The following is a 71,937-nucleotide window of genomic DNA, read 5'->3' on the forward strand; positions in this document are numbered from 1 at the left end:
CTCACATTAGCTTAACCTTTTTTTCTGAGTACATGCACTTGAATTTGCACAAGTAAAGTGGGCATAAGATGTGGGCTGAATTAAGATTCAACTGATTCTATACTCCCAGCATCGGGGGGTAAAGGGAAGAAAAGCATTACAGGATAATGGGTAAACTAGATTGAATTGATCTTGGATGCTTTGGGCTTAATTCTCACAGTGGTGGTAAACCTGTGATTGGCCTCTGGGAGTGACATGCTTGAACGCTCTGCCATACAAAAACCATTGTCTCCAAGGAGGATAATAAATGTCAGGGAGAAGGCTTCTAGTCTAGCCTTGACAGCGGTGTGGAGATGTTATTCTTTTGTATGGAGGACCACTCAAACAGGCAATCTGGAGTATAGTCAAGGACACAGGTGGTATAGCAAAGGACACAAGTTTACCACCTGAATGAGAACTAGGTGTCAGTGACACTGAGCATATGTAAACCTAAAAATGACATCGAGGTTAGATTATTGTAACACGCTCTATGTGGGGCTGCCCCTGAAGACAGTTCGGAAACTGCAATTAGTGCAGAATGTGGCGGCCCATGTGGTCACTGGAGCTAGGCGGTTTGACTCTGTCAGTCCGCTTCTCCTGGGGCTACATTGGCTGCCCATTCGTTTCCGGGCCCAATTCAAGGTGCTGGTTTTGACCTTTAAAGCCCTATACTGCTCTGGGCCAGGATATCTTAGAGACCGCCTACTCCCGTACAATCCGGCTCGCCCTCTCAGGTCATCAGAGAAGGCCTTTTTACAAGTGCCACCACCCAAGGAGGTCCAGGGGGCGGCTGCAAGAAATAGGGCCTTCTCGGTAGTGGCACCAACATTATGGAACTCCCTTCCCCTTGACTTGAGAATAGCTCCCTCTCTTGAGAGTTTCCAGCGAGGCCTGAAGACACTGCTTTTTATACAAGCATTCTGATTTTTTGGCCTTAACATTTTTTACACATCTTGTAGTTTTTTACAGGCCTGATTCCTCTGTGACTTGCTCTTTTGTGCTCTTTTTATTCTGTCTTTTAATCTGACTACTGTTTTTATGGTCTCTGTTAATGTGTTCTTAATATGTTTTTTATCTGCTATTTGTGCTAATTTATGTTTTTTAAATCTGTTTTTGTACATGTTGTTAGCCGCCCTGGGTCCCTTTCAGGGAGAAGGGCGGGATACAAATAAAGTTTATTATTATTATTGTTATTATTATTAAAAATGACCACTTGCTATCCTCTTTCCCTCCTTCAGCCAGGACATTCAGTACTAAAGGAGCCTTTATTAGGAGTTTTTATTAAGGAACCTTTCAAATCTTCTCCCATGTGGCAACATCCCTTTAAAGCAATGATTTTCAACCTTTTTCACCTCATGGCACACTGACAAGAAACTCACATTTTCATGGCACACCATCAGTTTTTTGACAATTGACAAGGCACACCACGTTGCCAGCAGAGAGCTCACATCCTCAACTGCCCTACTAATAAATTACCCTCCAATGCCACACCTGCTGATCATTCATGGCACACTGGTTGAAAATCACTGCTTTAGCGTAACTACTTTCAACTCAGCAAACTGGTTATTTCATTAGGCTCATAATATACAAGTTCATTTGCCAATTCCATTCTCTCTCTACTGCTTGTGTGACTACACCCAATCCCAGTCAGCCACTGACAGAATCACATGCAAGGCAGCAACAGGCCAGCTCAGTGCCTTGATCATAGGTTCTGAGCCAGTGGCGAATGGGAGTCTCCAGGCACCTGGGGCCTGGCAACACAGTTAAGCGGGAACATCATCCCCTATGTCATTGTGTTGCCTCAATGCCTGAGCTGGACATTTTGAAGCCATTCAGAGCCAGGAAGGGCAAGTTGGCCCAATCTTCAGCACTCACTACTTCCAGTGATGACCACTGTGTCCCCCTGCAACAAGCCTGGGAAACACCCAAAGTGCTGCCGAAGGGAAGTGCACTGTTGCAGTCACACCCACACATGCCAATGACCCCTCTGACATCCCTCGCGGCCTGGCACCTGGGGTCTGGCCACCCACTTCATCCGATACTGCCCTGAGAGAAATTTTATATTTTAGGTACAAAGTATTTTTTTTGGGGGGGGGGGGGCATTCCCTTCCTCATTTGTCATGCCTCCCAGGCCAAATTCACCCATCTCCTTTGGCTTCTGGTCCCTGTTTCCGACCCCCTGCCCAGGTACAATGCACATCCTGCACTCTCTTCTTAGAGGCTCTGACCTTGGTGCCCTTAGCCAGCCATCTTCCATCATTACATTTTTTGGGAAACAAGCCTGCAGCTACACCTCAGGGCTCAAAGAATCAAAAGAAGAAAATAATAAAAGTCAAAACTGAGCTTTCCTTCCAAAGGGAAGTCTGTGGAGCTGGTGAAAAAAGCTTCTCACTTCCAAGGGTTACTCTCTGTTATCTCTGTGCTGAAGAATGATGCTGCTCCCCTGATTCAAATGCAAAGGACAATCTGTGGATGAAGAACTGCCTCATGCAAAGACCACTAAGGTACCAGCTGATGGTTTCTGTACCAAAACGTATCAAAGTTTTGTGCTAGGTTTAAGTACATAAGAACAGGCCTGTGGATGAGACAACCAACTAATCCAGCTTCATGCTGCCACAGTGGCCAACCAGTGACCTCCAGGCAGCTTAGAAGAGGGACATGTAGGCAAACAGCCCTCCTTCACTTTTGCTTCTCAGGAACTGGTGATCAAAGGCAGATTGTCTCTGAATCTGGAAGTGGCATATATAGCCATTATGACTAGCAGTCATTGATAGACTGCTATCTATCCATGAACTCATCTTTCAGGATGGTGGGAATGCATCCCAGACTCCTATTCCAAGCAATTCCATCTTGGTGTTTTTGTTGTTGTTGTTTTGCAGTTTACCATAAGTGCGTGCAAATGAGTAAATCATTCTAACAACAATTTGCCATTTGAGTAGTCCATACGTAGATCTTGAGACCTTTGAAAATATACTTGTTTCCTCTGAAAGTTGTGCTTTCCTGTTTGTTTGTGAGCATCTGATTCCTTTTCTTCAGCTTGTTGCAGGGTGCTTGTTCCACCTCCAACAGATTATGTTTGATGCAGCCCAGCTAAGTACACAGATCACCAGGCACCAGCTCTTGTGCTGCTGGAGCTCCAGGTGCTGGTGCCCTGAGACCCAGCCATGTCTCCACTACTCTTTGCAGCATGCTGCTTCTTTGGCTGGCTGTCGGTGTCTAGGTGCTGAGTGATTTCCTCAAAGGAAGAAAGCTCCAAGTCACTGTCTTCATCCACAAACTGTAGGAGGAGAGAAGCGAGAACTGATATCAGTAACAAGATAATGGCTTGCATAGACAGACAGGCCACTCCTATTGGGTTTTAGTACTGGTGGAAGAATTGTTCTGCCAGTGCTAACTGCTTTATGATATTCATGAAAGGCACACTGATGTCCAGCAGAGTTCAGTGCTGCTGGAGTGCTGGCAGAAAGAATAGAGCCTTCCTGCGCGATGCTGGAGGAGCTTCCTGGACCTGTTGAGGCAGGCAGAACAATGGGGTAAGTTGGATGGGGGAGGGCGGAAACAGGTGGTAAAAGGGTGAGGGGAGGGCAGAATTGGGTGGTGACAGGGGCGTGCAGATAAGGTCCAGAAAGGGAGTAGGTTTGGTGACAGCAGCGTCTGCCAAATCTAGTCCCCTTCCTGGAACCAATCCCATGGGCCCACGTCCATGCAGACCTGAGTCAGTGATTTTGTTAGGGCAGGTCCAGGAAGTCCCCTCTGTCTGAAAGCTTTCCCCAGAAAAAGGCCTTCATGAAGGCCCCCCCCACCCTGACCCAGATGCAACAGTAGCCAGTTTGACATTACTGCATCGGTGGAGGAGGGGAGGATAGGATCTAAATGCAGCAATGGGTGAATGACCCATTTTGACCTGCCCATTTTGAACTTTTCTAAAATGGTGACACTTTCTAAAATGTCTTGGAGCAGTCCTGATGTACAACTATATATTAATGTTTCCCAGTCTATGCACAATATCAGCAGCATGGCTGATGCCATCTTTCACACATCAGCCCCTACAAACCTAGGGATTAGCATGCCAAACTATACTAAAGTGGACTTTCCAGAGGTTGAGTGCTTGGCACAATGCACTGGGAAGTTCTACTACAAAAGCCCTGTTAAAAGTAATGGAAGCTGTGTAAAATGTGGGTACTTATGGGTGTCTCCTCTCACAGCTGCAGGATCTTGATCAACCGTTACGATACAGTGCCTTTCTAGACACTTATAAATAAGAATTAGAAATTGCCACAGGAGTTTAAATGGGCTCCAGCAGGATTTTAAACCCTTCTTTTAAACAATCCTGAGCACCTACTTGCCTATTGTTGCTTTTGAAATACCGATTTTTGAAATACCGACTACAAAGAGGTCATATTCTTCTCCAAAACAGCATCTAGGAAACAATGCATGCACAAAAACTGTATTTGTGTGCATTAAAGGTTAGCCTGAGGAGCCCCAAACACCACCCACTACCTGTCTGGTAGTTTTCTAAGCAGATACAGGTTGTAGACAATACCTGAAGATTTTTTGCAGAATGGCTGGGCTTCGGAGTTTCTTTGGCTGGAGTGGAAAAGAGTTGCACTCTGCCAACAGGCTTTCTTCCAGGTGCACTCAATGTCCTCTCCAGATTTTTAGCCAAGGATTGTACTAGTGTCTCTGCATTAAGCACAGAATCAATTCAAGTCAGAATCTAAACCAAACAGTAGACAGCAGACTTTTTTGTTATAATAAGAGGCTTCTTGAGGATCATGTCTGATTTAAGAAACTATGACCTTCTATTGAATGTTGTCAGAAGAACAATTAAAAAAAATGAGTTTTCTGTGTGACCAGAGATCCAGTCCAGTGGACTCTATGGCAATAAGGATGTAACAAGTGAATCCAATGGCCCACCCCCAAAACATCACAATGGGTCTGATTTCACAAGGGCATTTGCATGCAATGTTAACACTCCAAATCAGCCCAACTCTTAGCATATTAATTACTGCACTTAGGTGGCCTGGAGCACATAGGAAGCACCATTGGACAGCCCAATCCTATCCACACTTTCCTGGGAGTAAGCCCCATTGACTCAAATGGGACTGACTTCTAAGTAGACATTCAAAGGATTGGGCTGTAAGACATTTCTGCCCAACGTTGCATATATGCAACAGGGATCAAATGTGTACACCTGAGGCTGGGCAGAAATGGGTTAATTCTAGCACCACCACAGCATTTCAAGTCACGCCTGCTGTCTCTCCATGTCTTTCCTAAAATGTCAACCCCTGTAAGCCTCTGCCCCATACCCTAAGGTATGATAAAGTTTATCTAAGCAAGGACAAGACTATCCTCTCCCATGACAGATAAGCAGAGCACAGAACGACAGTGGTCACATGATCTGTACTCCAGTTTCTCGTATCTGTAAAGAATTGCCTTCATTCCCTTTGCCTTCAAACAATTGTTGTTACTCACCTGAAGGAGCAGCTGAAGCTGAAAGACCCTTTCCTATGCTGCTTTTTCCCACAGGGGACTCTGTGCCAGATGAGTCCCACTCACTGTCTTCATTCTGTGCAGCTTGGGGAGGGTCTGGTTCTTTCTTGAGAGGTCTGAGGTTTGGAGATGTGAAGCTTGATTCTTCCTCAGACTCAGAGCTGAAAGGTGAAGTGCTGGGAACAAAGGAAACAATGATAAGATGCATATCCCCAGTTATAATGTGGTATAGAGATTTGGGGCAAGGAGCCAATGTGAGGGATCCCCCAGAGTGGTGAGAATCATGCAGATCTCCACTTGCAAGGTTCAAGGGAAGCAGCTGCTTTTGCAGAAGAAGGCAACTTAAAACTCACCTGGGATGATGGACAGCAGAGTGCTGAGGGGAGGGTGGGCTGCTCCTGGCTGGGTTTGGCGGAGGGAGCTTGGGATTCTCCATGGAACTAGCTGTGAAACTGACTTTGCTCCGAGGAGCTGCTTTAGGGGTCTCTGAAACATAAGGCTGCAATGCGACTTGCTGCACTCTGGGCTTAGAAGACATAACTTGTAGCGGGGAACGTGGGCTCCTTTGGCTTGTGGCTAAAAGGGGAAAATTGGTTACATCTGAGAAAATAAACTGGACGTATTTCAGCATAGCATGCTGTTGAAAGAGGACTCCTGTCCCCACTGTACTGGTGGGAATGGAAGCAGGGCTGTGCGAGCACCCTCTGGCAGGTCCTGAAAACAAGCTGGTTTTTCTGAACATTTCTAGTGGAACATTCAAGAAATCCTTGAGGGTGGTTCAACGCAAACACTCAGAAAGCTCAATTAAGTAATCACTCTCCCTGAAGGTTTATCCTTCTGAGAGCAGTAAATGTCTTGCTCTGGCAAAGATTCATGTGCTTTTTGTTTACTATGTGTGATCACTGTGCCAGTGTGCGCCAAGGGCTGATCTGCTCATGTGGGAGAAAGCTGGTGGCCACTCCTTGAGGCTTCTGAGCAATTTGGAATAGGATCATACCCCAAAGCAGACACATGGGGGTGGTCACTCAAGCCACTACCCTTCACATTCACATTCAGTGAAGCAGACAAAGAGATTTCCATTCCAAACATAATTATGTGTGTAAACACACGTTCCTGGGAGGAAGCCCCATTGAACAATGGGACTTACTTATTGAGTAGACATGCATAGGATTGAATCATTAGATGTGCTATGTGAAGAGCATCTCTGCCTGCATGGAGTTCAAGAAAGATCATGCTAGAGTCTTACCTGAGATGACAGAGAATGGCAATGACAAATCACCTTCATCCTTCTGACTCCAATTCACTCGCTTTTTTACTTCTTGCTCAAGTTTGCCTCTCAAGGTGAGAAGATCTGGAAATCTTTTGGCTTTCTGCTGCTGCTGCATTTTTATCACCTCTTTCAAGTTTGCATAGGTTTGATCTGGGATGCCTTTTGTACCCTATAAGAGCAATGAACATTATACTTTTGGTGTCACTCTTGTTGCCATCTTGGATGGTGAATCAAATGTACACTGGACACAGTTCAATGGGACCTTCAGACTGCTCAGCCATAGCTCCTGCTCATTTCAATGAAGAAACCTTAATGCATTCTTTCCACTGTTTTCAGTACCTACCAACCTGCATCCCTGAGCCAAACAGCCTCCAGTTCTAATTCTCCCTCTGACTCCCACTTATCTAAAGGAAGACACCAAATCCCTACTCCTATGCCCTATTCTGCATTATACCCGCCAGTTATGGCGACCCTGGCTAAACACTACACCTTAACGACAGTCTAAGGTGGGGTAAAAAAACACAACCACCTCAACATCAACAGCAAAAAATTCCTACTCAGCCCCTGACAGTGACCAGCTTATCCTAGACCAGCAATTTTAGCCTTTTTCATTTCACAGCACACTGATAAGGAGCTAAAATTGTCAAGGCACACCATCAATTTTTTTTACAGTTGACAAGTCATATTATGCTGCTGCAGTAGGGCCATTCCCCAATGACCTTCCCCTAAACCCCCATGACACACCAGTGTGTCGCAGCATAGCAGCTGAAAATCGCTATCCTGGATTATCATGATGGGTAGGTGGGCTGGATCACGAGCTTCTCCATTTTAAGAAAGCCGAGCAACAGAGGTCATGTGCAACCTGTATGTATGTGGCCCAGCTGTTGCCTTGCTCAGGCACCAATCAGATGCCCAGCCTGATCCCATGTCTTGTGTAGGGTGGGAATAGATGAAACAAAACACTGTTGGAGGTCTTTATTCCTTCATCTGAGAAAGCCCGTATTGCCAACGGCTAGCTTGGGGCCCTTGTATGCTATCTCAGGCCTGCATGCTATTTGCTGACTCTGCTCTTCTAAACTGAAAACCTGAGTCACAGCTTGTTGGCCTCAGTGAGCAATATAATTTAAGGACTCCATGCTGCATCAGTGCCTAATAAACCCAAACAGAAGTGTTCTCTCTCATTTGCAGCAATCAATACATTTAACTGACTCAGTTCAACTGTTCAGTTTACGAGCCAGCACTTTGCATTTCACATTAAATGCTTTCAGTGCACTATTACAAAACCCTGTGTGTGTGTGTGTGTGAGAGAGAGAGAGATTGTTTTCTAATATCCACAAATCATCCATGAGAGATTTTTATAGACTCTTTTCATACTACTTTTTTCTAATCATAGGCAACTTTCAGAGTTTTTTTTTTTTTTTTTTTTCAAAAAAAGGAAACTACAGCACACATTGGCTGGCAGAGTTCACAAATAGTGTAGATACAGGTTTTTCCAGAGGTTTTCCATTATTTTCCCATTATCATTCAATCACCTTGCTAAAGTCCAGTGGTTCCCAAACTCCTACAGAGGAGTTGGAAACCACTTAAGTGTTTGCACAGGTGGAGCAATGGCACTGATCCCCAGGATCATGCTGCTGCCGAGGTCAGAAGGGGGGGTTTTCTACTTACAAAAGTCATTGCCAAGCTCCTGGGGGTGCAGGGAGCCCCACAGACACCTTCACAGGGCTTCCCAAGCTTCAGATGGGGTAAAAACATCAGAAACCACTTCTGGTTTCAGCCCAATCCTATCCTCTGCCACATTACAGCATGCAGCTCCACCAACAGAACGTGTGTGGTATGCTAAGGGGAGGGGGAATAAATGGACAGCCTTCAGGAGATGAGTAAAACGATTTACTCAATTAAAAAAATTTTTTTTTACTTATGCCCTGGTGAGCTGCCCAATTGCCTATAGGCCTCCTCAGACCTATGGCAGCCATTTTGCTGGCATAAACCTGAGAAGAGCCAAGGGATATTTTGGGGTAGGGTGCTGGCAATAGGATCCTAGCACAAATCACGGCCAGGATTTACCCCCAATGACACAGCCCCAGCACCTCCCCCAACATGCCATGCTCTTCCCCTGCCTCAACACAGCCAACCCCTACCAACAACTCACTGGCATTGGGGAGCCCCATGGAGCCACTGCCACACATGCCATGCCGTGTAGTAGCAGTCTGGCAGTGCATGACAATGGACTTTTGCACCACCTTAAGGTGCCCTGCATGTAGAGTTTCCATAAGACTGAGCTATTAGTCACTTTCCTGAGATCCAATTTCCCATCCTTGTGTTTCTGTGCTACAAGCCTACATTCACATTCATGCTCAATTGTGTTACTGTAGGCAACTCTCCTTATTGTCTCTCCAATCTTCCAGTCTCTTCAGTCCAGTTCTAGCAACAAATAACACTGTGATTAAATCCTCATTAGCACAGTGAGTGGAAAGGTTTCTTGGATCCAAGAAGAAATTCAGTGCTATACTCCTCAATTAGCACATCATGAATTTTTTTTTTTGGGGGGGGGGGGGGTAGAGGGAGGAACACAGTTCCTTTCAAGAGCTATTTATTCCTCAAATAAAAATTCCTGTTGGAAAGGAATAGCAGCTGGGTGTCTATTTGCCTAGGGTGTAAATAACCACATAAACAGAAGGTGTGCTTAGGAGAGTTCACTCATATATTAACAAGCACTGCAATCCTTGGCTGACTACGCAATCAGATTTATAGATGTTTCAAATGAATAAAAAAGGAAAAATGCTCTTTTCTGCCTCTCTCACAACTTACCCGCTTCACTCCCATGCTCTCCAGCTTCTCCTCAAGGGTCCCTTCCAAAATTGGCCGGAACTGCTTTAGCAAATTTGGATCCCTCCTCAGAACTTCCAGAACCCTCTTCTTCCTATCCAGAGTATCTTCCAGCTCTGCAGTGAAACCAATAGCAAGAATTGGACACATCTTAGGGGGAAGCTGGCACCATGTCAGTTTTGGCATTATTTTCATACTCCTGCATAAGGCTGGCATCAAACAAGTACGTTATACAACTAGGAATGTGAAACATTTGCCAAGCGCTGCCAGTAATATTGAGTCCAACGTGTAGAGGCTAATTTGATAGGCTTATATAAAAAATAACAGAGATTAAAGAGATGCAATTATATTCCTGCATGCAATGGCAGATTAAGTAGAAGGTGTTTTGTAGGCACTTTTGTTGAGGGAAATAATAATAATAATAAATAATATTTATACTTTGCATATCAACAAAAAGTAGTTCATAAAGGGCTTTACACAGCAAAATGGTTCCCTGTTCCCAAAGGACTCACAAGCTAAAAAAAGACATAGAAGAAACAATAGCAGCAGACACCAAGAAAGATGCCATACTGGGGTGAAGAAGCACGGTTGCTCCCGCCACTATTTTAAATATTTTAAAATGTGTCTCTTTGCCAAGTTAGCAAAGGTTTTTACTGTATTTACTGCTTTACATTATGTTGATAGTTTTTACCTTGTTCTGGTTTTAACCTTTTAAGAGTATTTTTGGAGATTATTTTTTTAGTGGAGAACCAGTGGAGAAGCATATAAATACTCTATGTTAAAATGCATGAACAGGTATAAAGTCTGCCTTTTTTTTGCATTCCAAGATTGTTGAAGAGAATCCAGTGAGCAACAATGCATACAGGTGGGACCTCGTTATCCAATGTTTGACTCACCACGGATATGACTCACCACTGATACCGAAGTCCACCTTTAAATGATTGCAACAAAGAAATATAAAGCACCCAAATCCAATTTCCTACCTTTGCGCTGTTAAACAGCACTGGTTGCAAGCTTTTCTGGGTTAAAGATAGCTTTAAAGATCCACTTCTGAGTTTCTGGCTCCTCCATTGTCACCCCAGAATGCATTGGTACAGAGCAGCAGTTTTCAATAGGTGTGCTGCGGTTCACTGGTGTGCCACAGCTCCTCATCAGGTGTGCTGTGAGACAGTGGCAGGGGTGAGGAAGGAACACATGTGGAATGGAACCCCAGTGGATATCAAGGTCCCACCTGAATAATGCTCATCAGGGAAATCACAGATCTGTGTGCTGCTGTTTCGTGTGGAGAGCTGAGTTTGCAGTTTGAAGTGTTCTCTGGGTAATGACGTGTATCTAAAATCAATGGCACACCTAGGCCAGCCACTGCTCCCCCTTGGCCTCAAAGGCCATAAACATGTTCAAGTTAGGCTGGGACTTTGCCTGGGTATCAATAGTACCTTCTATGAAATAAAACACCAGACATATCAGACATATACCTTCTTCAGTGGATTCTTCTGTTTTCTCTGCTACAGGCAATATCTGGACTTCTGTAAATTAAAAATGGAAACTTATAAAAGAACAATGTGCACATTTCAGCTGGTGGAGGTGTTGCACACAGATATGGCCCTTAATACATTTCAAATGTTCTTCTCTTTATCTTGAAGTAGGGAGCAAATTTCTCCTAGAACTCTTCAAGTTGTATCAAAATCTGCCAGATGAATTCCTGTGCATGCATATTTCACACATCGGGGTTACATGTACTCTTAATTACATGCTTGTAGTGTTTAAAGAACATTCAGAAACACTGAATCCTCGTTTCACATTTGCCTGGCACATTTGATGCAGACTGCACTGGGGAATTTGTTTTGTTGCACTTATGTGCTTATGTTCCATTCTTACGGAGCACATGCAGATGTGTACATTTCAAAATGATCAGCAGTTTGAAACAGCTTTGATAAAAGCACCGATTGCAGATTTTGGTAATGCAGAATTCGGGGAGACATACTCTCAACTGATAGAATTGTAATAGTAATCCTGGTTTCTGCTACTGGCGAATTTCAGCAGCAGTGCTAATGGAGATTCTTCAGGGTTGGAATCACACATGCATTTGCAAACACTTTACTAATTAGTCAGGAATCTTTCCTGCTTTATTTAATTGACGTTACCAATGATATCATGTAATGCTTTTGCTACTTTAAATAAGAACATAAAAACATAAGAAGAGTCCTGTTGGATCAGGCCAAAGGCCCATCTGGTCCAGTTTCTTGTATCTCACAGTGGCCAACCAAATGCTTCAGGGAGCACGCAAGACAGCAAGACACAACCTGCATCCTGGTGCCCACCCCAGCGCCTGGCATTCTGAGGTAAATGGCACAGCATTCCTTCCAATGAATGCAGAAGAAAACAGTATTCTGCTTGCCTACATTGAATAGTGGTCTTCAGTGTCCTAGGTTTAGACCTAGGTGCATTCTTATCATGATGGGACAGTATGTAAGTCCTCCCCCCCCCCCCACTGCTGCATGGCCTGCCTATTTCTCCCACCACAATCTCCTCCCCTGTTCCCACCTTCTGATTTCCACTAAAACTGTCAAAGTTGGGTTAAAACCTTGTCAATACCTCCATAATCACCTTTTTCATTCAAAAAGACAGGTATGTATATGCAGGTCAGTGCTGCAGAACAGAGCAATACTGAATTAAAAAACAAAGAGGCAGCAGCGAAATTGACTCAAATTTCCCTAGACCTAGACAGTTTCAGCAGTGACCAGTAGAGGGGGTATGTAAATGGTGAAGAAAATGGCTGTTATGGCAGATGCCTGAAATTCTGAAAGAAAGAAAAAGGAGGAGGAATGTTGATGGAGGAAGGAACCACCCTATATCTAGTTAATTACAGGTAGACGATGTTAAAACATGAAAAAGCTATTCCCAGATGTGTATGATTGTGTTGAAAAGATGGTGGAGGGAGGAGTAAAAACACCCTTGAGACAGAATGCATCTGTTCACAGGTGATTAAAAAACAAAAGAGGGTTCAATACAGCTATGACTTTACCTTCCTCTGCAGGGCCACCGATCAATTTAAGAACCTGATGCAAACGCATTTGAAACTGCTGCATTTCTGTCTTTTGCACAGCAGTAGAAGGGGGGGGAGGGCCAGAATCACTTGCAGTGGCATGTGGGAAATCCACCCACCAGCCTTCAGTCTTTTCTTATAGCACTGCTACAGCTAATTTGACTGCATTTTCTACCAGTCATTGACAGTATATTGGACTCTGCCAACAACTGAGAAGAAAGGAAAGGCTGCTCTCATTACAGAAATAAGAATTCTTATTCTATACTAATAAGAAGAGCCAATCTCCAGAGACAATTAAGGATTTTTATCTCTGCAGCAACATAATGAAAAGATTGACTGTCACAACTCACCCTTAGAGTTGCACTCTAAGGAAATTTTTCCTTTTAATCAGCAAGTGTCCTGCAAACTTTAGAGCTACTATTAATCACTCATCCTTCATGTGCAGTTGTTATTGGGGCTGCAAGGAACCTTAGCCTACTGAAAGCAATCTTTAGTCTTCAATGTCTGTAGTGGCAAATAACGATGGAATCAGCTGGAGCTTTTCTTGTTTCCAGACCTCAGTTTCAGTGTTAATCCCGTGAACACTGAGATCAGAGGTGACATGTTCAGAATGACCTTAGAACAAGAGCTGGATAATTAACTCCACTGTATGCTTCTGAATGGGTCCAAAATGGCCATTACAGAATGTCCTCATCTGGTTGCCAAAATTTGCCCATAGACTACACAGCTCATCAAAAGGCTGAAAGAAGCATCTTGTATTAACTATGGCAATCTATTTGCCCAAGATACTGGACATTACCTCTGGCTTTGCTTGAAGACAGGTGTTTGATCTGCAAAGAAAAAGGAATGATGAAAAAGATCCATTTTTAGTTACACATTCTAGTTCCTGTTGGCCTCATCATCAAGAATGACCCCAAAACAGTAAGAGGAAGCTCCACATGGGGTTGAAATATACATTACATGTTCTGTTCTAAGAAGCAGGGTGTAGAGCCGGAATCTCAACAATGCTCCGGCACAAACCCCATTGTAGCATGAAAGCCTCTCTTTGTCACAGATGATGGTTACTGCTACCATCCTGTCCATCTCCAGGGGGCTCAAGACAGCATACATGTTCCTCCTGTTATCCTTATAATAACCCCGAGAAGTATGTTTAGGCTGAGAGGCAGCAATTGGCCCAAAGGCACTCAGGAAGCTTTGTGGCAGAGTATGGATTTGAACTGTGGTTTGTCTGGTCTAAGTCCAGACAGTTCTACAACACACCAAGTCTCCCTTAACAGATGTTCAAATGTGCAACATATTCTGAAAGAATTTCAGTTCAGAAAGAGCTACACCATGCAAATCTCTCGACTGTATAGCTTGGCTCCTAGAACAAAATGGGACCTAGAAAATCATGGCCTACTTAGGTCTCAAAGCAAGACCCAAAATCCCCCTCTCAATCTCACCTAGACTGGACCACAAAGGAGAAACAGAGTTTGTTACATGCAGGAGATCATATCACGCTTACAGTTTTCTCTTGAGACTGGATGACCTTCGCCTGTTCCCTGAGTTGGGCAGAGAGTGAAAGCATTTGCTGCCTGCTGTGCTCGGCCATTTTTCGCTGGTCAGAAGATAAGGAGGTCCGCAGTCTTTCATTCTCATTCTTCAGCTGGGAGGGAAGGAAAAGTACAGAATTTGGATAAGTTGGCATGATAGCCATGCGGCACAAAGAAAACATTGTTTTCCTTAGTAAAGAAGACAAACCATAATTTGCATCGACCTGGGCTCCATGTTAAAAGGAATGGAACTAGACTTTGATTTTGCAGTGAAAAAAAATCTTACCATCCCATGTTTATACACACAGCATATTTATTTACATGCTTTTATTGATCTTGCCTCCTTTTCAAATTTCAATTAAGGCCTGGCAGAGAACACTGAAAATGTATTGCAGCCTGCTGTTTTGGAGACTGTCGTGAACAATGAACAGGATGATCTTATTATGCAGGTATCTTGTTGTCTCATGTGCTTCCTGAGGCATCTGGTGGGTCACTGTGTGATACAGGAAGTTGGACTAGATGGGCCTTTGGCCTAATCCAGCATGGGTCTTCTTATGTTCTTATCTAATTATTATTTTATTTCTCTCACTTTTTGAAGTGTGACTGCATCAATTGGTCCTTTTGTTCTAGATACAGCCATCTGGTGGTATACCAATAGAGCAGCAATCCTGTACACACTTTCTTGGGAAATGAGTCCCATTGAACACAAAGGGACTTACCTCTGAATAGATGGAGTTAGGATTGTGTTCTAAGACTTAAAACAGATTAACTTTTTATTAGAGAATGTTTCAGTTTCATGAACAGAAAAACAACTGGATAGCAAATATAAGATCCCAGAACACAGCTACATACAGTGAGAGAGTATTGTCAGTCACAAACACAGAGCATTCAAGTCTGGTATGTAGGTCCGTTCCAGGGGGTTACATGGGGTGAGTTGGAAGTCCATAAGTCACTGTATTCAAGGCTAGAGCGAGATGCGCTCACTCCCGCCTTGCACATGGCCAGCAGTGCCAGGCCAGGCTTCTTCCGCTGAGGGCAGCCTCCGGTCACGGGTCCTGGATCCAGGGGGTCCTCCGTGGGTGGCCTATACTACACTGATAGACAATCAATTCATGAAGTGAGGGGAGTAGGACACTAGCGTAGCTGAGTGGGGTTTACAGGGGTCACAGGATCCCAGGCAGCCACTGCGGTTCTGCCCCCTTGCTTGCCCCTGCACACCCTCCAAAATTATGTTCGGTGGGTGTTCTGAGGTCCAAAAATATTCACTGCTTTCGGCCAAATCCCAGAAGTGTCAATTTTTGGCCCTCAAAAGGCCTTAGAAGGTGTTCTGAAGGCATTCTGAAGGTGAGAGGGTGGCCCTGGGATAGCACTCCTTCTAGTTATGCTGCTGGAGTAGCCCACAGGCTTTTCCTTCTGTGAGCATTCAGTATAATGGATACATAGAGCCTGCACATGTACAATACAAACTGTGCCTGCAAAATCACCATTCAGACTTTATGCTGAACACATATAGTAGGGGCAGAACCTGCAGGCATCATCTTTCTCCCCCTCTATCTGAACTGACTATACACCAATGTGACATGTGGGCTGTCTGAATGAGAGAATGCTAGAAGAAGTATTTGACACTACAGTGTACTTACTTCTTCTTTTTCCAATTGGTGCTCCTTCTGAAGTTCTCTCAGTTTCCACTTCCACTCTGTTTGCTGCCAAATTAAAAAAAATACGCCTCTTTTATTCAAACTTATTTTGGCATTCCTGAGCACTAACTGTATATAAGCATTCCATAGTTGGTAGGGATTCAAAATGTATGTTTTCAGCCTATACTGTACATTTTCTGTTGAAGGGTGCTCAGGTATCTTAAATATGATACCTGAGATATTCCAATTATGCCCTTCTGCTCTACAAACCCTAAAAGACTAGCCTCATTCAGAAGGGCAACTTCACTTAGCTGTGAAGATTCTAAAACACTGAGCTCTGCAATATTCATTCACAGAAGCATCTTTAATCACTTATTGAACAGAAAGTGTTATTGCCCCTGTCAAGGGGATGTCAGCCCAGGTGACCTCACAGCAATTCATCTGCTGTGACCCCCCCCCCAAACCTCATGTTTAATCATAACTTAATGTTTATGATTTTATTGTTATTTTGTGCATTTTTGTATTCATCTTTCATTAGTAAATGGAAGACTCTACTCAAAGTGATTTCCTCTTACTTAACTATTCTATACACACAAGAGATGACTATGCTACAGACCATGAAGTGTGAAATGATAACAGGCATCACTCCGTTGATGCTTCCTCACCTGTTGTTCAAGCTTTGCCTTAATCCCCTGGAGTTCCTTTTGAGTCTTACTCCACTGCTGTTTGTCATCTGAGTCATCATCCTGCAGTGAGCCCAGGTTGGAAACTACAGCATTCTTGACTTGCAGTTTCTGAAGTTTCTAGAGAAGGAACAAGTGGTTCATATCAAAGTTTCACTATGAAAGAGCATCCTGTATCCATCAGAAAAGGAGAACTTGCATGATGCTGCAGGTGCAACATAAAAAAGAGCTGTTGTTTTGCCAGGACTTCCCATTGAGACATGGCTCCTTCTTTTGAGCTTAACTATCTTGATTAGGACAGGAGGTAAGACATAGAAATCCCCCACCAATAATATCATAAACAGCCACAGGGCTTTCCACATTTTCTGCTCCTGAATGGTGCCAGGAAGCAAAAAAAGAAATGTGCTTTGCATGGTTTTGTTCTTGCACAATTATTTTGCTTCCCTTCCTTCCAGATGCTAAAGCAGGCTGTGCTTTTCTTGGATTCATCCACATGCCATTATAACTACATCAAAAAATGTCTTTGATTTCTCATATTTACAGGTTGGGAATGCTCAACTTGAGGTACATCTGAACTCAGGGAGGCTTCCTAGGTCAGTGTGAGAACTTGTCTGAAATTGCTGCTTCGCTATCATGTTTCTGCTACTGAATTGATTAGATTGTGGACAAAATGTGTGTTCTTAGTCTCCCAGTGAGGCATTAAAAGTGCATTCCAAATGACTGAAGCTGCTGAACACATGGAGTTAGTTCTTCAGGTTAACAGCAAAGGAAGAGGCCAGGCTTTCCCCTTACCCCTTCCAAGGTAGAATTCTTGTTCGAAATGTTCTTGAATTCAGTGAGAAACAGCTGCCTGAGATCCTCCATTTCCTTCTGGAACTTGGTCTTCTCCTCTTCCTTCCATTTTTCAAATGTTCTCCTTCCCTCTTCTTCTCTTTGGCGAATATTCTCTGATTCCTACCAAAGAAAGAAAAGGTCCAAGTTGGAAATGAGCTAGTGAGGGGGGAAAGCAAGAGAGATTGGCGACTACATGAATTATTTTGCAACACTACTTGCATATCATTTTGGAATGGTCAAAACAATAGGATGGGACTGAAACTACTTAAGAATTATAGGAATGATGGGAATAGAATGTTCTGGGCTTTGAGCAGTAGAATGCTGTTTTCCCACCTTACTCCTGTGGCTGCATAATGAAGCCAAACCATCAATGTATTCCTTCAAATTTGGGTTGTCATACCTGAGCCCTATGCTGACTTTCAGCCTCCAGCTGGGCATGAGTGTCCTTCAACTGGACCTTCAGCTCTTCAATCTCTTTTTCCATTAGCTCCACCTGTTTCCTCTTTTCCTTCTCTACAAAGTTAATTCAGAAAAAGGGGCCATTAGCGATGGCCTCAGTTGTACACATAGTTCTGTTGTTACCAGTTTGCTGCTACCTTCCAGGGAATGCATCCCCCCATATCTGTGGGGGATGTGTTCCTGCCCCCCCCCTCACAGATGCTGGAGACTATGAATTCCTGATAACATTCCCTCTAGCTGCAGACTGCCTTCCTACTTGTCTTGCTATTAGCTTTTTGCTTATACAGGTCCAGCCTTGTTATACATGGATTTGACTCAACACGAATAGCCACTGCAAATGAAAAGGAATGTGCTGATCCCTGGGGAAGGGGAAAAATGCACCCCTTTAAAATCACAGTTTAAAACACTGAACAGTCCTTTAAAAATAGCCTCGATAATGAGAGAGAGAAAGGGCAGCTGGCTGACCATCAATCCTTCTTTCTCCAGGTAACCCCTCCCTTCCCCCTGAGCATGTGAAAGAAAGGTGATCACTTTGAATTGGTGAAGGGAGGGCTGAATGAAGTGCCTTTCTAAGCGACCGATTGATGGATTGTTTTCTTAATGACTCTTATCTTACATCACAAAGGTCAGCAAGGCTGTTTTTACATCACTGGAGGAAAGAAACTTTGTTTTTAAAATTGATTTGCTATAGTGCATTTTTTGCCATCCATGTGAGTGCTTGGAACAGAACCCAAGCAAATAATGAGGCTCAACCTGTAGTGTCTGGTTAAAGCAAGATATGAGCCTTCACACAACTGTAACAAACATAAACAAAGGTAATGGGCGTGGGGGTGTATGGGGAACCACATATAAGTGGATCTGCAGATACTGGGGGGGGGCTGTCTTGCATTCATAGTAGAGTCTATACCCTTCCTTATTTACCGAGGAACGGGAAATTTTTAAGCATAACAATTCAAACAGCTTCACTTTTCCTTTCCAGGATTTCTGCACAGGTTCACTTTTTAAATTGTTCAGAAGAAAATATGTAATCAGTGGTATTGTACAAAACATTTTGAAAGTTTTTGTGTATTGAGAGAATTCTAAACTAAGATTTTTGACTTTAAACATATTGGCTGGCACCAGTGTCATCCAATATTTTAAGGAAGCATAGCACCCACTGTAAGTTAAAAGCATATGCCACAATTCAGCCCAGTGTTAAATTGTTCATTGATTTCAATGCACTTAAGCAGATTGAATCTTGTGTTGGATTTTATCCATAACTTACAATAAATGTCCAAATACTTTGGGAACACTGCCCTCTGCTGGACACAAAACATCTGTCATGATCATAGCTAAGTTTCCTCTTAGCTCTCTTTTGCCTGTCAGTCTGTTAACTTACCTTGCCATCCAAAGCATGGATGCACTAAATTCTGTCTAGACATTTGGGACAGATTTTTTTAATGTCAAGTCATAAACCCAATATGTACCATTTGCCACATTTAAACCTACTTTTTACTACTGCCCTTGCCATTGCTTGCAATAGGTAGTGACACCCTTTTGAAACTGAAGCACTTTGTTACATGAGTGAATTCATCATTAAGTCACTACATAAATGTCTTTTTCAAGATGCTGCATGCATAAAATTTTCTGTCACCAAGAGCATTAGATGCCTATTGTGCCTCAGCATCAGTTCAAATGTTAGGTAATTGGGAAGATTTATCCAGCTCAAAATGACTGACACTGGTTCCTCGACTTAAGGAAAAAATCAAGTTAAAGGTTCTTTGTTTCAGAAAAATGAAGCTCTTTTAAAGTATTAGAGCAGCAAATTTTCAACTGATGTGCCATGGCGTGCCACGGGAGTTTGGAGCACCGTGGTCAAAAATTGCTGAAAAACTCTTCTGGATTCTGCATCTCTGTTTCTAGGGCAACTGTCTGTAGTAATGAATTGTCTGTTCCTCCACTGGCAGCGTTGGTAGAGGGACAGACAATTCATTATTACAGACAGTTGCCCTAAAAACCGAGCTGCAGAACCTGGAAGAATCTCCGAGAAGTGACATCATAAGAAGTGAGGAACTTAGAGGTCAGTGAGCCATGAGAATCAAAATGTTAGAAATCACTGTATTAGAGGGTCTCCGGGTTAAATCCTATCCAATTTCCCAGCTCTGGTGTGGTTGTGCCAACGAGGCATGTGCTGCATCCTGCAGTAGGGGGGCAGTCTACATGGAGGACTCCTCCAGGTAAGGGAACAGATGTTCCCTTTCCTGAGGGCTGCATTGCAGCTGTACCAGCACTGGAAAATTGGAGAGGATTGCACCCTTCGTCAGCAGCCTTCCCTACCCATGAGTTACCCAGGGGAAATGAACTTGAGTACAGAATAATAATAATCAGATTTATCAAGCAATCCCCCTAATTTTCTTTCATTCCATAAATGTCCTCAACCCCCTTCCTCAACGTACTGGAAACTAAACCAGGGGACATCCACTAAAATTGAGTGTTGGGAGAGTTCGAACAGGCAAAAGAAAATATTTTTTTACTCAGTGTATATTTGGTCTGTAGAACTCCTTGCTACAGGATGTGGTGATGGCATCTGACCTAGATGCCTTTAAAAGGGGATTGGACAAATTTCTGGAGGAAAAATCCATCACAGGTTACAAGCCACGATGTGTATGTGCAACCTCCTGATTTTAGAAATGGGTTATGTCAGAATGCCAGATGCAAGGAAGGGCACCAGGGTGCAGGTCTCTTGTTATCTGGTGTACTCCCTGGGGCATTTGGTGGGCCGCTGCGAGATACAGGAAGCTGAACTGGATAGGCTTATGGCCTGATCCAGCGGGGCTGTTCTTTCTAAATGATCTTGAGAACAAACTTCTTTTCTAGACACTGAACCCCTGCTAAGTGGGTAAGAGGCACTTTTTCAAGTGGGTGCTCCTTTTTTTAGCAGGGGGAGAGTAATTGGCCCACCTCACCCCAGCACTGTCTGTTCTAGTGGCTGTCTGCTGGTATTCATTTGCATCTTTTTAGATTGTGAGCCCTTTTGGGACAGGGAGCCATTTAGTTATTTGATTTTTCTCTGTAAACCGCTTTGTGAACTTTTAGTTGAAAAGCGGTATATAAATACTGTTAATAATAATAATTAATAATAGACACTCCTCTTTAACCTGGGTCCCTTTGGGGAGAAGGGTGGGATATAAATAAAGTTTATTATTATTATTATTATTATTATTATTATTATTATTATTATTATTATTATTATTATTATTATTATTATTATTAACCTGAAATCTCCTACAGAGGCAACACAATCAGTCAAGCCATCATCCTCACCAGCTTCCGTGGCCTCAGGGTGCCTGCGATGCATGTGGGCTTGAAGGAAGGAGTAGTTCATGAAGGTCTTGTCACAGAGCTGGCACTAGGGAAAGGCAGAGGGAAAGAAAAAAGGTCACACACTGCAAGGCCAAGGGTGCAGAAGCTCCTCAGAGTCAACATTCCCCCTCATTCTAGGCCAATTCATCAAATAGGAAGAAGCCAAATGGCTACCTAGCCCAACCCCAAGGCCAGCCTACCCATGAGACCAACTGAGGCAACAAATTGCCCAGCGGCACCCACCTCCATTCACTCACTGTTCTTCCTTCTCTCTCTCCCTGGACTGCAAAAAGAAAGAGGAAGAACAGAGCAGAAGATGAAGTGTGGAGGAGAGACTGGTATATCAGCAGGTAAAGGAAGCAGCATTAGTAGTGGCAGACCTGCCATTACGGACAATGGAGCACATGCCCCAGGTGTGAGCCTTTAGGACCACAGAAGCCTCTCTGAGGCTCCCATCATGGTCAGAAAGTGTGCTTCTGTTTTTCCAGAAGCACAGTTTAAAGCCTCAGGGAAACCTGAAGAAGCTTCCCCAACGCAACCTGCAGTCACGTGAGGCTCCATTAGCCTCAGGTGAGTGGACGGAGGCAGCAGCATCCCACAGGGATGGGTGGTGCCACCTCAGACCTTTGCCCCAGGGAACGAGGCTGGGGAGGTCCGCCACTGAGCATTAGCACAGTGCTTCAAACACCAGGAGGCCTAGGGATGGCCCTGCCAAACCTTGTTCCTAAAGCAAGACCATCTACCTACATGCTTAAAGTAACTAAATCCCAAGCTACTTGGAAAGGTCTACTTGAAGTGCTAGCACTGGGTCAACTGTAGCTTTTTCTCCATGGTTGTTCACTTATCTTTGCCTCCCATGAAAGAGACTGCAGGGCTGTATGACATCAGGTAGAAAAACAGTGATGATTCACACTATGTGAATGCACCTCTGGCTGAAACCCATGGTGAAAAATGTCCCTTGAGTTCCACAATGGATAAAAGGTGGCATATAAATGTAAGAAATAACATCTGCAAGAATGGTGATGAGGGTCACACTGAAACTGCAATCCCTGCTATGTGAATAGGAGTGTTACAAGTCCTACTCAGTTCTATTCTCAAGACTGTCCTGACTTACATCAGTGGCATGTTGGAAGGTAGGCAGCAGTTGCACCTGGAGAGGCCGAAAAAGAACATTTCCTCTTGCTTTCCTGAACTTACTTTGTGGTAGTTATTGGCCCCCGCTTGCAAGAGCAGCTGCTGGGTGGCGATCATTTTTTTCCGCCTCCTGCTCTCCTCTTTAACACTCTTCAGTTCTTCTGCTTGCTTATTCAAGCTGTCCTTGATGACCTTGAGGTCCTCCAGAGTTTGCTGCTGCTGCTCCTCCTGTAATGCCAGGCTCATGCTCAAATACTCCTGGGAGTGCAATAGGTATTCAATGGTCAGTTGGGCCATCTTCAGGACCTTTAGGAGAACAGGGTCTACTGGCTGCTGACAGTAAGGACACTTCTCTGCATCCAGGTTGCAAAAGGTGATGCTATTGATGTTCTCCTGGAGGGTGGCAAGATCCAGCTCACGGGCCACTCTTTCCACATCGATGGCACTGAACCGTCTCCAGTCGATAGGATCTCGCCGCAGCTGGAATTTAAAAGCTGGGATTCCACTAGATCCGGAAAGCATGTTGCCAAAGAGATCTCCACTGCTTAGGAAGTTCCCAGGAAATGAGAACCCAGGTATACCCAAACGATATGGTCTAGATGCAGGCAGTGGCAATGGATAGTAGATATTGTAAGCAAAAGGCTAAAAAACAAAAAGGGTAAAGGTGAATTCAGAGCTGAAGAACACCTAATATTCTACCGTATCTGCAGTAGAATATTTGTACATTTCAAGTAATACCCAAATGTGTACATTGAAAATTTGGCAAAATTCCTTCCCCTTTGATATAATTTTACTACAGTATAAAATATTTTTGTATGTGGCCATTTCTTTAGTCATTTTGCTTGTTTTGCAGGGGTGTCCAAATCCTGGCCGGGGACCATTTGCGGCCCAATTCGGCCCACACGGAGTCCCCAGTCTCCAATGAGCCTCTGGCCCTCCAGAGACTTGCTGGAGCCCATGCTGGCCCGATGTGACTACTGTCAGCACGAGGGCCGACTGTCTGACCTCTTGCACGAGCTGCGGGTCAAGGGCTCCCTCCATTGCTTGCTGTTTCATGTTTGTGAAGCAGCAGCGGCAGCAAAGGCAAGGCCAGCCTTGCTTTGCGCAAGGTCTTTTATAGACCTTGAGTTATCATGAGACCTTCATTTATTCATATAGTTTGGACATTATTCAATTATTCAAACATTATTCAAACATTATTCAGAAAGTTTGGACACCCCTGCTATATTGGATGGGCAAGACTATCTCCAACCGAAAACTCTACTAAAAATGCAAGATTTTTAAATGTTAACAATTAACAAATTGTTAAATTAACAAATAGCAAGATAAATACAAGTGGACAAGGTTAATTTTCTATCTGAAAAGTGTAATTCCTTAGCTATTTGAATTCAGTGTTAACTTTTAATATCTGCATTGACGAGTGCAGGCATGAATGTCATCTTCTACAGAAGAAAAAGTTGCACAGCGTAGCTGCACTATCCACAGATTTATATACAGATCTCTCAGGCAAGCAAAAGGCTATAAAAATGCTCATAAATGTGCTGCGTGTAATTTTTGTACCTACAGATGTAATGCATATGAAAGCTACTAGAAAACTGATTCAGTTGTAAAGCACAATGATGAGTACAAAGGCCAGGATTTTTAAAACTTGTACCTGATGTGTTTGCAAGTTTAATTTTGACAATCATTGGTGCTCATCAGTGTACACAACTAATGGAGTCACAGCACTTCTGTTTGTTATGTGGTCACATAAACACATGCATGAGGACTGGCACATTACTGAACCACCATATGCTGGCCAACACTGTATGTAGCTTGATTTATGGGTTAGGGGGCACTAGAAAGCTACATACAAACACAACTAGGAATGCAGTCCTATAATACTTACCAGAGAGTAAGTTCCATTAAACTTAGTGAAGCTTACTTCTGATAGACATGCCTAGGACTGTACTGTAAGACTGCACTCCTATACTCACCTGGGAAAAAGTAGCACTAAACTCAGTTGCACTATAAATTGAGAGTATTGGCTACTGGAACTAGAATACTATCTATAGAAAAGTGATCATTTCAAAGAGTATTCTCGAAGGGAGCTGGGAAGCAAAATAATGGTTAAATATGGGAAACTTCTTTAAATTTACTCTTACTTTGAAGAGAGAGTACTATTAATTATACTACTACTACTACTACTACTACTACTACTACTACTACTACTACTACTAGAGTAGTAAGAATATTTATATACTTTTTTCCAACAAAGTTCAAAAAGTGGTTTAAGTAGCTAGATAAATGGTTCACTGTCTTCTAAGGGCTGACACTCTTAAAAAAAAAGTAAGAGAAACACTAGAAAACAGTTATATCCTTCCCCAGTAAACATAAGTGGAACAACACTCTAAAAGGTGCCACTTTGCACAATTAGCAACAATGACCTTAATGTGAAGATTAACAACTTGTTAAAATACAAATGGCAAATTAACATTTTTTTCTTAAATATATGGAAGAAGGCAACATTTTGAAATCTATTCTGATTTCTGCAAAAGCTGCGATTTTCCCTTCCATAATGGAGTAATACATTTTTCTTTTCATTACTTTCCAATCTGGGGAATTTCAACTTAATTCAGGTTAAAAAAATATTTCCTGCCTTATAGCACAATCCTATGGCTCTTTACTCAAAAGCTTACCCCATTATGTTCAATGGGGCTTTCTCATAGGCAAACATGTATGGGATTGCAGCCTTTTCAGACTAAATGACTATCAATTGGAACACCTACGTTAGTTGAAAATAGCTAAAAACCTCTATTAACAGCATTTTGCTCAGTCTGATAAGTTATTACAGAGTCCCACTCTTCACATCTAGGAATCATTTAAGCTTTCAGATGGACATCTGATATTGTACCCTTGTCATAAATGAGTGTTTTTAATTTTGTTTTACCAGTTATTCTATATGCCCATTATAAAGTCACTTCGGGAAAAAAATGGTTTGTAAAAGGATACCTACCATGTTTTCAGATCAGAATAGTATCTCTATGCTATCTGAACCCCCTGCGTTTTTCTAACAGACAGTTGCGTTGAACAACAGTGTGTTACTAGGTGTGTCTTGTGTGATGGTAACAGGACTCCAAAGTTCTGCCTGCAGTGGCACAAATGTGCCATAGTTAAGCTGAACACTCTACATGGTTAAATATTCATTTTCTGCTTTGTGTGTATTTGTTTGAGGTTCCAGAATGAGCAAACAATTATCAAGGCAAGTACTGGAGTGATAATATTTCTGGATGCATTTCAGAAAAGCTGAACTCTGCCAATTTTTCTAAGTGTTCAGGAAGGGAGTAACAAATGAAAAGATACTGAACAGGCAAACACTAGAAGAAAACCAGAAGGGTCTGTTGGATTGAATATCTCAGTTCTGGCATCTAACCTGCTGGGTATCAATCGACACAATCTATGTGTTTGCTATCTACCTGCTATCCCCTATGTTGTTATACCCTAACAGTTGTGGCCAATAAAGATGTCTCTGTATTGTACAGGCTCAAGACTGCTAGCTATGACGTGCAATACAATAACATTTTAAGACAATCGTCGGTTCACCAGCTTCTGAGGTCCCACAATATACTGGAATTGTGGGATCCGTCATTGCAAGGAATTGCAGATCAAGAAAAGAAAAAGTCCATAGTTCAGTTACAAAGCTCCTCTTTTGCTTGTCAAAAGTCCGGAGTTCATTCTTTGGCATCAATGGCATCACTAAGCAGGTGTGGGGAGTGCAAATTGTACTGAGCGACACACATGTGCGTATGTGTATGCGACACCACTGCTGGTCAAAATTGTGAAAATCTTGTTATTTTTGAATAATACCATCATTTTATATAACATTCGATGGGTAATTTAATGCAGAATGCCATTAATCAAACCATGTTCAAATATCTGTATTCAATCAAATGTTATAGCCAAATAACCAGAAAAGGAAAACACATTTGCCTTATGTAACAAAAAGCTGATTTATTTAACTCAAAACTGACCAATGAGATTGTTTGTTCCGAGAGCCAATGAGGTATTACAATGACACAGCAGGGAACCAATAAGGTGTTGGTATGAGCTCTCATTACAATGTATCGAGCTAATACTAGAACTCTCACACCATGTGATGCAAACCCTAGTGACACCTCTGCATGGCATCTCCCTCCCTCCCCGCTCCCTCCCGCTGGCAGGCCTCACACCCGCCCTCTCCCTGCCTCCCTGTCACGCCTCCTCCCTGCCCTCTCCCCGCCTCCCCACTCCCTGGAACACCTCCTCCCCACCTCCCTCCCTGCCCCCGCTTACCTTACTATGGCTCGGTGGTCTGTGCGACCGCCAAGCGGCAGAGGTTGGACGCCCGCCTGGCACTAGCCCAGCACCGGCTACTGCTAGGCTAGCACAGGCGCTTGCCTGGTGGTAAGCTGGCGTGTTGAGCCCAGGATTGGGCTCTAAGCCCCTTCCCCACCTTTAGCTTTTCCCTCCCCATTTTCCCCAACCCACTAGCAAAACACTTTGTTACTGGATTCTAATGGTCCATCAGGCAAGTCCTGGACAAGACAAGCTGCTTGGCAGCACGACAGTGAGACCTTGTGGCCTGAGGTGCTACAGCGGCAATCCTATACAGTGTTTGTCAAACTGTGGGTCAGGACCCACTAGGTGGGTCATGAGCCAATTTCAGGTGGGTCCCATTCATTTCAATATTTTATTTTTAATATATTAAACCTGATGCTACTATGGTATGTGACTGCATTTGGGGAAATGTTACAGACCCGTACTTTTAACAAACTACTATTTATATTCTTTGAACAATGATAGTTGATGGGACTTACTCCTGGGTAAGTGTGGGTAGGATTGCAGTCTAGGATTGTTAGAAATGTTCCTGCTTGATGATGTCACTTCTGGTCATGACATCACTTCTGGTGGGTCCTGATAGATTCTTATTCTACAAAGTGGGTCCCAGTGCTAAATGTGTAAGAACCACTGCTGTACAGTACACACTTCCATGGGAGTAAGTCATGAACCCAACTGGGCTGACTTCTCAGTAGACATACATTGGATGGTGCTCTAAGACAGGGGTCTCTCAACTTTTCGGCTGAAGGGCCACATCAGATATCTGGCACAGTGTCGTGGGCCAGAAAAAAAATTAAATATAAAATTTAAATAATTACATTAGAGATGGAACTTAGATGAATGAATAAATGAATGGGCTCAAATGTCCAGGACTTCTCCAAGCATGAACACAGCCCCAAAAATAAAGCATACACTTAAATGGACCCCCATTCCCCCACCTCACAAGCACAACTCTGGTTGTGTTTGGTCAACTGGGCAAGAGGTTCTCAGGAGATCAGAGGCTGGCTGTGGGCGGGATAGAGGCTCAGCACAGGCCCATCTGGCCCCCAGGCCAGGGTTTGGAGACCCCTGCTCTAAGGCAATATGGGGAATGCCACAGCCCTCTCCTGAAAGGTTGTTTGTATTCAGGATTCCCACTTCAAGTTTGTGGTTTTATTATACTCTTTTACTGTATTGTAATTAGGATCTGCCAGTAACTTTTCCATACATTGTGCTGGGAAAAGCAGCACCCTCCTAATGTGTTCTGCTTGCCTTGCAGCTCTTAAAGGCACATGAGCCCTGCCAAAAAGCCAAAAAAATAAAAAAAAAAAGGCTGGCATCCTCCTGCTAAGAATGCCTGGTTATTCATTGCCTCTCACCACAAAGAGAGAAGAGCAGCTCCCAGCGGCCCCTCTGCTTATTTGAATTCCCCTGGCCCTAGATTTCCATGCATCAGGATAGGAAGCCCCAATGCTTCAAAGGGGACGACACCTCCTTGTCTCAAAGTTTGAGCTCCCCTAGAGCCAGACTCGGGCCAGGAAGTCGTCATCGCAGTTACAACTGCACAACTGGGGAGGGGGAAAACAAGCAGCGATGACGTCATAGGGGAGGCCACTGGTGAGGAAGGTGCAGGACTCTCCCCCTCCGCACCCCGATTCCCTGCCAGCCCCCTTCTTCCTGCCACCCCCGCATCTCTGATGCAGCCCAGAGACTCTGCACGAAGGTGCTTTGAAATCCGAGTCAAAGAAAAAAAAATCCAGTCAGTTCAGCTAAACTGGGTTCAACGGGGGGGAGGGGCAAGAAGGGCTGCGATGCTATGCACACTTTCCTAGGAGTAAGTCCCACTGAACACAATGGGGCTTACTTATGAGTAGGCATGCCTAGGGCTAAGCCCAAGGGATGCTCCCCCACTCAGCTGCTCTTGCCTGACCGGGCAGTGGCAGAAGATCAGCCCGCCTGCGAGGAGCGCTGGGAGTCCCTCCTCTCCCCGCCAGCCGGCCCCTCGCGCGCTCTTCCCCCTCGCCAAGTCTCCTGCTGTGGAGATCTTCGCCGCGCTCGGATCTCCACGCGACTCTGCAGGCGCACCAAACAAAGCGAAGCCTTACCTGCCCCCCGGAGCGCGTCTGGGGCGCGGGGGGGGGGAGGAGAAGGCTGCTGACGATCGCCGGGATTTGAGGCTGGCCTCTGGAGCGCCACTCCTCCCTCCTCCCTCCTTCCACCCAGGAAACTCAACACCACCCAGCACAAAAGCTCCCCCAGGATCTCCGCTCCCGAGCGCTGAGTCACCTCCGCCTTGGCTCGCAACAGCGCAGGCGACTCCAAGCGGAGCGTCTCTCCCTTGCCGAGGGAAAGCGCTCGGCGCTGTCCCCCAAGCAGCCAAGCCGTTGCTCTAGTAACTTCGGAGATCGCAGCCCGTCGGCTTTGGCTCGCCCCTCCCTCCCCACTCGCTTAGTAACGTGGCAAGAGGCTTCCACCCGACCGGGGGAGGGCCAGGCAGGCGAGCCCTGCATCTGAACGCGTCGCTGCTCAGGGGGCGATCGAGGTTTGGTGGGTTGGCTTCCTCCCTGTCATTGCACCCTGGCACCCAACTCTGGAGGGGAGGCAGGGCTGAAAAGCTGGGGCGGTGGCTTCTGCCTGCGTGCCTCAGTTGTGCTTGATCCTTGGCGAGGTGCACTACTCGGGTCAGCCCTGCATGAACCCTCAAGCGAAACAAGCGCGTGCTGAGTGAGGGCATCAAGAAAAGCGGTGGCGTAGCCAGAGGGGGTGCAAAGCACTAAGTTTTGCAGCGTGCAGGGGGCCCCTCCCCCACCCCTTCGGAGCCATTCCAGGCGGGGGTGCAAGAAGGGGAGGGGTCCCTTGCACACTGCAGTGAGACTCCCTGCAAACTTAGTGCTTTGCACCCCCTCTAGGTATGCCACTGAAAGCAAGGGGGGGCACCACTAAGTTTTTTACCAGTGCAGGAATTACCTTGTGCAAAAAAAACCCAGTTAACCAAAACAAAGTCTTGAAAAAGAAGGAAGATTCACTGAATTCAAAATATGTTTTATCCATTGTGTTTTAAAGCACCAAAAAGGCTCAAACGTTTTAGCACCAGAGCCGACTTTTTACAGTTATAATCTGTATAGTCAGGACCCACCAGAAGGGGGCACCACCAAGCTTTCTCCAATGCCGGATTTACCATGGTACAAAAAAACCCAGTTAACCAAAACAAAGTCTGGAAAAAGAAGTCAGAATCACTGAACTCAAATTAATTCAAAATGTTTTATCACAAAAAATTGAGTTTTTTTTAAATACTAAATTCTGTTTTAAAACACCAAATAGTTTAAAATGCTCAAGCTTTTTAGCACTGGGGCCTACTTTGTACAGTTATAATCTGAATAGTCAAGACCCACCAGAAGTGATGTCATTAACCTGGAAGTGATGTCATGGCCAAAAGGGACATTATCAAGCAGGAAAATTTTTAACACCCCCCCCCCCCCATGCAACCAAATCAAACCAATTAAGTAAGTAGGTAAATGAAAAGTTTACAATATGTATAACTTTAAAAAAAATTATTTAAAATAAACAGGAACCCTCCTAAGCTTCCCAAACAGATTTTTTTAAAAACATCCCCAAACATCTTAAAGGCTGCAATCCTTTCCATATTTATCCAGGAGTAGGCTCCATTGACTATTATTGTCAAAAGCATATACTATTATTGTCAAAAGCATATACCTCTTAAAAGTACAGATCTGTAACATTCCCCCAAATTCAGTCATATACCATGGTAGCATCAAGTCTAATACAGTGGTGTCCTGTTATCCGCAGGGGTTCCAGAACACCCCAAACAAATTGCTGAAATTGCGAATACAAGCAAACGCCTGCCCCTGCAGTCCGGAACACCCCAAACGAAGGGAGTCTGGCTCACCTCCAGCGGTGCTTCTGAGCTCAGCTGAGGCTGTGGACATTCGTCCACAGCCTCTGCAAGGCTCAGTCTGAGCTTTAGAACTCAAAACGTGACTTCTGGTTTCATGGAGAAGCCAGAAGTGATGTTTTTAATGCCATATAAGGCATTGGGAGGCCGGGGGAAGAACCAGGATAGGAGGGCGCCAGAATCAGCGGAGCTCTGCTCTACCGGATCCTGAACTCTATGTTGGGTCAGAAGACCCAACATGGAGTCTCTCAAGTCTGTGCCAGCAAATAGTCGGCACATACTTGAGAAGCCCCATTACAAGTCTTGGCGGTTTTCCTAGGGGAAGGGGACAAATGTCCCCTTCCTTTGAGACACTCATGGTGGCTTACATAAGAACAGTTCTGCTGGATCAGGTCATAGGCCCATCTAGCCCAGCTTCCTGTATCTCACAGTGACCCACCAAATGCCCTAGGAAGCACACAAGACAATAAGAGACCTGCATCCTGGTACCCTCTCTTACACCTGACATTCTGACATAGCCCATTTCTAAAATCAGGAAGTTGCATATACACATCATGGTTTGTAGCCTATGATGGACTTTTCCTCCAGAAATTTGTCCAATTCCCTTTTAGCAGGTGCTTCCCGTTACCTGCTGGATACAGCAATAGCTGCTTTGGCGCCACTGCTCCAGTGGGTTCCAGGAAGCTAGAATTAGGCTGTTAGTCTCCCTGTAGCATGCAGGCTGGTTGCCTGCACATGGGTGTCTACAGAAACACCCAGCAAGAAACACCCACGCTGCTATCACTATGAATAAAAAACAAAGGTAATGGGCACTGGGGATTCTCAAAGAGTTCCCCCATATTCACAGTTTCCATATTTGTGGGGGGCGGGTGGAAAAGAACCCCTGCAGATATGGGGGGATCCTGTCCTTTTTTTAAACTTCTGTATTTTTCAGATCCCAAGATGAAAGGTGTTAAGTGGTGCACATAAGAGAAAACTATCAGAAAAGAAACAACAAAAGGCACAACAAAAGTTTTTTCATGGCCAAGTCTGCAAAGCTGACTAATTTTTACACACAAGTTATACAATGTGATCTTCCAACATGATCCAAACCAATGTCCATCATCAGACAGTTTTTTATGGTTTAGTATTGTTTTTATTTTGAATTACATATATATTGGGGCATCATAATCTTATCTAATCTAATCATAATCTAATCATCATAATCTAATCATAATCTTTCCAGTGCTCAGGGCCTGCACATAGTTCCTTCCTTTATCCTCACAACAACCCTGTGAGGTAGGTATGGCTGAGAGTTAGTGATTGGTCCAGTATCACCCAGGAAGCTTAATGTGTGAGTAGAGATTGGATCTTCCAGGTCCAGGACAGAACCACCACACTATCCTGGCTCTTATAGTATATTGTGTGTGCCTAGAATAAGTGCAGGGAAAGGTTGTTCTCTGTGGGAAGGCTTGGGTTGTGAAATCTCTGCCACTGGAGAGGTGCATGATCCTCTCAAAGTTCTCCTTTTGCCATGTTGTCCTTGATGTTATTGCTCAAGGCAGTTTTTCATCTAAACTAATTTTATAGTTCAGGTTGTTCTCTATATTTGCTTTTCATTTTTCCATTCGCAATCTTAGCTTATGTTGGTTTTTGTTTTATTTATTGTGATTGTGAGTCGCTTGGAAGGCAGAAAAAGCAGGATATGAACCTTTTAAATAAATATGTAATTGATAAGATGTTTGGTTAGCTATGTTGCTATTCTAACCCATGGACATAATGCTGGGGATTCTAGAATTCTGTGGGAGAGACTGAGTAACTACTCCAGTAAGAATTTTGAGTGACATGATTAACAATATAGACTCAGTGGAGCTTGTTTAGTCCAGTACAAAAGGACATTAATTCATCCTACCTCCTTGCCCAATTTGTGCAATTGTTAAAATGAAAGAGACTTTTGCTTCCAGGCCCTGAGGGTTTTGGGACATTCCAGTCATTTGACTTGCTACAAATTACCTGTAGCTGCAGTAACACAATTTGGGAGTTGTGCTGTGTATATAGCAGCCTGATAAGCGGGGGGCGTGAAATTGATTTTAACCTGCATCCTGTTTCTTAAATGAGGTCAGAACAAAATTGCATCAACCTCCATGATCCTTATAAAAACCAACAAAAAGAACACTGTGCTGGACTTATAATTACCTTCAAAAATAGCATATTCACCTTTATAGAAGTTTTTAATGAATTCGCTTCTCCTCTCCCTCCCCAAAAAAGTTACCAGGAAGTATAAGAAAACGTAAAGTTAAATCAGGGACCTAGCAGAGAATACTCTTTCTGCACGCAATCAAATGACCACATTGTCATTGGCTATAGCTCACCACCAATCATACAAGAAACAAGCAATGGTGTACACGAGAATAAGAGAGCTTTAGATCATCCTTCATAATGTCAGGGCCCAATATTCCCAGTTCCTGTATTCTTATAGACTTGCCAAGTTTATTTGTTACAGCCACAGGCCTTCACAATGGTGATCAAAATCAAGGTGATAAAAACAAAGACCAAATATCTGTCCAAAATAATAACACCATGATAAACACACACAGGCATGCACGCACACACAAGGCCCTATTAATGTGCATCACTAGTACAGACAAAATTATTTTGAACAAGATTTTCATGCCCAATTTTAGTGCCTAATAAATCCATTTCATATGTTCTGACTGCATTAAAATTTCTCTTGTTATCAGGTTATCTGTATAAGCGTTTGGGAATCAAAGACTATGATGGAAGGTCATGTTATGATCTTTATAATCATCCTAGGATGATAAGGGTTGTAAGGTGTAAAAACCACTTAGGGCGCAATCCTATCTTGTACTGGAACAGGCAAGCCAGGAGGCTTGCGCTGTATCCAGCGCAGGATAAGTGCCCAAAGTGGCTCGGCCAGGTAAGCCGCTCTGGCCCCAATGGGTCTCTTTGGACTTGTGCCACCTCCTGAGGTGGCACAGGTCTGAGGAATGCGGAGCGGCTTGCTCCGCACTCCTTAGGAATGGGGGTTGGGATCCGGTATAAGTGCCAAGCTTGGCCGACACAAGGCTCAGAGCCTCTGTTGGCGCAGAGGCTTAAGTCAGCCTCTGCAGGCCAGTGTGCCTCTGTGTGCCAGCCTAGCCAACTCACAAGGAGGTGCAAACATGTCTTATGGCACATTTGTGAGCCTCCTGGGTCTTGCGCCAGCCCAAGGACCTATCCGGATCGCACTGCACATTATGTTTACTGGAGTGAGTCAACTGATCTTATTTAATCTGTTTGTTTCCTTGAGGAGCTGGGAAAAGGCTCCTGTACGTAATGGGGCAGTACATCTTGAACAGGTTTTCCACTAGTGTGTTACTTCCAGTGGTCACATTCTTCTGTTCCTGGTTCATGAAATTCCACAGGTGCAAAGCGTAAGAGTCCTTGAAGTCTGGGCTTGGGTCCCACACTTCATAATACTTCCTCCATTCTGGATATGAGATTGGATAGAAACGATGGGGATGCAAGAAGGAAATGTTGTGACATCTCTGATCCACCACATCCTCAAAATCGGTGAGATTGCACAGCCTCCCTAGCATTCGTGTGATTAACTGAGGGCCCTGGTGCCCCCAGATGTCGCCGTTGTACTTCTGAACAAAATCTTCCATGCAATCCCAAAGGAACCAATGATGCTGCTGAAACCCCAGGATACCATTGCTGGAGAACTGGGAAGACTGGGCTGCCAAGAAGTTAGACATGGGGATGGGTCTAATGGAGATGACATCTGTGTCCATATAAATCCCACCGTACTTCCAGACCATTGCAAGTCTGCTTGCGTCAGAGCTGATATAGACCCAGTTCTTCTCTTGTGCTGCATTAATCTGTAAGGTTCAGAAAGGACACAGTCAAGTCTTTTGTTCAATACCTCTTGTGTCTTCCTTCAGTACTTTTCAACAGTTTGTCAATGATATACGAACATTGTGCAGTGCAATCCTATCATGCCCTGAAATAGGCAGGCCAGGATACCTGTGCTGTATCCAGCACAAGATAGGGTCCCAAAGTGGTTCAACTGGAGGTAAGGGGAAGGCTTACCCTTACCCCTGGGTAAGCCACTGCAGCCCCAATGGGTCTCCTTGGATTTGCGCCACCTCAGGAGGTGGCATAAGTCCGAGGAGAGCAGAGCAACTTGCAGCTGCTCCATGTTGCTTGGAAACGAGGGCTAGGATCCGGCATATCTGCCGGGTTCCAGCCCCGCCTCCTGCTCCCCGCCCACGCACCCCTTGACTGCCCTCCCCTGCTCCAGAATGCCTCCTGCCTCCTCCCTGCCCTCCCCAGACCCTTGAGTCGGCCGAATTCGGCTGACGTAAAATCCCCTTTCAGATTGGCGTGGTGGCTGGATTCAGGATTGGGCTTCAAACCAACTCCCTCCATGGGAGATTTGCTGAGCTGTCTCCCTTTTCTCCTTTAGGAAACAGCTAAAGACTCATGATTGATCAAGGCTTCCTGGATTTTATTACATGTTAATTTTCCAATCTTAAAATGTTTTATCTTATTTTTCTTCTTTTTTATTATGTTGTTAGCTGCCTCAGTTCCTTTGGGAATCCTTTAACTTTAAAATGAATAGAATGCATAAATATTACTGATCTCAATGAACCTAGTTAGTCACACTAATTTCAATGGAACTAAAACTGCAATCCTGTATACACACTTTATTGGGAGTAAGCCTCACTGAATACAATGAGACTTACTTTTGAGTAGTCATGCACAGGATTACACTGTAAGGAATTTTTTTTTTTTTTTTAAGGTTTGAATTTAGGAATAAGATGAAATTACAGTCCACTTGTAAGTCGAACTTTTGATAAAACATTTTCTTAGTCTTTGGACTGGTGGGTGCCATCAAAAAAAATTTACCTTTTTTATTTGTTTTCAGGAAGCTCAACATTTGTCAGAGCTGTTGCAAATATATATTTTTCTCTAATATCACACTCCATCAAATTAAAAACAAAACAAAACACCATTTTATCTCTCACCTGAAGGTACCACTGGAGTAGAGGTGTGTCCTGGAACAAAACACTCAGCTGAAGCGGAAAAAGGAAAACATTCCTCATAGTTGATATGGAGGAGAGTGCAGGACAGGAAGACTTGAAATCCACCATTGTGTGATTCTCCAACCCTTTCAGAAAGAAAACGATGGGCCTGTCTGAATAGATCCTGGCTGCAGATTCCACAGAACATAAAACCAGAGGAGGCAGATATAAGCGGTCTGTGGTCTCCAGGAAGATGATGCTTCTGCCACGGCTCATGACATCCTTTGGCGTTGGAAACTTCTTGGAGATTGGCTTGCAAGTGAAGAAGCAGCTCGGTTCCAGGGATAGCTCATAAAACATGACAAATCCAAACACCAAGAAGATGCACACACACACCTGAATTTCCTTTAGCATATTGACTGTTCCTTGAACTTTTGATCTTACTAAAAAATAAAACCAACAGTATTCATTTACTAAATTTCCCCAAAAGCATTCAAAGCAGCTAGTAATACATCAGCAATACATTTTCTCTTCCACTTCATTGCAAACACACACACCCCCCCTTTGTTTTCAGGGACGTTATCACTCTCCTGCTAAGCACTGATCACTAGCCATGCTTCTTTGGGGCAGTAAAGAAAGTTTGGAACCAACTCTTTTTCTCCTTTGTCATTATTATCATTCACATTTTTGACCTGCCTTCCTCCAAAGGGCTCAGGGTGGTGTCCATGGTTTCTCCTTGTTTCATATTCTTCTTGCTGGTTTAGTTTTACGACTACATGGGCACAAGGGTCTTGACGTTAGTACCTCTGGCCCATGGCAAAAGATTTGAACCTCAGCAAAACCACATTAAGTGTTTTATTTGCAAATGCTAGAGACAGCTGTAATATATGCATTTCGTAATATATGGGGGGGGAGTGTCTCTTCCTCACCTGCTTTGAGAAAGAAAGGTCTTGCTGGGCAGTTGCTTTCCTTGAGCCACCATGGGGCCATTCAAGGCATCTTCCTTACAGTGACTGTGGATGCAGTCTGTGTCAGTCCATGTTCTGCAGGACTGAAGACCAGAGGTGTAAAATAGATGCCTCTGTCTGGTAGCTGACCAGCTTTCTGTCCTATTGCAGACAAGGTGCTGGCTGGCTAAAGGTCTTCCTGGTAGCTGCTTCTTCCCTCTTGATGATTTGTATTTCCATCATCGTAGTGTGAGAATAGATAGAAGCCCACAAGGACACTGGTGTCAGTGTGATGCAGCACAGTCAGAGACAGGCAGAAGTTCCTCTGGTGATCAGAGATAAATGTAAAAAGTAAGTGCCATTCCCTTTGGGGCAGAGACCTAGCATTTTCAGGAGAAGATGAGTAGCCAATGGAGCTCTTGTGATTGTTCAGACAAAGCCATAGATCATGAGCTACTAGAGGTGCCATTATAATGCGTTCCTCAGCACATGCCTTCAGACCACCTACCTTGGAGGAGATTTTCCAGGAAGAAGCCTTGGCTGGGATTCTGATCATGTGGCATCTCTGCTTTCACTTCATGAATTGTGCTACAAACTCCACACACACACAGGAGACTTGTCCAACTGAACCCAGCTGCATTTTCCTCAGTCCAGTCCGGCTGATGCTGCATCCTCTTTTGGATGGACCCACTGAGCATCCATTGGCTTTGATGGTCCAGGTAAGGGCTGTTCAATCTCTCCCACAGATTCCGTATTTTGCATTGGGAAGAGGTCCTTTGCCACAAAAAGGGCTGGAACTGATTATGAAAGCTTCTTGAAAAAACAGCAGCATCACCCACTTGCTGCCGGCCACACAGCTGGGCTGATTTTTCAAGTCCCTTCTCAATGAGGCAACTGGTGCAGTGGTGTCTGCTTCAATGTTATCCGCATCTTTTTCCTGCTTTTCTTCCCAGTTGCAATGCTGTTTAGCCAATGGCACTGAGTCACTTCAGGCAATGTGCCGGCAAAGCAAGGCTGCAAGCACCCTCTTAGTGCCATGAATAATTGACTATTCCATCAAGCATCTGTCATTACAGCAGGGTTCTGGGGAAGATAAGGAGAGCAGTCTGTTCTACAGGGGCATTAAGTTTGTGCAACCCCTTGTTGAGTAGGAACTACTCTATTCGTATATTCACAATGGGGGCTGAGAAATGCTCACTTTTCCAATGCATGTCTAATGTGTAGGAAACTGATTCTGCTGTGCATAAGGGGCTGTACTTATGATGCCTGGGTATGGCAGGTATTTATTCTGAACAGATCCATAATGAAAAAGCACAATCTTTTATATGAACCCAAACCACTGGGTGGGAAATGACTAGAGGAGGAACAGGCAGGGATGCTAGCAATTGAGACATGGTAAGACTTAGACTTCCTTAAAGTCTAGATGAAAATCTTCCCAATCTTGTCATTCATGAAGCTGTCCATAGGAGTTGTCATTATTCTGGTTGAATTATTATTTTTGGTGCACAAAGATATGGGCAGGGCTACAAGGTTTAGTTGCCATTGGAAGATGGGCAATGAAGGGTTAGGGCGCTTTTGCAACATTTGCTGTATTTACAAATATGCAAGGGGACATAGACAAGTGGGAGACAAATAGGTCTGCCTTGAGTAGGCCGTGAATCTACTGATGCTGCACCAGACCCCAAGAGATCAGTTGCTGCAGAATACTCACCCTAGCTGCACCCCAGCAAAATTTTCAGTTCTCTGTTCTCCAGCTTCAACACGTAGCCTTGATTCAAATGGTTTCACTGCCTCTCCCTTGTGCTTTTGAAGAGTGTCATGAGCAAGTACCCCTCTCCTGAGGAAGCTCCCTTTCCCTTCCCAGCATTCTGTGTACACTGAGCCTGACCTAAGAAGCAGCTTGTTAAATTCTCCATTCTGTCCAGTCTAGGACATTTTTCACACAAGGCATTTATTTAGTTATTTACATGGAACTCAAGGCAATTTATAAAGGCAGGCTATCAAACGGGTTGTTTTTTTACAAGTATTCGTTCTGTGAGAAGAACTCACAGAGCCCTCAACATACCAGATGTTTCCATCCAAGTGCAGCTATCATCCTGGCTGTGCTCTGCACTGTCCAAGCTCTCACAGCACCCACAGTTCACTCCCACTCAATTCTCAAGTTGTTATCCATCTCCAGCTGACTCCTCTGCATTCCATACATTCCACACCCTCTCAAAGTGTCTTTGTGAGATTCATCAGCAACCTTCTGCCTCCCCTTTCCAGGCAAGACTCAGGCTGAATCTGCTTAGCTTCTTCAGGTATGGCACTGGCTCAACCACCAGACCACATCCTCCTGCTGATATATTGGGGTCCCATGACTGTCCAGTTTCCCAAAAGAACTATTGGCTCAACAAAACCCATCTGGATCCTTGATGTGTTTAGGCCACATCTGCTCATTGGTTCAAGTCACACATCTGACTTGGGAGTAGGAACTTTGAATGTCCATTAATTTCAAACCAGCCTGTCAAAACTTGGGGTGGGTGGACCAGTGTCCACAAAATGGGATAACAGAGAGCTGGCCAGGTGGGTTGGGTTAAGAAGAACATGATGTGAAGGAAACAGAAAATGTGTGTTGTGCCTTGCAAGATGCTAGCCAAACTAAGATGAAAGCCATGATGCTGTCTAGCTGGGAAATAGTTAACTCCTAGGAGGAACTTTCCTTCTGGTGCCAGGAGGCTGCTGAATTATGTGAGCTTAAGTAAGGGAAGTCTTAGTTTGAATATGCTATTTATTTTATTTGAATTTTCCGTCTTGTTCTCAAGCATAGAATTTGATTGTTTTTCCCTTGTCCTATTTTAATCCCAATCAATATTTTTCCTTTGATGTGATTAAAACCAGACTGCCTAGTGCTTTAAAGCAAAATATCTTCTATCTCTGACACCTTGCTCAGGAGGTGGTTCAAGATCAGAGGCATAACTAGGGCATAACTAGGGCAGAGCCTGAAGGGCACCAGCCCCAGGTGCTACACCAAGGGGGGGGGAGAAGCTGCCAGTACCTTCTCCTCCAAGGAGAACCCAAAAGAAGCTGCCTTGCACAGCTGACAGTTCTCCCAGAGGAGGCGGTACTCGCTGCGGAAGCTTTGTGTCCCCTGTTCCTTCTTCTTTGAAGAAGGAATGGGGGGGGGGGCTGAAGCCACCAGTGCCTCCTCCTCCAGGGAGAACCTGGAAGTGATGACACAATGTCATGTGATGTCATGATGTTACTGTCCAGGGCACTGGGGCTTCTAGTTACTCCTCTGGTCAAGATGCTCCCTTTCCTTTTCAAACATCAGTTGACAGTCAGACCCTCAGCTGCCTGAAGGGGCAGTGGCATGATCCTGATCCCACATTGCTGGTGGCAGTGGTACATCCCTCATATATTTGGCAGTGGCATGAGTGCAGGTGTGTGGCCGGTCTCAAATGTATGCAGTAGCATGTTGAATGTATGGTTTTGATGTGATCTCAAGATGGGGAGTAGCACTGATTCTGGGAAGGGGCTGGGGTGCTTCTCAGAGCTACCCTGGAGATGGCTACAAGAGCTATCTTCTTCTGAAGTTCTAGGTCATCAGGACATATGAATATTCTTTCTAGCAAGAATAGCAAGATCTTTTATCTAAAATCTTTTGGGCATGATCACCATTGGCAACTGACCAGCTTAACAAAAGATGGTCGGCCAAAATCCATAACTATCACATTGCTATGAAATAGATGTGATGACAAATTCCTTTGTCACCTTCCACATCTTTAATGGAACAAATTAATTCAATGTGCCCACAACTCAGCCAGTCTGTAGCATTGAGTACAACAGCTGAGGCTGCTTGACTTCTGAAGCTAGCGTGAATTCTAACCAGTAAGACAATTCTGTAGATATTAGGATATACTCATCAGGTAGTAAATATTTGCAATGCAAAGGTCCCAGTTGTAACCTTTCTATCCAGTTTGACTATGAGGAGCCGATATGACGTATTCTTATGTCACTTGAATGTTTTAACTCCAGCTCAGTTTAACGATTATTATCTTTCCCAGGACTTGGGTAACTATATGTCCTCTGAGAACCCAGATGTGCGTGTTTACATTATAAAGTGATGACAGTAAGTACATAATCTGAATCCTTACTTGGAATATGGTTTCCATGTATTACAACTGTGCAGCTATTTATTGTTCTGAACATCTCTCTGTGGCGGGCAAATGTCATGCTCGCAATGGTTAAAATTAGGTTTCCTATGTGACACCCATGTGATTTGCAAACTCAATGGGACTTACTGCCCAACCCTGAATAGTGCGGGCCAGCTTACCATAAGGCATGTTTGTGGGCCCTACCACTGACCGAGCACTGGCACAAGCCAGGGCCTCTGAGAGGAATTTTATCAGGGGGTGCATGGGGTGAAACAGAGTGAGGGGTGCCAATGGGGTGGGCAGAATGGGAGCAAACCAGGAAAGGGGAAAGTGGCAACAGCTGGAATAGTCTTTGGAGCCCAGGTCTACCAGTCTTCCCAATGCAGAGCTCAGGTCTACCTGCCTGTGCAATGTTGGCAGCTAAATATAGTAATACGGAAAACCAAACACACTCTTAAGTCTTTGTAAAATCTTTCAAATATAGAAAATCATTGCAGGAGATTTGTTTTTAGGCTTACACAAGAATGGAAAGTGTCATGTGTACACCAAAACCAACGTCTGCAGCAGCTGCAGTCCCACAGCTGTGTGGCAGAGCTCCTCTACTCTTCTTCATGGTTAGCAGATCCACAAGCCAAAGAACTACTGTAGCAGGTCAGTTTCCTCCCAGATGTGACACTGTTAAGGAATGTATGCATTCCTGGACCTGGTGTCTTTGGTTTGTGGCAGTAGTTGCTGCCACATGCTCATGGTAATGCCCTCAGCATCCAGCATGGGCAGTGAGTCTGGGTGAGATTGGAAAATGTAAGATCCTAGGAAATTTCTAGGCCCCCTCCTTTGGCTCCTTGACCCCCTTTCTGACCCTTGGCCCAGGTACAAATTACCCTCTTTACCCCCCTCTCTTAGGCCCTGGTACTAGCCCAGCGCTGGTGCTGGCCTAGTTCCGGGCGGCTGCTGGAGCTCCACCACTTGGCGGTCATGCGGACCATTGAGCAGTGAAGAGTTACATGGGGGCATTGGGGGAGGCAGGGAGGATGCGTTCCAGGGAGGGGGGAGGCAGGGAGAGGGTGGGGAGGAGGCATTCCAGGGGAGAGAGCGGGGAACGAAGGAGGTGGGACCGGTGGAACTAAGCTTCACCGCCCGACATGGAGGCTCTTGATTCTTTGGGTTGGCAGAGAATCAAGTAGCCCCATTGTGGGGCTATTCAGTTTACCCAGGGGAAGGGGGTGAAAGTCCCTTCTCCTGAGGAGCCACCAGTGGCTGCCTGGAGTGTGCAGGATGTGGCGGCTGCCATTTTTGGGAGCTGCTGCTGCCCCATGCCCTGGGCAGCTCAGGATTGGGCTGTTCCTTCTGAGAAAATCTAGAATTAGGTTGTCAGAATATTTCTGCCTTTAAGACAATGAAATTGCCCCTTACTTTTATTTGGCATCTATGGAGCAGATGCATAATAATTTCTAATTATTATTTAAGACAGTGCTTCCCAAACTTTTTAGCACGGGGACTCACTTTTTAAAAATGCTATTTCAGCGTGACCCACTAGAAACGAGAGAGAGAGAGAGAGAGAGATCTATTATTAATAAATTATTAATTAATAATAATCAGGGTCCTGTGCTTCCAAGGATGCTAGAAACCTTATGTATAGTATGTGTGTACATTTGCTTAGACTCTCCCTAGAAATGGACTCCCTAGAAACTCCCTAACTGTTGCCCCAAACCTTCATTCCAGTCATCCCAGGACACCCAGAAGGCTGAACTGGAGAACAAGATGTGCAGTTAGGGATTTGCAGGCCAGACAAAATGCTGAAACTGGTTTCATGCATGATCTACAGCACACCAAATACTTTAGGAAATAAGAAAACGTGACATTTCAATTTGGGGATATGAAGAATACCTCATATCACAGGCTCGCGTTCCAGCTAATGATTTTCTTCTGCAAACCAGGCAAGGGTGCTTGCAAAGGTTTTTTTTTAAAAAAAAATGTTTCAAAAACTTTCCGCAACCCACCAAAAATCAGCTTGCGTCCCGACCCACAGTTTGGGAATCACTGATTTAAAATATTATTTTTTTTCTTTTGTTGTAATAGGTGGTCCTTTATGCACCCTTTATGTGTGTGGTCCTTTATGCACTTTCTAAACTTGCAAATTAATTCTAAACCTCATGAAGGAAGAACACATTGTCTTGAAATGACAGTTTAAAGGCATTTGTCATGCAGTTTTGTATATGCTGTGAATTTATTTATTCATTCAAACAGTTTATATGCCACTTTCTTTTAAAAAAACTCAGTTAAACACAATAAAAAACAACAAACATGATGCAAAGAATGAATAGCAGAATTTTTAAAAAAACAAGCATAATCAGCAGAGTGTCAATAAAACCATATTATATTCTGTTTCATAGGATGAATGATCATAGTGATTTGGCTTCTATTGAACATGTACAGTGAAAGGATTTGCTTACCCTTCTATATTTCTTATTGTCCCAATTTTTTTTTTCTATAATTCCATGTCAAAATAAATGAGAACTTACCTTCTGTGATAGGAAGAGCAGTCTGTTGGTCCTTGCACCCTGGCAAGTATCACTTGGACATGAAAAACAGAAGTTCCTTCCACTAGTTCTGAGCATATCCAAATAAAGGAGAAGTCTCAGGAGAACTTTTTCAATCCAGGACATGCACTACTCGTTCTACGGGTTACAACAGCAGCTTTTCTTAGAGCTGATATTTGCACAAAGACAAGGGGAGGAAACAACTGACTACTTTTAGTTGCTTTTAGGGAAGAATACCACAAGCAGAGATGCTACAGAACAGTCATGCTCTAAACTGCGCAGTGCAGTCAAAAGAATTATAGAATCATAGAATGCTAGAGTTGGAAGGAACCCTGGAGGTCATCTAGTGTAACCCCCTGCTCAGTGCATGCAATTGCTGCAGCATCCCTGAAAGGCAGCCATCTAAGCCTCTGCTTGAAAACCTCCAATGAGAAAGGGTCCATAACTGCACCAAACAGGCTCCGGACAGTTCTTACAGTTAGGAAATGTCTCATCATGTTTAGCCGAAATCTACTTTCCTGTAGTTTCAACTCATTGACTCTAGTCTCATCCCCAGGAGTCACAGAGAGCAAGACTTCACCTCCTTTGGCATGACAGTTCTGTGGATGCTTGAAGATCGTGATCATATTTCCCCTTAGTCTTCTTTTCTCCTTTTGATAAACATAAGAACAGCCCCACTGGATCAGGCCATAGGCCCATCTAGTCCAGTTTCCTGTATCTCACAGCAGCCCACCAAATGCCCCAGGGAGCACACCTGATAACAAGAGACCTGCATCCCGGTGCCCTTCCTTGCATCTGGCATTCTGATTAACTCTTTGTCATAGGATTTTATTTTCAGATCCCTCACCATCCTTGCTGCCCTATTCTGTACCTGGTCTAGTTTGTCAATGTCCTTCTTAAATTGTGGGTGCCCATGTTGCAGTTGCATCGCACTGCTGGCTCATGTTCAGCTATGGTCCACTCAAACACCTTGATGGTTTTCCATGTGTGCTGCTGCCAAGTCAGTTTTTTCTCCTTCCATCCACTATTTGTGCCTCTGATTCTTTGTACCTATGTGCAGGACCTTACATCTATCTCAATTAAACTTCATCTTGTTGGTGTGGGCCCAGTTATTTAAAGTCATTTGAATCCAGATTTGATCTTCCAAGGCATGAGCTATCCACCCCCCAACTTTTGTCATCTGCAAATTTGGTAAGAATCCCCTCTATGCCCTCATTTATAAAATACTGAACCGTACAGGGCGCAAGACAGAGCTCTGTGGATACCTCCCTCCAGACTGGCATGAAGCAATTTATTAGCACTCACTAGGGACTGTTGTTCAACCGGTTTTGAACACATCCAAGTGTATATTATTGATACATATTACAGCATTTTATGAGACTTTGTCAAGTGCTTTGCTGAAATCCAGATACAGCATATCCATGGCGTTCCCATGATCTACTAGAGCAGCTGTTCTATCAAAAAAGGAGACATCAGCTGGGTATGACTTGTTCATGACAAATCCATGCTAGCTCCAGAAAGTCACCCCATTACTTTTTAAGTACTTGAAGAGTTTGCCCTTGGGAAAGGGCAGGCAAATACAATGAGAATGGAATAAAATGGTACAGCCAAGGAGAACAATATATATTTTTTAATGCTCATCATGTCAGTTCTAATAGCAGTTTACCCCAAATAACATAAAACTTCAGTTGCAGAGCATTTGCTTTGTATGCAGAAGTTCCCAGGTTTGATCCATGGCATCTCCGAATAGGGCTGAGAAAGACCAAAACTCTGGAAAGCCACTGCCAGTCAACGTAGGCAGTCCTGAGCCAAGGTCAATAGAAGGCAACTTCCTGTGCTCCTAACATTTTCACATCTGTCCGCATGTACATACCAGTAGGAATCATTCCAACATCTACCCTATGATGACTGCAATGTTCAAATTTAATAAAGCATGCAATAATACATAAAAAGAGACATGGCATTGTACCAGCAGAAGTCTTGTCTGATCTAATGGAAACTACCAGTGTTTTAGGTGGAGCATCTTTTACTGATCAAAATTTGTTTTGCAGAATTTTCAGTTGGTTTGTGTAGTGGAATCACAGAAGGTTCTCAAGGAGATAGGGTGTGGTGCTAGCAGTGGCCCCTTGCTCAAGATCAGCCAGGAAACCGAGGGTTATCTCCAGGGCTCCAACCAATAGAGGGTATGCTGCACTGCTAGAGGCAGCCAGGTCATTAAGGATAAAAGCAGCACCTGGAACAGAGAGAGTTTTGTGGGTAGTACAAGGAGGAAAGCTTGGAGGAAGGAAGAAGAGAGAACTATGTTGACTGATTGACTGATTGACGAACCAATGGACTGGCGGATAGACGAACAAACTGGTAAACTGACTGATGGACTGGTGAATGGACAACATGCTGGTGAACCGACTCGCGGACAAGCTAACTGACTAACAAACTGACTAATGGACTAACTGACTGCCTGGCAAACTAGCTGAACGGAGACTGCTGAGTGGTGGAGAGCTCAGGGGGTGCTGCTGTACCTAGAAGAGCAACTGCTTTGAGGACTAGGAATAGAGACCCTGCAGCCCCACAGACAAGTTACCTTTCCATTGGTACTGGAGTGCAGTGGTAGTTTTGTAAGAACTAGCCATGTCTGAACTAGGGGAACTAATTAGCTTAAAGTGGGCATAAGTTCTCTAGAACAAACTTGGAAAGGCAATTTAGTAAAACAGTCAGCTTCTTGAAGCAAAACCTCCCTTCATTGACTCTTAATACTGGATAAGTTTAAATGACACCCCCTCTGCCCATGTTTCAAGTAAAACTAAGAATAGGTTGCCAAGACTTGGTAGTTTTAGCCTTAGCCCAGGGGTCTCCAAACCCTGGCCTGGGGGCCAGATGCAGCCCACAGCAAACCTCTTTCTGGCCCGCGGCCAACCTCTTGTCCCCTGAAAGCCTCTGGCCCACTCAACTGAACATGACCAGAACTGTGCTCTGATTGTGTGTGGAGGGTGTTCTGAGGGCCAGAGAGGTTGAATGAAGGAGCCCATTCATTCATTTATTCACTCATCTAAGTTCCATCTCTAATTTATTTATTTAAATGTTATATTTAAATTTTTTTTCCGGCCCTCCACACCATGCCAGATATTTGATGTGGCCCTCTGGCCAAAAAGTTTGGAGACCCCTGCCTTAGCCGATAGTGGGTTCCTCTTCCAGTTGTCTAGCTTCTGAAAACACTACACTGGGATAGCTAAAATTCTGCCCTTTTCAATAATCTGTTTTTGTAAGTACCACTTGTGTTACGTGCTTTTCTAAAGGTGACAACTTTGGTTTTGGGATAGTCACATCTAACCTCTGACTAGTCCACAGAGAGCCTTTTCAGGGTGGAGTAAAGGATACAGACCACATCCTCGGCATACAGAAGACTCTCTTGATGTGATGACACATAGACAAGACCATAAAAAATTACAACATTCTGGTGCTTGATAATTGATGTACAAATTGAATGAGGGGGAGGAGCTAATAAGCAGCCTTGCAGTATACTTTTTACGATGAACCAGGTCCCTGACTTCTGGCCTAGGGTGTCCCCCCATGTATGTTTGTAGTACCATATTCAAATTTGGCATTCTCGTGTACTATCAGTTATCCATGTTTTCTGCTTTACAAGTAGTTTAAACTAAAATTATATAAACTGGAGTGGTAAGGTTGACAAAGGATAAGTCTGTAAAGAAGTTAGATCAGAATGGAACCCACTGTTGCTTTTTATATTGCTTTGTACTTCTTCTACCCCATGCACACTGTGCTGTACAAATATGTGAGAGCCAGCAGCAGCTGTATGGGTGTATGACTGCCTTCTTAAAAGCCAGTGGTGCTTTTGATGGGTGGACCTGGCTTTTGGAAGCTCCCTGTCTCTCTAGACTTGAAACGTGTGTTTCAAGTTGGTTCTCTTGTGGCTTTGCCAGCATCCGCTGCAGCACAGAAAAATCATCTAATGCTGAGCTCTGCTTACAGTATATGTGCTTATGTGGCACCATTTAGAATTAACTCCTTCTTAAGAATCTCTTTGGAGCATTGACTGCCATTATCAGGGCTGCGGATTTTTTTTCCAGGTTCCTGAATGCCAGCATTTAACCTGCAAGAACCAATGTGAGATTCTAAACACACGTTTCATACAGTACTCAAATATTTCTGATTGTTGCCATCAAAGTTTTGGGGCACAGGATTTTCCCTGCCATGGTCATGGCACCTATCAGTGGATTAGAGTGTGCCATGCTATCCACCCACAATTCACTGGTTTTTCTGCTTGGAGTAAATGTAAATGTAAAACATCCAAGTAAAACAGTAAATGGGACTTGGATGACCTGACTTCAGATTCCTGATCAGGCAGTTAGGAAAATCCCTGCCATGTTTTCTCCATCCACCAGATGGGTAATTGCATCAAATATTGACAGGCTTGTTATTGTATGAAGCAAGGTAACACAACTCTCTAGTTCCTGTGTGTAAGAGAGAGATGGGTGCCAATTTATGTAGCCTCCAGCTTAGCATTTGATATGATTGCTGTGCCTAAGCTTAGCATTTGATAAGATTGCTTCCATTCACAGTGAACCACCTTCGTGTTAACTCAAAGCACTTTCCATTGCATCCTATCTTGCACAGCAAATCAAATAATCAAGCTATCAATTTATCGTATAATGGCTGTGTTATCTGCAACCATTATATGATAAACAGAGTAAAAGGAACTGGCATTCATGCTCATGATAATTCCTCCCAGTCCAGCCCTGCATGACAGTCTGCAGGGCTCCCCGAAGCTTAAGAAGTGAAAGCGGAGCAATTGTGCCCCTGCTCCGCAAAATCAGAAGTGGAGCTTGCGTAGGGCTCCCCGCACCCCCAGGAGGTTGCAGGAGGCTCTGATAAGTCCAGACAAGCCCCTGCAGCCCCCTGAGCGACGCGATCCTGGGGATCGCATAGCTGCTTTCCCCCCACCCCCACAAGGACTTAGAGTGGCTCAGACTCTCCCAGAGAGTTTGAAAACCACTGCCCTACAGCATGACCTAGCCTGACTCCAAGGTGCAGATCATCCCATCAACACCAACCCTTGGAAGGAATCAAAGAAGATCTGGATGGCACCATTACATATTTCCAAGCTGAGCAGCCTTTAAGGTTGACTTTGCAATCCTTAGACCAGGGGTGTCCAAACATTTTGGCAGGAGGGTCACATCATCTCTCTGACACTGTGTCGCGGGCCAAGGAAAAAAAGAATTAATTTACATTTAAAATTTGAATAAATTTACATAAATGAATTTATTAGAGATGGAACTTATATGAATGAATGAAGGTCTTGCAGTAGCTCAAGCCTATAAAAGGCCTTGCACAAAGCAAGGCCAGACTTTCCTTTGCTGTTGCTGCTGCATCACAGACATGAAACAGCAAGTAGTGGAGGGAGCCATTGTCCCAAGCTCAGGTGAGAGGTCAAGCAGTTGTCCTCATGCTGAGAGCAGTTGTGTTGGGCCAGTACAGGCTCCAGCAAGTCTCCAGAGGGCCAGAGGCTCACTGGAGACTGGGGGCTCCCTGAGGGCCTAATTGAGAGTCCCTGTGGGCCACAAGTGGCCCCGGGCCGGGGTTTGGGCACCCCTGCCTTAGACAATGGGTTTCTAGCCAGCATTCCCATACCAAATGTCCTCTGGAGATCAGTTCTGGGGAGCTCTTGCCCAATCCACTTTCTAACGATGTGTGCCTGCCAATCTATTCTTAACCCCAGCCCCACATTATACCTGCCAGTTGTCACAAACCTGGCTAAAGCACCACACCCTGTCAGAGAGTTTGAAGCAGATGAAAAAACCCTACACCACTTGCCAATTAGATGAAAAGCAAAAAAAAAAAAATCCTACTTTGGACCCCAAAAAGCTGCCAGCCGAAATCAGATTATCATCTTGGGTGGGTGGCCAGGTCTGTCAGATCTGTCTGGTCAAAACCAGACACACTGAGCCGGAAACAACAGGAGAAACCCACTCAAATACCTAGACCCAGAGGTCTATTTCTCCTGAAAAGCCAAGTATTGTAGAATACCTCTATGTTTGCTTTGAACTCTAGGCAGATCCTGTTTTGGAAAAATATATGAAGGATGTAGGGCTTTTTAATGCATCCACATAGAGCAAAGCAAACATATACTGTGATATGATATCTAAAAATTTAACTCAATTGACACATAATAATGGCAGAGGGATAATGCAAAGATAGTTTAAGTTAATATTGTTTCTACATATGCTCTATAGACAGGCACAGCATTGTTACATGTTATGTCACTATTCCTGTTGCAACGTTTAGAGACTACAACATGCCAGTCATGTGTTATGGCAGGTGCTTGAGTACCCAATTTTTGCAGTAAATGCAAGTAACGAAACCATGATGCTATTGGGCTCCTGTTGGCCTTTCATACAAAACTGGCCATCTGCATTCAGCCTGATGAATCAGGTTATATACGCAATGTGAAATTGCAGCCCAAAGCATTAAACACTGAAACACACAAGAAAGCCTTGATAGGATATGACTTTTATCCACACTCTGAGATATAACGACGGGGTCTCTTTAGTCAACAGCTTATTCATACCGTGTGATCAATTTGGTAACATGCCAGTACTGTACAGCTGCATATAGGGTTGGAAATAATAGTCCAGGAACTGCCACATGGGTCTCTGGTATGCCTCTGTAACGGTGTGATTTGAAAGGCAGACACAGAGAATGAAAAGGATGGCTAGCAGCACAGTCAGGAGAATCATCAGGAGGATGTCAGCAAAGTGCCACAAAAATAGCAAGATCCAGACAATCTTCACCCTAGGAAATAATGCAAGAAAAAGTTATATTTTATAAAAACAAGGCAGAGAGAACTAATACACCACCAGCCCAACTGACAACTTGATGAGCAAAATTAGCAGATTAGTGACTTGGGAAAGGTTGTCGTTCAGACTTGAGAACATTTTGCACAAGCGCAGACTGACTTCACTGGTGTTTAGCACGTGACACTGAAAGCATGTTCAAGAAGCCTTTGTGATCACATGATTGCTGATCATCAAGCCAGTGCACAAAAATTCAAGAAACACATTTTGTTTGAGAAAAAAAATGTGCATACAAGTCGAGTAATATAAGTTGTTGCATTCCAGTTAAGGAAAATTAAAAAAAAAAAATGACAGTGCCATAAGATATATGTTTAACCCTCATCCAATCAGGATGCTCATGAAGGGCTTTGAGGAAGTCCGCATCTCTCACCCTAACAGACTTCAGTTGGCTGTCGTGAAGACATTACAAGAACACTGGCAACATGCTACAGAAATGGTTAGTAATAATATTACTCTTCTACTTCATCCATTGTTGGAACCTCAGTGCTCCCGCACATACCTCCTTTCACATCTCCTTCAAGAGATGGGGCAATATTATCTGGATTTTACGTATACTGTACTTTGAATGGATCTGATGTTTAGAAAATGATAAGCAGATTGCCTAGGAAACCAGGTGGCTTCCTCCCTTTCAGCTATAATCAATAACTCCTTCTATGGATCTTGAAAGAAAAAAAAAATCTTGTTTTTGCTTGCTTGCACCTGTCAACACTTCCACTTTAAAAATCACCAAATTGCTGATATTGAGGATACTTTTTTTTTTAATACAGCCTCTGCCACCTTTCTCAGTAGGAACAGCTTCCATTTATGTGTTACATTCATGCACTCATATGTATATTTACATGTCCATTGCTTAGTAACATACTGGTTCAAAAATGTCCAAATGTGACCTTTCTTCCTCATTTTTTTGCCTTTATTTTCTCACATTTCCCCTCTTAAAACAACCTACATTACCAGTTTCAATTTCACTTCAGTTATTATTGAAATGAATTCACTTTTCATGGTGATTTTCTTTCCTTATAAGATTTTCTGATCTAAATAATACAGGGGCCCACGTTATCCGTGGGTTTGGCATCTGCAGATTTCATCATCCACAGATTCTGACTGCCCGCCCCCCCCCCCAAGCTTCTGAACCTGACTGCTCTGGTCAGGTCCAGAAGCTTTTCTGAGGCCTGCAGAAGCCACATGAGACAGCTGCTGGCCTCTTCGGGCTTCAAAATGGCCATTTAGGCAAAAAACAAACAAAAATGCTAGTCCTGTTTTTACGACCAGAAGTGATGTTTTTTGCCCTTATAAGGCATTGTGAGGCCCTCCACAGGGCTTTGTCCATTGCTATGCTGACAGTGCAAATCCATCACAGGATCCTGGTTGTTTGTGGAATTTGGTATCAAATTGCAAAGGAGTTCTAAAAATCCAATAGATGGTCTCAACCTGTCTCCTACACAACAGAAACTGACAGCCCCATGCAATCATTTGATCACATGAAAGAAAACCCTGTGTGTATACTTCAGCCAGGTTCTTTGTGAAAACATCTGCATTTTTTAAAATTAAAGACAATAATAAATAGTAAACATGTTCTTCACTAACCTACCACCACAAAGTTGCTTGTATAAAGTATTGTCTCCTCTTTGTATTCTCTCTTCCTGCAGTGAAAAATATGTTGATGGGATGTTAGCACTTGCAATTGTAAATATACAAAAGGACAACATGTATTTCATTCAACGAGAGTTTTAACCATTCAATAAGAGCATTCCATTCAATTAGAATTTTCACCTTCTTATCCGTGTGGATCTCCCAAGTGATTGTGCCGATTTGAAATGGGGAACTGATTTCTTATTGTAGTGCCAGAATATCCATTCTGCTACCTTATATCATGATCTTATTCCATCGCTTTAACAGTTGCAGTGCATGCACAAGTTTGTATCTGTGATCATTTTTAATGTTGCAATAAGAAAACATTCTAAACTGTTCCTTTTGGGACACACCTATGTCATCCAGAGGGGCTTTCTTGAACACCAGCACACAGAAGTCAAAACTGGGTCACATAAGAAGAATGAGGCAACAAGATGTTCTATTGCACTGGTGCAGTGGTAGATGAAGCGGGTGGCCAGGGGGCCACAAGCTCCAGATGCCAGGCCACCAATATGTCCTTCTCTGTGGCACTCCAGGTGATTCCTGGGCTCTCTGCAGGGGGGTGTAGCACTTACAGTGGTAAGCGCTATCAAGTTGGGCCCACCCATCCTCCCTGACATCTGTTTGATTCAGAAATGAAGCCATTCAGGAAGCAAGGAGGGGGGCTGTAGCGCACAAGTGCAGGGACAATGCAATGACATAGGGGGTGATGTTTCCATGTCACGGTATGGTCCCAAGTGCGAGGAGCCTGCAGGATACTGCTGCACTTGTGTTGGGGCCCTTAATACCAGATCCTATGCTCTGCTGCCATTGCAAAGTGGACCATAATATCAATCTCATCAGCTAAAGTCTATGATATGTGACTACGCAAGTCCCTTGGCATACAAAGAAGAGGATAATTACTAGGAGCACAAGTTTCTATCCCTTTCAGAAACCATTAATATCTCATCCACCTCTCCACATCCAAACACAAATTGCAAGCAGGCATCAGTTGCCCTCTTATGTTGCTGGGGTCATTTTAAATAAACACACTTTATTAACTTTGTTTAAAACAGAAAGTGAAAGCCTTTTCGTTATTGATAGATGAACTAAAACTTGTGCTTGCAAGACTGAACAGATAGTTGTTTTTTTCTTTATTGGAATAAAACAAGGTTACTGACCAGTTCAGCCCTGGCTAATTCATACATCAAGCTCTTTGGGTTGAGATTCAAAAACTTGCCTGGGAACTTGATCCGACGTCTGAAAAGAAAATGAGACGGCTGGATTATTAGCAGATTTTGTGTGGTGGTTCTCTCTCTTTATATAGTAGAGGAAAGTATTCGCCCACTTATGACAGTAGCTTGTATCCCTTCATTCTTAGATACAGAGAAATGCCAAATGTAACAATAGACATGAATGGGATGATCCAAAAAGCCCCTCCCATTTTCGTCATTGTATTCTCGCATATCCAAAAAGGACAACAAAAGTGATCATAGTACTAGAACACCTTCTTATGCATTTGGGGCTTTTAAGCTTGGGGAAAAAATGGGATTAAAGGGCTATATGCTTGGTGTGAAAAGAGTGGGTAGACAGAAGTTTTTGTCCCTTGCAATGTTAGAACCAGGGGTCATTCAATGAAACTGATTAGCAGGCAATTTCAGATGCGTAAAAGGAGCACATAACTAGCATGTAGAGTCTATTGCTGCAAGATGTGGTGATGACCACTAGCTTAAAAAGGGATTGAACGAATTCATGGAGGACATGTCTATCCACGAGTATCAGCTGTGGTGGCTATACATCCAGATCCTGGCCTCACCATGATCTGTAACATGGCTCTGTAACTTGTAACATGAAGTAACGTGACTCAAGCCAGGTGAGTGGTGTGCATGTTTGAATTTGCAAAGGCATTGTCGCCTTTGGGCTGAGTGAACTAAGGCAGATAAAACTGGGAAGCTTTCATATAAACATATTTGGGGTTGGAGGAAAGATGCATTCTGAAGTCAAAGTGTTTGTCACTATGGCACTTCTCAACTGTCTTTTTCCCTCCAGTGGTATTACATGCAACAAGGTTGCAGTCCAAAGCGTATCTGGAAGCATGGTTCAAACTTTGATTCATTTGACATGCTTCAAGATCTAACATCAGTTGCAGAAAGGCCTGGCCGCATAGAGGAGTCTTACTGTGTTCGGTGTTTCTCAAGAGCTGACAGTTCATCCTGTAGGGTTTTCTCTCTATCCTGGAGAACCTGAAAACAAAAGATGTAGCAAGTCTTGGGTTATGATTCTTTGCTCCCGCTTCCCCCAGCCATATCTACACTGTTTAAAGCCTAGGCCTTTAAATTTTGTGACATGCCCACTGCAAATCCTCTACAGAAAGAATGCAAACTGTGTCCCAAAGCATTCAAGAACTTGAATGTGCATTCTTTTTGGGACAAACAATCAAACTTTAACAAGTAGGACTTTTTAAAATTATGTTTTGTATTTAAAGCTGAGCAGAGCAGAGCCAAGCTGAGTAGAATTGGCTTCAAACCAGACCTGAGAGAACAGTAGCTCATTCTGTGCTGAGGTTTGATTGAGTCTGCTTCATTCCCCCAGGTTTCATTTTGATTCCCACCTACACCGTCATGAATTGAGGAAGACAGTGTGCAGCTCTCCCACATACCCTAGAGCTGAGGACCTGCACAGAGCTCCTCCTGCACTCTGGGCAGGTCTGGAATACCTGATGATGTCATCCACACGCACCAAGGAGCCATTGGGAGACCATGCCAGCTGGCTGGGGCAGCTGATTGGGAGTCATGGAGCTGTGTAAGGGGACTGGCGATAAAAGCGGCTGGGGCAGAGGAAGAGGGAGATGAGAGGCAGGTGGAAGACCTAAAGAAGGGGACAGGCAGAATGATGAGCAGAGGGCAAGATAAGAGGTGATGGAGGAGGAGCGGTTCAAAAAGAGCTACCAGTTATGGATGAGGGAAAGAAGGGTGAAGAAGAAAACATGGCAGGATAAGGGCAATTGGCAAGAATTGGATTGGCAGGAACAGGATGCCTGAACTAAGGGAAGGGGCAGAAAGACCAGGGAGTCAAGGAGGGGCTGAAAGATGAGAGAGCCAGCTGGGGGTGGCAGTACACCATTTGCAGACCCAGCTTGTGGGTTTACCCCACAGTTAAAGGAGCCTGGGATCTGGCTGCTGATTCAGGTGACTCTCAAGTCCACTGCTCCAGTCTAAAGGGGGTGCCTTGCTGACCCCAATCGTTCCCCCTGGGCAACCCCTGCAGTCTGGAGAAAAAAAATGGGTCTTTCTGAGCAAGAACCCTGGGAACACCTCAGTAACTGTAACTGGGTGGGTGTGGAAGTCTGACATGGGAGGGATCTCAGTGCAGTGTAAGACTTGTGATTGTAATGAAGGACCCTTGCAGCATATTGAAGGCATGGTATGTTCTCTTGGTCCTTGATGGACCCCAACTCCTTCGATGTGGGGGGAGGTAGAGGTGGCAAGCACCCAAGAGAGTGAGAGCAGAGAGCAGAGGTGAGGCTGGCAACATAAAGTCTCCAATCTTAAACTAGAACTATTCCCACATTCTCTATAAAGAATCTGATAGGACTCCTTGAGACACAGAATCTCCAATCACAGAGACAGAGGGGGAAAGGGTGTTCTGAAAAATCAAACACAAGGGCCATTGGCATCTTTATTCCTTCCATTGAATTGGGTTGGGCCAGTTCTAGATAAGAAAGGGAGGTAGAACTGTGCTTGTTTGCAAATTGTATATTGCTAAATATACATATACTGTATATATTTTCAGTTCTGTTTTGCCTTTTCATTCCAAAACAGCATTTCTCTGTGTCTCAAGGTTACAAATGGACAAAGTACAACACTCCCTTCTTCTCCCCAAAACTGAATATTCCTTCCAATAGTCAATAACATACACCACCAGGAACTTATTGGCAGCCCCAAACAGTAGCAGCTTTCATACAATTTTCTGTTTTGAAAATAGCCCTTCCTCCTTCTTACAGGGATGCTGTCATATAGCAATCAGATTTGGCTATATAACGTGATTGAGGGCAAATGGAACTAGTTCACAGTGAGCTGAATGCACACACAGGAGGCATTATTTTCACTCTGAATTAGCTTTGCTTGCTCTCAGTGACGTAATCACAACCAAATCTGATTGGCTATGTGATAGCATTGCTGCTACTATTATGAAGAGCACTTTTAAAAAATAAAAAGTTACCCAGAAAAAGACCTGTTTTTCAATGAAAAATGACACAGAAGCTTCAGACAATGGAAGCTGTGAATTGGCGCAACAAGGTTAGCTGCTTTTTGTGCCAAAGATTTTACCCAAGAATATTGAAATGAAATATTAACTTTTATTGGCATCACAACAACAACAAATTTCAAATACATCAAGAAAATATGTAATGGAAAACCACAACAGGCCACTTAATAATATACACTTGATCATATATACAATGACAAAGCAAGCTATTCATGCATCAGTAGGTCATTGGGAAAGATGCATGTCTACAGAGTGTGGCCTCTACAAAATATTAAATAAAGATATTTAGCCACGATCTTTGTATGCTCCTGATTAATTCCTGGTCTCTTTCTTTGGTTTCCAGGTAAGAATATTAGGATGATCTGAATATTGCTGTCAGAGGTAAGCATACAATTTACATTTGAAGGCCATGTGCGTGAAAGTTTCCACAGTGGAGGTATCATACGGGCAGGTTCTGTCTCTTCCTGCCATTCCTGCAAACCTACCCCAGAGGAGATTTGATGGACAGGAACTGAACCTGGCCAAAGAGAATGCTCTTCTTTCCTGTGGTTTAATCAGGAATTGGAGATAGTTATACGTATTTTATCTAGCTTGCCCAGGGAAGCTGGAGATAAAGGGGAGAGTATGTTTTCCCTGCTGCTGTAATTAGCTCTTGGTGTTCAATGTCCCACAGCCTAGTTCTTAACAAAGCCTTAGCAGATGATAATGCTACAGAACCCAAAAGATCCACTGATAGCCCAAGTTGTTGTATCTTATTATGAAACTGCTGCAACTCTGGGGACAAAAAAAGTCTGATAGAACTTCACTGAGGAAGGAGTCCTTATCTGCTAGAGCAGGGGTGTCAACCTCATTTCATACGGAGGGCCACATAGCATTCATGATGCCTGCTGAGGGCCGGAAGAGAGGTCATTAGGCAAGAAGTGATGTCATTAAACAGGTCATAACCAAAAATAAACACTTTTTCTCACTTAGGAACTCATTAGCTGTAAATAACAAAAGATAAAATATACATATCTTGATCATATTTCAAGATATGGGAGAGTCCAATTTTCATGTGAGCTGCCCTTTCAGCAGTAACACCTCAACGCTACTCAGCAGCTGAAAGCCTGAGGGCTGTATAAAAAGCTCCTGTGGGCCGCATCTGGCCCCAGGGCCTTATGTTTGACACCCCTGCGCTAGAGCGAAGAAGTTTTCCACCCTGAGAGGAATCTCACCCAGGCAGCTGTCATAACCTTATACCTGTTTCTAGACACAAAGTGGCGTAAGGTACACAATGGAGGACAGCAAAGATTTTGAACAGGAATGCTGACTGCACTTGTTCTACCGACTGAGTAAGCCCTGTCATCCAGACTTGGATTCCGTAGAGCAACTGGGCATTGATTCTAGCATTAAAGACCTTAACGGTGGCAGGGATGAAGGAGTTACCACACATCGCTGAAAAGCATGTTATGGTTTGTGCTGACAACTTGCCTGCAATCAGTGCTGCTAGGCATTGTGATGACCATGAGAGCCTGTGATGGTAAGTAACACCCAAATATTTAAATCCACACACCTGTTGAATGGCTTTCCCTCCAAAGGCCCAACTGTGGATCTTACGTGACTTCCCAAAAAACATTATTTTGCTTTTATCATAATTCATGGACAGACAAATAATTGATGCAAGCATTTATTAAATGCTTTAGGCCAATTCCCAAGAATATTTGACTTGGCTCCAAAGAATGCAAAAATCCATGCATATTCTAATGACTGAAGCTGCTCATGGTTCTAAACATTAGGACAGTCATGTTTGCTTGAACACTGGGAGATTTTCTCCTAAGTACCCCTGTGTAGGATAGGGCTGTCGACATCTGTTTTATTCAAGTGCCTTCCATTTCACAGTGATTTCCAAGCTGTTTTGCGGCGTGTGACAGGTTAAAAAACCAGCACTTAAAAGGCATGCCTCTGTGGCTATAATGATTTTAATTACTCCAGTTTACTTAATTAAAATCTACAGACTGGTCTTTTTTCATACTCCAGTGAATATCTCAGTCCTCTTCAATTGCTGACCCTACCTGTCACTCCACTGAGTTTTATTACTATGTCCTTTTTCAAGATCATGGCCTAATTGCCTTTGCACCACTAAGCTCCTTCTCTAGCAACACTGTATCCAGCAGTATTGCTTGGGGGGAGGCAAAACGTTATGTACTGCAGGCACTGCAATGCATCATGTAAGCAGTCCCTCCCACTCACCGTTGGAGCCATTCCACGCAGTGATGGCATTGCGCAGGAGACTCTGTTTGGTTCAGCGAGTGCCTGCACATTGCCGTCACTGCCCGGGATGGCTCCAACGGTGAGTGGGAGGGGCCACTTGTACAGCGTGTTCCCGTGTCTGCAGCACTTACCGTTTCCCCCTCTAGCTATGCTACTGACAGTATCTAACCCATATATGTCCAAAGGTTCAGAGACTGAGAAGGAAACTGAGAAGAAACTTTTTCAAGCAGCTGTTGATGTTCCTATGTAGTCTATCAACAGCTCGGCGTTTTACATGGAAATAGGGAGGACTAAAGGGGAAGGGGCTTCCAAAAATTGGCTCATCCCCACCTGGTCCCTGTTGGATACATGGAGGAAAAGGACTTTTCATATGCTCATTTCTCAAGGAATGCGATTTTCGCCTTTTGCACCTTTCTCCCCAATTTTGATTATTTTTTTTTTCTGGTGCCACCACTGCACATGGATACCTGTATTTTTACTTCATATTCTTGTAAATACTCCTCCAGCTCCCGGATTTGGTGTTTTATCTGAAAAAGAAGAATGTGACATTTTTGCACACTAATACTCCTTGTTTAGGATTTTTTTGTCCAGCAGTATTACAGTCTTTGCCTCCTATAATCACAGGGATTCCAGGTGTCACATTTGTGAAAAAAGTCTGTTTTGTTGCCCACTCCCTAGAATTATGGCAGAGACAAGCAACATGCAACAAACTGACAAATTTCCTAAACTTGTAACACGTGAAGCCAAGTTATTCTGTAGTTGAAAACCTCATATTACAAGTTTACCATTTTATTTATTTATTGCTTAATCAGTGTGTAATTTGGTATTCATTGATTCCATCTGTTTGGCTACTCTCTAGTAATATTTTCCTTTTTAAAAACTTCTGCAGTATTCGTAGCATTTTATTTCAAATTAGTGGGAGATATTGCCTTAGGTTTTGCAGGAACTTAGGTTCAGTATTGATTTTTCTCCTAAAGTGTTGTAATTCTGCTTCAGTGCAATACACCTGCATTAAAGAAGTGACCAGTTAACACGACACAGGAGCTCTTCATGTATAATTATCTGATGATCACACATAACTACTTCACACATTTACTAACAGAACACATGGAGTGGGAGTAGGATCACTCCCATGATCCTGTCCTAAAAGCTGCATGTCTTCATGCAGCTCAATGGCAGAGCATATTCTTTGCTTGCAGAAAATCTCTGGCAGTTCAGTCTCTGGGCATCAACCAGAGCTGGGAAAGTCCAGTCTGAAACCCTGAAGAATCACTGCCCGTCATGACATACAATGCTAAATGGATCAATGGTTGAATTTGGTAGAAGGCAACTTCATATGTTCCCCCAAGACTGTGGCATGTAATCCTGCTCTCTCCACACACTTTCAACATATGCCTGGAAAGGATTTAACTCATTCTTTCTTATCATATGGGCAATAAGCAGGGGTGTATCTAAGGTTGGCAAGCCAGGACATTTTTCCTGGGTGCCACTGAAGCAGGGGTGCCAGGTGCGGACTTACCTGGGCAGCGAGCAGTCGTCGTGGCACGCCCCCTGCCTGCAGTATTCTAGGTGGTTCCCTGCTTTCGGGGGGGGGTACGTGTTGCCTGCAGGTGGGTCCACCCATCCTCCCAAGGATTCGTTTGGCTCAGAAATGGAGCCCTTCCAGGCGGGAGGTGTAAAAGACAGGCAGTCATGGGGTGACATGATGACACAGGGAGGTCACAGTGCTGTATCACCATGTTGCTCCACCCAGGGAGCTGCTAGGCCCTGGGATGTGGCTGGCAGTAAGAGTTTGCTATGCAACGCGCTATCAATCTCAGAGTGATCTGGAGGAAACCTTCGATCATCAAGACTGTATTGTAGAAGACTTGAGTTGAGATTTCCTAAAAGAAGAACTGGAATATGCTAGCTCACTGGCTTGCTTTGTGTGCACAGTATTAGCACTGCTGGGATTGCCGATCATTAACAGGGGTGTTAGTACTGTAGTTCTTAGAGAAGACTAAGTAGCATCTTAAGTAAGTACATTTGAGTATTAAGCAGACACTTGACTCAGAATGAAGCCACTCTTGACAATGACACTCTTGAGTCTTGATAGTTCCCTATAAACATGAATACTGAGTGAAGTACAAACTGGAATATAAGAGAGAGAGAGACTAGATGGGCACTATACTGGGATAAATGGGGACAGTAGTTCTCCCCCTGCTGAATATAATGGAGCCACCACTTTGAAAGGGTCTCTTTTACCCAGCTGGCAGTGGTCAAAGTACTGTATAGCAAGGTATGCATAAAACATAGTAAATGCTATATATATGTATAGCATTGTTTGTGCTATGACAATGAAAAGTTAATATAAGAAAAAAATATTGTGTCAAAATGGAAAAAGCTACATGAAAATGTCATTTTTAGCATGCACTTCCAATTTATCCCTGTGGGTCCATAGCTAACTCTAGCGGATATGGTGAAAACAACAGGTAGCTTCAAACCAATGTTAAACACACAAGAGTCTCATTTATTTCAATGGGAGAGTTAGCTCTAATCAGTAGGATGCAACTTTGCTAGGATTGTGTTCTATGCATAAGATGACTAAGTTTACCTTTGTAAAAGCTTCATCTTCCTCGCTACAGGTCAGTCTGCATTCCTGCAGCTCTCTCTAATTAAAATAAAACAAGAAAACGTTTCCTCAGTTGGAGTACCCTCTTTCAAGCACTGGAGACTTTTCCACTCTGGACATGAGAAAGAGACTTATGCATAACAGGACAAAAGGGGCCAAGAAAACCTTTTGCAGTCGACAACATGTAGCCTAGTTCCACTTCCCCACCATTTCAATGGGGCTTGTTGCAGAAACATCCTTAAATCTGGGTTCTTAAAAGACTACAGTTCTGATGAATCAAGTTCCTTTACAGCAACCTGAAAGCTGGGCTGCTGTCATGTGCTACTAGGCCACTGCCACAAATGCTGAGAGGTGCAGAGTGCATGGCAGCAGCTCTGGGCGTCTTGGTAAGTACCACTATGTTGGTGGTGGGGGCTGTAGTTGGGAGGAGGAGTAACAGGATGTGTTGGGGGAGATGAACCGAAGGTTTGTTGGAGGAGAGAGGGGTGGATCTGGTGGCAGTTGTGCATGCTGGCTCTTATCCCTCATTTTTATGCCGGCTCCCTCCCCCTGGCTCCCCTTGGACTTGTGCCAGCTATAAAGCTGGCACAGGTTCTAGGTGACCCATAGATGATCAGAAAGCCTACCAGGGGTAAGTAAAAAAAATTACTTTAAAATGTAGGTAAATATTTTTACCTACCTCCTGCAGGCTGTCCAATTACACGCAACCCCAATAGCATGCAGCACATGATCCTTTGGCAGGGCTGCATACTATGGAGTGGCAGGTGATAGGATTGGGCAGTCTGTCTCTTGTCTTCTAGCTGTGTGATTGCCATCAAAATAGAGCAAACATTTCTTATGTATCTTTAGAAGTGTTGTGCCAAAGACTCACTTGAAGCCTTAAAAAAAAACAAAAAAACTCAAACATGTTGGAGTGTAAACCCTTCAAGTTTCCACTGACACAAACTGAAAGCGAACTGACAGTATTTTGGAAATAAGGATGAAAATGCTAAATTAATTTAAATCAGCAAGAGGGTTTCAGGAGGCTAGAGCACCTGCCATACCCAGCTGTTAGTGAATAGATCCAGGAAATTTCAGTGAAAGACATGCTTACAAAAAAAAAGACACTAGAAGGGAGCAAGGAGAGCAATAGGCTGGAACAGAACATCCAACTATTGCTCAGCAGCTCACCTGAGGCATAGATGCTGCACACCTGGCTCTCCTTCTCTGCCTTCGGAGCAAGGAAAAGGCTGTCAGTCTTTGGAGAGGGAGGGAGAGTGGGAGGAAGAAGAGCATAGCCAAGCAATGGACTCCCAAATGACACAGTCAGAAGGGTGTGATGCCATGATGGGAACAGCCAGAATGACCTAATGAAAACTGGGTTTGGGGATGGTGCGCTAACTCAGATCAATGCCATGTGTTATCAGAGCTGGAAACAGCCCCAGGCGGTAACTGTACTGTAATATTTTATTTAAGCCACCTTGAGGATTCTTCTGGATTGACAGGTGGGATAAAAATAGAATAAATTAAAATAATTTTGAAAAGCTGACATGACTGGAGTAAGGATGTGAGAAATCTTCCAAATTCCTTCCGTCCCCTTGGATTTCTCCCAAATGCTGCTTTGACATTTTTCATGGATATCCAATGTTCACTATTGCTCCATGTGCCAACCATGCAAAACACTGATCAGAGCTTCTGTATTGACATCAGTGGCCATTTCTCTGAGACATATTCTTTTTTATGAATGAGTTCCTTGCACTGAAATGTTCTGTCTTGCTGCTAAATCAACTTACTCGGAGCTTATTGACATGACAGCAGAGCTGCAGGTAACTCTGCTGGTTGACCTTCCTTGATGCCTCCAAAGCTGAATCCTGGTTTGGGGCACAAAAACACACAAATGTTCAAATTGACCAATATGCAGGTCCACTCCACCAAGTCTCTTGCGTATTCTGTCACATTCTCAGTGCCTCAAGGGCCACAACCAGATGTGATGCTAGTGATCAGTGATTAGAATCGCCTGTACACAGTAGGGGGCAGAAAGTGATTGATGATTATGGTATTTATATACCACTTTTCAATAAAATCAAAACCAAACAGGTTTATGTAGCCAAAGAAATGGGGGGAAAATGGTTTCTTGTTCCCAAAGAACACACAATATAAACAAACAAAAAAAGACACAAGGGAGACATCACAGCCTTGGAAAAGATCCATACAAGGATGAATAGGAATTGTTGCTCTTCTCCTGCTCTCCTAAACCTGCATTCACTTCCCCCTACTTATTTCTGTGACTCCCATGTGACTAAGGAGATTTACAGACAAAGTGGGGGAAGCAAAAGGAGGAGGCAGGAAGTCCACTGTGAGCATGCAAGTTAGGATTGGGCTGCCCATCATACAGATACCTTGAAGACACACTGCCACAAGCAAGTGTAGGGGAAGAGGGGATATGTAAAGGCTTCATCCAGTTCCTCAGGGACCTTCACCTGTGAAGACTGTCAGTCCTCAAGAGGATGGCACCTTCTGTAGGCACTGGCTCCCAGAGCCATTGTGGGCAGCTGTGAAAGCTCTTTACATCTGAAGAGGTTACTTGAGGTACAGACAGTGATTTAGCTGGGCTCACTACAGTGAGAGAACAAGCAATCACTAGTGTGGAAGGGATTGTCACTCCCGTATTGGCCTTTTCAGCCACACTAGATGCTGTTCCAGAACCACCTTTCAGAGCGCGATACCATAGTCTTTTGAGATTGAAGGTTGCCAACACACATTCAGTAGGGTGTATCACGTGGTTTCAGTCAATCTACTGTCTTGATACACCAATATGATTATGCAAATTGGACTTAACTAACAGGACATGTCTACTCAGAAGTAAGTTTCATTGTTTTCAATGGAACTTACTTCCAAGAAAGTGTACAGAAGATTGAGTATAAGGAACAAATGGGTAGCCCAATCCCGAGCTGCCTGGAGCACCCAGGCTCAGCGGCACTGAAAAGGGCTGCTGCCGAATCCTACGCCTCCCACACTACTGTGGGAGGCTCCTTGGGAGAAGGGGACGTTCATCCCCTTCCTGAGTAAGGTAAGCAGCCCCGCAATGGGGCTACTCACTTTACCGCTGACCAAAAGGTCGGCGGTAGAGTAAAGGTGCTTGTATAGGGAGCGCAACCCTCCACGAGTGCCCTGGATCCTGCAGAGCTCAGCTCCATGGATCCTCCTCCTGCCTGCCCCTCAGCACACCTCCTGTCCGCCCCTCGGCATGCCTCCTGCCCACCCCCACCGACCTCCTCCCTCCCTGGAACACCTCCCCCACGCCCCCATCCACGCCCCCGCCTCCTGTTCCGCAGCCCGGCGGTCCGGGAGACCGTCGAGCAGTGGAACCTGGCCAGCATTGGCCAGCGCTGGGGTAGCAGCGGCGGGAGCCTGGCGGTGAGCCCCGCAAATGTGCCTTATGGCACGTTTACGACTGTGGCTGGTGGCATGGAGCCGTGCCACTGACCACAGCATTGGGCTCTTAATCTGTTTGGGCAATGAGGATGGAGAAAGAGAAAGAGAGTATGAAGCTTCCTGGGTGGACTGCCCTTGGGCCAGTCATTACCATTCAGCTTCACCTACCTCATAAGATTGTTATGAGGACATGGGGGGGGGGGGGAGAAACTATGTAACGCACCCTGAGCTCCTTGGAGAAAGGGTGGTATAAAAAATGTGAAAATAAATAAGCCTACATAGCTTATGTATATGGGCTGAGTAGACTGGTAGCATCTAATCAATGAGCGTTGACAGCTGTTTTATGTTCTGTGCTGAACTGAAACTCTCTCGAGATGAAAGCAGCTCTTGCTGTGTACCTTTTCAGAAAGCATGAGGATTCTCAAATGCAAGTTTTCATTGTCCTTTTCCTATTGGAGAAAGAGACCATCGCAATTAGCTGAAGAGGGATCACTGACTCGGTAGGTTGCAGGCAGAAAGACTGCAGCAATTCACTGCCAACTAAAGAGAATCCTTGATGAAGCACTCAACCTGGCTGGGTTACCAAGACTAATATTTGTGTATAAGAACATCTCTATAACTCCAGTTGACCACAGTTCAGGGAAACGGAATTGTAGTGAATGGGAGAAAGCGTTCTATAGAAAGTTGGTTGGTTTTATGCTTTCTTTCTTTTTTTTATTCTATGGAAGGACACATTTTTAATAGAGTGCCAGACTGCTGGCCCTAATGAGATCGATCTTAGGACTGATGCCTGATTCCTGCAAAGCAGCGGCCGTGCAGCAGCAGCGTTAGAAACAAGGACATGGAGGGCATTGCTTCAAGCAGCAGCCTGCTTATGGGCCATTTACATTGTCTGCTTTCCACTCCTATTATGACTCATATTAATGATGTTAAAATAAAGCAAGCTTTAGGATTGATGCAGATACTGTGGACCCTTGTTTTAATGGGGAGATACTGGAAAAGGGGGATATGAAAAGCAAGCCATTAGTGGCTTTCCTCTAGTACATTCCGCCACCCAGCTATCAATAAATACACAGGAACAGAGGCAGTTAAGGTTTCAAAGGGAAATAGTTTGCAGTCAAATGCATTGTCCAAGGTACTAGAGGTTTCTACAACTTGGTAAACAGAGAACCCTGAATGCTCTTCTCTTTGTGTAGAATAAGAGGGTGCTCTTCAGCAGTGACTGCCTGCCACTGAGCAACAGAGCTCAGCAGCCTGGTTGCTGGTCCTCTGATGGTCAGGAAGAGAGAGCAGCTGGCGCTTTTCGCACCAGGAGCTGCCCCCCCCATTTGCTGCCCCAGACCCAGAATTAATTGCAATGACATCATCGTCACTGCAATTACTTCCGTGCTGCCTCCTCCTTTGAAAAAAGAAGGGGGAGGAAGGAGGTGGCCTAGGCTCCATCGGAGTTTTCTTGTGCAGTTAGAAACGGTGCCCAGGAGGCAAGTACCGCTTCTACTGGTGCAAATGGAGAGACACTTGCCTCTGGAAGTGGGGCTCACCTCCTGGGCACTGCTTCTAGAGGTGCCAAAAAGCTCCAATTGAGCCTTTAGCGCCCCTTAGCAGAGGCACAAAGGGCTCAATTGGAGATAAGAACATAAGAACAGCCCCACTGGATCAGGCCATAGGCCCATCTAGTCCAGCTTCCTGTATCTCACAGCGGCCCACCAAATGCCCCAGGGAGCACACCAGATAACAAGAGACCTCATCCTGGTGCCCTCCCTTGCATCTGGCATTCTGACATAACCCATTTCTAAAATCAGGAGGTTGCACATACACATCATGGCTTGTAACCCGTAATGGATTTTTCCTCCAGAAACTTGTCCAATCCCCTTTTAAAGGCATTCAGGCCAGATGCCATCACCACATCCTAAGGCAAGGAGTTCCACAGACCAACCACATGCTGAGTAAAGAAATATTTTCTTTTGTCTGTCCTAACCCGCCCAACACTCAATTTTAGTGGATGTCCCCTAGTTCTGGTGTTATATGAGAGTGTAAAGAGCATCTCTCGATCCACTTTATCCTTCCCATGCATAATTTTGTATGTCTCAATCATGTCCCCCCTCAGGCGTCTCTTTTCTAGGCTGAAGAGGCCCAAACGCCGTAGCCTTTCCTCATAAGGAAGGTGCCCCAGCCCCGTAATCATCTTAGTCGCTCTCTTTTGCACCTTTTCCATTTCCACTATGTCCTTTTTGAGATGCGGCGACCAGAACTGGACACAATACTCCAGGTGTGGCCTTACCATCGATTTGTACAACGGCATTATAATATTAGCCGTTTTGTTCTCAATACCTTTTCTAATGATCCCCAGCATAGAATTGGCCTTCTTCACTGCCGCCGCACATTGGGTCGACACTTTCATCGACCTGTCCACCACCACCCCAAGAGCTCTCTCCTGATCTGTCACAGACAGCTCAGAACCCATCAGCCTACATGTAAAGTTTTGATTTTTTGCCCCAATGTGCATGACTTTAGACTTGCTTACATTGGGAACCGTGCTGATAGTGGTTGCCATTTTGGTGCTGCTGTAGCCCTGGGCTCTAGAGAAGCTTAGGATTGGGCTGTCAGGCAGTGAGCTGGGGGAGGTATCAGGCTGGTGAGGTAGGCTCTGTGGGCACCCCACACCTAACTTCTACCTTCACTGGTCACTTGCCCAGCCACATACCTGACTTCAACTGGGTTTTCTGCCTCTCTTCCCTGCTCACTCCCCAAGCAGTAGCTCGCTTCAGCTCCTCCCAGAACATCTGAGTTCAGCTTGAGAAGAGCTATAGCTTCTGTTGCAGCTTTCTCTTCCCATCATAGCATCTGGGGAATGAGCAGGAAGAAGACATGGTGACTGTTGATAGTCTATCAGGTCTGAGAGGTGGGGGCAGTCTTGTATCCTGGGTCCTTGGGTCAGGTGCACCTTGCGTGTCCAGGGGGCAGCATCTCATGATACCACCTCAGGCATGGCTACACCTTAAGGATCACCCCAATAAATGTTCTGATTCAGAAAGCCTTCTTTAAAGAAATGATGAATAATGTCCCCAGTCAGTGCTGAACTAGCCCACAAATCCATTGTATATTTTACTTAGGCTTTCATGTAATGTGTATAAAGAGGCAGTTCAGGGAAATGTATTTTCATGCTTGCCTACCAGCTTTTTAAGGTACTGATCATCTAGAGATGCTGCTGTACTCTCCTCTTCCTGAGTTTTCTTTGCTTCTTGGATCTCTGCCTCTAAGCATGTTATTTTCTCTTCAGCCTGCGTTATCCTGTGCACAGTCAAAGAACGATGATGAGAGCAAGAGCAACTTATTTTATTGGCTGAAATATTTATACTGTAGCTTTCCATCCCCAGATTGGGGGGAGGGGAGGGCTTCAAGGTGGCTCACAATCGTAATTAAAAATCTATCTCAACAGCAATACTCATCAAAGATAACATTGACACGAGCTGCAATGCCACATCATCCCCCCTCAAAAAAATGTTCAAAGTGCCAAGGATGTCAAGTGTCACACTTATTCCAGAGAGTGCCATAAACAAATGCTTGTCTGAACCACAGCTCAGCTGTCATCCAAAGGCAGAATGCAAGATGATCCAAAGCTGAGTCCCCATCACTGAGAAGATATTTCTCTTGCATGAACCCTTACAGTACTATAAAGATCAGTCCAAAATCTTCTGAGGCAGCATGCCAAATGATAGCCCCCTTAGCTGATGACATGCCAGTCTCTGCCAGCAGTAAGCATCTGGGGAAGAGGGGGATTTTCTTCTCCCCACGTTTGGAGGCAGAGCGGCAGGCGGGTGAGCAGCTTCCCCCGCCTCCTCCCTCTCTTTGAGCAGCCACCCGAGGAGCGCATTTGTAGCGTGCCTGAGACTGCAGGACCCTGTGCAAGGGGCGAGGGCTGTGCTGGGTGCCCAGGCACTTCAGTAAGGGGTTGCTGGAGTGGGCAAGGTCACACCCCACTCTGCCACCTCGTAGGCAGTCCTTTGAGGGTGAGGGCTGCTTAGTGCTGGTTGCCCCCCCCTTTTTCCATTAAGGTTCGTAGCCACTGCTCAGCCATAAGAGGAGTGGGCTGGTGGTTGAGGGTGCTTGTGTTTAAAGATACAAAAAAGCTAAGCAGGGTTGGCTGTGGTTGACTTTTGGAGGGGAGACCTAGAACTGGATAACATAGTGTTTTTTCCCCCTTTGTTCTCCATAACATTCAAGTGCAGAACTCCCCCCCCCCCATTTATTTAAAGGCTGGTATGATGGCACTTCTTGCTTAAGTTGCTGCCATGCCTAAGAAAGCCCAGAAAAAAAAGGGGGAAGGCGCCTAAGCGCCCCCCATCCAAGCCTGTGGAGCCTGCCTCATCTTCTGATGAGTTAGCAGAAGTTAATGAGCTGAGAGCTTTGGTGGTACATTTTGCCAAAAGGAGAAAGTTCTCCGTAAAGCTGGCAAGGGGGATGGTGGTGCTTCTTTAGGGTCCAAGGCACCAGGGCGTACATTTACTAGGCCAGGGCGTTGGTCTAACCTAAAGTCTATTTTATCCTCTGGAAAAAGGGCCAAGGCTATGGTGGTTGCTGAGGACTCTTCTGAAGATGTAATGCAGATGTCATGGGAGTTGGAACAGGTGAAGGTGCCAGTAGCAAAGCCAGTTCCAGTGGCTGCTCCTGCGGCCAGTGCAGGTGAGATCAATTCCAGCGAGCATGAGGCAGTTGCAACAGTATGGGGGGAGGGAGAGGCCTCACACGGTCAGATCTCACCTCTGGCCCACCTTATTCACATGGCTGCCAGCGGTGGGGAACACAAGGAGCAGTTGCGCAAATTTATCCAACTCAGCCCTGGTCAGCTGGAGGGTATTAGGGGCATACTGGCGCAGCCCCCGCTGCTTTTAGTTATGGTGGCATGCCTTTGGTATCACCTACTATTCCTGGTCAAATGCCTTCCCCGGCCCTGGGGCAGCTGGTGGGCCCACAAGGGCCCTGGTCGGGCGGGGGGGTGGATTGATCCCTGAAGCCAGTGAGCACCCCAGGATCTCCTATGGAGATATTACTCTTCCCCTGGGTGGATACCTAGCTCTAGCTGTTAAGGAGAAGATATGGAGGGGGGAATATGTGGACATATTCAACCTCTTACAAATGGAACCCGAGCCAGTCCCAAAGGTGGGTGAACCTTTGAGGGAACAGGAGTTAGTTCGCCGTAGGAAGTTAGATAGGAACTGGACCAACTGGCTGAATGGGTTTGTGATATATGCATCAGTGGTGCTGCAAATGTACCCCAATAAGGCTACAGCCTTGTTCAAGTATCTTGATATAATCCATTGTACTTTTTGTGATTATTCTGGGCCTGCTTGGCTTTCTTAGGACCAGCACTTTAGACTGAGGGCATCCCATGCCCCGCCCTCGATTGGAGGGTTCCGCAATGGGAGTTGTGGTCGCAGCTGGTCGTGCCTTCAAAGCCAGCCATGGGTGACTGTTCGGACAGTGGCCATCTCATTGCTCGCAACAGGTCTGATCAGGTTAGGACACCTAGTGGTGTGCAGGGGGTTCAATACCCATGCACCTGTTTTGAATTTAACTCTTTGGGCAGGTGTAGCTGGGTTAACTGCAACTTCCTGCACGCATGTGTCCAATGCGGGGCAAAGCATGCCGTTGCCGCCTGCCCCAAGCTCAGATGGTCATGCCCTGGATCAAGGGGCACCTCCAGTGGAAGGAGAGGCGGAGGCCCTGCACCTGCTGCTACAGGAAAGGGGGCCAACGCCGATTAGGCTTTCTTCATTGCTTGCTTTATTGGCTGATTACCCCAACAGGTCGGCTGCTCAATACTTAGCTGAAGGTTTTTCTCAAAGTTTCAGAATTCTGGCACCACCTCCTCTCTGCCACACTTGGGCGAAGAATCTTTGCTCAGTCTGTGGTATGGAGGAGATAGTTTGGAATAAAATTAAGAAGGAGGTAGGGGCGGGTTGAGTGACCGGCCCATTTCTTAATTTGCCCTTGCCTAACCTGCAGGTGTCTCCCTTGGGCGTGGTCCCTAAGAAGGTCCCTGGTGAATTTAATTTGATTCACCACCTTTCATACCCCAGGGGTGATTCTGTCAATGATGGGATCCCCCATGAGCTGTGCTCTGTGAGGTATACTTCTTTGGACCAAGCCATAGCTCTTTTGTGCATGTTGGATCCAGTGTCTACCACGACACCTTGGTGGGCTTTATTTCCCTGTGTGAGGATCTGGGGGTTCCTTTGGCCCACGATAAAACTGAGGGCCCCACCACATGTCTCACTTTCCTCGGTGTGGAATTGGATTCGATCCAACAGCCGAGCAGGCTTCCTCAGGTAAAACTTGAAAAGATTGTTCAGTTATTGAGAGCCTCCATTTCATCCCACAAGCTTACACTCCAGGAGTTGCAGTCTCTGGTTGGGCACTTAAATTTTGCGTGTAGGGTAGTTTCACCTGGCAGGGTTTTTTGAGGCGCCTCTGTGACGCAATGGCAGGTTTGAAGCGCACCTATCATCCTCAGCCTACAGCTGAAATGCGGGAGGACATGCATTTCTGGCTCGAGTTTATGGAGCATTTCAACGGAGTTTCTTTTTGGAGGCAGCAAAGACTTTTAGAAGCGGAGCTCCAGATCCAGTCTGATGCCGCAGGTGGCCTTGGCTTTGGGGTTTATTTCCGGGGCCGTGGTGTGCTGCACCCTGGCCGGCATCTTGGAAGAGTGACGGCATTTGTAGGGACTTGACTTTTTTAGAGCTATTCCCCATCGTGTTGCAGTATTTTTATGGGCACCGGAAATGCTAATTCTGCTATGAAATTCTGGCGTGGCAATCGAGCAGTGGTGCAAATAGTGAATAGTCAGACCTCCAAATCTCCCCGAGTCATGCGCATGTTGAGGGTTTTTTGTTTAGCACTGCCTGCGTCATATCACTTTGTTTACTGCTAGACATGTTCCCGGGGTCCAGAACAGCGTTGCCGATGCGCTCTCTCGTTGTCAGGAGGAGCATTTTCGGCAGCTGGCCCTGGAAGCATCCCTGGACCCAGAGCCCATGCCCCCTGGCTGTGGAACCTTGGCTCACCAGGGCCCAGGGGGTAATATGGTCTGCATTAGCATCATCCACGAGGGCCAGTTATCGCTCTCAAATGCGTGAATTTATAGACTTCTGCTTAGATTCCGGCCTGCCCTTCATCAGCTCCATAGCACCCAAGACCGTCATGCAATTTCTCCTGGCACTTAGTGAGTGCGACCTGTCAGCTTGGTCGATGGCAGTTTACCTGGCTGCAATTTCCTTCCAAACCAAGGCAGCTGGTTTTCCGACAGATAACTTCAGGGTAAGAAAAATGCTGGAGGGGTTATAGAAAGGCAGTCCCAACCCTTGCAGACAAGCGCAAGCCCGTTTCTCTTACCATCCTTCACAGGCTCTGTGTTGAGTTTGGGCTGATCTGTTCTTCCCAGTACGAGGCTGGCCTTTTTCGCACCGTTACATTGGTGTTCTTTTTTGGGCTTTCCATCCCAGCGAGATTTTAACTCAGGCCAGAGGAGTTCAAAATGATAGAGCCCTCCAGTGGGATGATTGCGTGCTAGAGAGGAACTCTGTTCACCTACACATTCGGAGGTCCAAGATGGATCAGGTAGGTAGGGGCATCAGGTCACACTTAGGAGGTTGCCCTCTGAGGGCATTTGCCCTGTAAGGGCCTTGGCTGCATACCACGCTTTGGCCCCACCTGGCCCAGGCCCCCTTCTTCACCACAGTGATTTTTCCCCATTAACTGTTGC

General features: G+C 44.6%; 2 protein-coding genes across 2 annotated transcripts; both read right to left on the minus strand.

Moving 5' to 3' along the window:
- Positions 1 to 3,121: 3,121 nt before the first annotated feature.
- DZIP1L (DAZ interacting zinc finger protein 1 like) lies at positions 3,122 to 23,333 on the minus strand. Its single transcript, XM_066621494.1, has 16 exons — positions 23,283 to 23,333; positions 22,341 to 22,919; positions 21,105 to 21,189; positions 17,743 to 17,855; positions 17,301 to 17,462; positions 16,491 to 16,628; positions 15,829 to 15,891; positions 14,161 to 14,301; positions 13,456 to 13,486; positions 11,086 to 11,136; positions 9,593 to 9,726; positions 6,758 to 6,950; positions 5,865 to 6,087; positions 5,494 to 5,687; positions 4,562 to 4,701; positions 3,122 to 3,295 (listed from the first exon to the last, which is right to left on the minus strand). The coding sequence occupies exons 1-16, from the start codon at positions 23,331 to 23,333 to the stop codon at positions 3,122 to 3,124; spliced, it is 2,472 nt and encodes an 823-aa protein (XP_066477591.1).
- A 10,455-nt stretch (positions 23,334 to 33,788) lies between these two features.
- On the minus strand, positions 33,789 to 35,945 carry A4GNT (alpha-1,4-N-acetylglucosaminyltransferase). Its single transcript, XM_066621495.1, has 2 exons — positions 35,535 to 35,945; positions 33,789 to 34,385 (listed from the first exon to the last, which is right to left on the minus strand). The coding sequence occupies exons 1-2, from the start codon at positions 35,943 to 35,945 to the stop codon at positions 33,789 to 33,791; spliced, it is 1,008 nt and encodes a 335-aa protein (XP_066477592.1).
- Positions 35,946 to 71,937: the final 35,992 nt, after the last annotated feature.

The sequence above is a fragment of the Tiliqua scincoides genome, chromosome 3 (genome assembly GCF_035046505.1).
Source record: "Tiliqua scincoides isolate rTilSci1 chromosome 3, rTilSci1.hap2, whole genome shotgun sequence".
Classification (NCBI taxonomy): Eukaryota; Metazoa; Chordata; class Lepidosauria; order Squamata; family Scincidae; genus Tiliqua; species Tiliqua scincoides.

Bases quoted from the DNA above. Each gene is read 5' to 3' on its own strand.
- DZIP1L (XM_066621494.1), bottom strand. From the start codon at position 23,333: ATGAAACAGCAAGCAATGGAGGGAGCCCTTGACCCGCAGCTCGTGCAA. The intron at 15,892-16,490 runs GTGAGGAAGCAT...TTAATTTGGCAG, and splicing joins AGGCAAAGCTTGAACAACAG to CAAACAGAGTGGAAGTGGAA. The intron at 14,302-15,828 runs GTAAGTACACTG...CTTCCCTCCCAG, and splicing joins ACCAATTGGAAAAAGAAGAA to CTGAAGAATGAGAATGAAAG.
- A4GNT (XM_066621495.1), bottom strand. From the start codon at position 35,945: ATGCTAAAGGAAATTCAGGTGTGTGTGTGCATCTTCTTGGTGTTTGGA. The intron at 34,386-35,534 runs GTGAGAGATAAA...TGAACCTTACAG, and splicing joins TACTCCAGTGGTACCTTCAG to ATTAATGCAGCACAAGAGAA.